Source organism: Pteronotus mesoamericanus, unplaced genomic scaffold, assembly GCF_021234165.1.
Source record: "Pteronotus mesoamericanus isolate MK-2021 breed Mesoamerican mustached bat unplaced genomic scaffold, CSHL_Meso_final contig_32, whole genome shotgun sequence".
Classification (NCBI taxonomy): Eukaryota; Metazoa; Chordata; class Mammalia; order Chiroptera; family Mormoopidae; genus Pteronotus; species Pteronotus mesoamericanus.
Genome location: NW_026555134.1, coordinates 6,556,691 through 6,628,779, shown reverse-complemented (window position 1 = coordinate 6,628,779; position 72,089 = coordinate 6,556,691).

Below are 72,089 nucleotides of genomic sequence, written 5' to 3'. Positions count from 1 at the left end.
AAGGAATGAAGATGGGAAGAGGGGTAATCAGGAGAAGTCAGTATGTTCAATACTCCTCCAACTCAAGCAACATTTCAACAAACTCTTGAAATTCTCAGAATCTGTAACCCATTTCAGTACTCAATTATACATTTATTTCCCTTCAATTTGCTTAATATATTCAAATTTTACATCCTATACTCACTGCTCTCTCTTCAAAAATTTTAGGTGTCTTTTGAAGCCAAGGGACAAGCCTTAAATACTGACTCATGGGGTGATCATGTCTCATTCTCTCACTCTTTCCCATCCTTACTATTTTTTTCTATAGTTTTTGTGGTATTAGAACAAGCCTGGGTTTTCTTATTTAACAAACACTTCCAAATATACTTTTAAAACTGCAACCACTTGATAATACAACTTTTATGGTGCTCAAAAAAGATAATATGTTTTAAAATATTAAATTTAGTGACTCTGAGACAATATATCATTCTTAGATCGGAAATCCTGTTTCCAGATTCTCTTGCCATAGTAATGTGTGGAAACACCGAGAATAAATATCAGTTTCATGAATCCCTACTACTGAGTGCCAGTCCCTGCCATCACCTGTTGGAGGGTGTGGTAAAGCCCTGTACCCCTCAAAGCCAGTTCCCCAAACGGCAGACTTCTGTGAGCTTTCCTGCAGTTCTTGGTTTTTTCAGAATTGTCCATTGCGATGGATGCCTCATATGCCACTGCCCTAAAAGTAAAACTGCCCAGGGCGGTTAAAGGCCATTCCTTTCCTCCAGCCACTGCGGCGGTGGATGCGGCTGCGGTGGATAGGCAAGGCATGTTAGAAGTGCCAGAGCAGCCCCGTCATTCACACCAAGGCTGAATGTGCATGTGGAGGGAAAGGAGTTCTTCTTCTTTTTACTTCACTCTAGTATAAGTCAAGTGGTCAGCTCTTTGCATTCATATACATGTCATTTTTTGGTGGCATATTATCAATATAATAAAACTAGATCACAGAGAATTTTGGTATCAGTGTCTTTCACTGGAGCCAGCCCTTCGCCATTTGAATCTCCAAAAGCCCATGAGCTCTCTCCTTCTCTCCATCTTAAGACCTAATACATTTCCTCCTGCCAGATTCATCACTTTGTCAAGTGCTGATATTTCCTTCAGGTAAAATAAAGAGAAAAATAACAACCATGCAAGTGTTGTTGTCTTATTGAAAAAAACCAAGTTGTTGGGTCAATAGGAATTGGCTTCATTTCTAATGCCTAGGTCTCAGGGGTAAAGGTATCAGTAAGCAGTAAGCCTGAGCTCTGAAGTCAAAGTTAAGACAGGTGCGCTGATGAGAAAGGGGTCTTAACTTTTGGTATCAAGAAATATAAAAATTGAGTGCTGTCATGTAATGGAACCGGGGATTGTATAAAGCACAAGACAACATTTATCACAAGGCTTACCCGTGAGCAAGTAACTGATGGAAGGGCCATGTCATAGCCAAGCTATGATGCCAGAAGAGTCCATATCCTTATTTCAGTCACCAGGCATTTCCACTCCTGAAGAGTCTTGATACAGGGGAGTAGTGGTTGGTGCCATTACCTCCATTTTCAAAGCTATATGCAATTAGTAGTCTCTGTTCTTTTCGATGTTTGACATGAACTCTCAATTTGAGCAGTCAATGTGTGGATGAGGGAAGCTTGTGATAAGCTATTTGTATTTGCCCATAATGTCTCCAGCTAATTTGTTAGAGGTCAAGGATAATCTAATAATACTAGCTCTTTGTGAGACCACAGTAGGTCTTACTGGTCACAGTTTCCATTTGTGTGGACAAAATGCTACCTAAACATTCTTTAGTTTTAGGCTCTTCTCATCTTTACTGTATAAATTAAAATATCAGAAAAATTGGTTTTAATCTCAAAAATTTAGACCTTATACTTCATAAATAAGGTGAAACTGGATTATGTCTTTAATATTTAGTAATTTTATTTTAATATAGTACATGTGTTACTTATGGTTAAAATTCAATATCAGACAACCTGAAGAATTTTAGGAAAGGAACAATAGGCAATACTTTGTCATATTTTTGCCTTGTTGATTTATTTTGTAGAAGATAATTATCACTTTTATCTTAAAATATTCTAGAGCAATAATTCCATTTTATTACTTTGCAAAGTCTGACCTTTTTTATCATGATGGAAAACACATAACTTTATCAAAAGCCTTTTAGAATTTTATGGGTTTTTTTTCCAATAATATTTAAAAAGAATAAAATACTCATGAATATAATATTTAAAAAGAACAGAATACACATAATATTATCAAAAGCCTTTTAGAATTTTGTGGGGTTTTTTTGTCAATAATATTTAAAAAGAAAATACTCATGAATATAATATTTAAAAAGAACAGAATATATATAACATTATCAAAAGCCTTTTAGAATTTTGTGAGTTTTTTTCAATAATATTTAAAAAGAATAAAATACTCATGAGTATAATATTTAAAAAGAACAGAATACACATAATATCAAAAGCCTTTTAGAATTTTGTGGGGTTTTTTGTCAATAATATTTAAAAAGAATGGAATACTTGAGTAACTCACTGTACTTAATTTGTATAAAATTATGCCTCAGTTCACTGTTCCTTAATTGCTCTCTACATATATATTTTATGGTAATATTAGGCAGATAAAATGGAAATCAATAAATATTTTTATGCCCTATTAATTGAAGATCACTACAAGATATGTAAAGATATATACTAAGGTGATTTAGGTTATGAGTTTACAATGCACTAATGATATTTAATCCCACATTTCATATTACAGTATATTCTGTATTAATATATGTATTGTATATCTACTTAGTATTAATAACATTTTTTGCTATTAATAAAAGAGTAGGATAATAGGAATATTGTAATATACTTATTTCGTCTGCAAATTTTATATTATAGATAGGTTAAGGAAACAAGAAAATATAATAACTTCATAATAGATGGAGGCCCTGTTTCACACAACAAAAATATAACCTATTTGCCTGATTTCCCCACATCTTTACCAAGTGAATGATTAGAAAGATATACAGTTCTTGTTGTCTATTTTATTCTCAATCATAGAATGATCATTTCAGCGTTCAGTATAATGTTATCAACATGATCTTGCATACAATAATTTTTATCCTGAATTAAAGTAGACTTCTTACTGTGATTCAGTAAATATATATAAAACCAAGTTAAAATACATTCTCAACCTACATAGATCACCAGATTTCATCAAGTTTCTTAAAAACTTTTATGAATCGCAGTGGTCTTTTCACTTCTTTCATATTCTTTCACTTGATAGTGTCCTTTATCAAATACATAGTAGGCTGGTCCGTTAGATTCTATACAACACTGGAGGATTAGTGGCTGTGCAGTGAAGAAGCCCATGTGGCGGCTCACGGCCCCCACGTAGGAAGCGTGGTGACTGCACTTTACACGTGCTGCCACCGATGAGGAAACGCACTTCTAATCTAGCTTCATTTCTTCTATTTAAAAAACCTTTGCTAGAAAATACATTATTGGCAAAATTTTAAATCCATATATAAATTTATATTGAACATGGAGTAGTATTCAGTAATACGAAGGCATATCAGTTTCAATTGCCTATTAACTAACAATGTACACAAAGAAGTTATGTCTGTGTTCGATATTATCCACCTATCCTGACTCCATGGAAAGATTGGGGGTAAGTGCCCACTAAAGAAAACTTGACGAGATGTAGCCCCCTTTTGCCTTGATTTTTCTTATCAGAAGATACTTAAATTCTAAAACCACAGGCTAATTAAAAAATAATACAAGCCTTCTGCATCTTTTCAGAGCAACAAATTGTTTTCAAGTCAGGCACATTGTGAGGTCTTGTGTGTTTTTATCATGCCAAACAGATGCCTCCCCACCTTCCACCTTTTCAAAATTTTCGTAAACTTTTGCTGACAGGCATTCTTAGTTGTCATTCCCTGCCCCTCATCACCTAGGTCAAGGGTCTGCAAACCACTATCCATGAGCCAAATATGCCCTCCTGGTTGTCTTTGTAGGGCCCACAAACTCAGGATGGGGTTCAGACTTTTAAAGATTGAGAAATAACTAAGTACTAGTTTGTGGTAAGTCAAATTTATATGAAATTAAAGTTTCAGTGTCCATAAATAAAGTTTTATTATAACATAGCCACACTCATTGGTCTGTTTTGTCCTTGGCTGCTCAGAAGTCCCAAGAGCAGAGTCCTATGCTTGCAACACAGACCATATGCAAAGCTGAAAATACTTACTGCCTGGTCTTTTACAGATGATGTTGCCAATTCCTAATCTGATGATCCACTACAACAGTCTGCTGGCTTGAACTGTAGGAATGTTAGGAAGCAGCTTCTGCATCATCCTCAGTCAAGAAATGGCTTGATTTTTGCTCACTTCTTTATAAACTTAGTCCTACAAACATTTAACATGTGTATGTTTTAATGGAAGCATCAATGTCTTAATCAGCAGCGTTCAGTTGGTTAGATTACTTATGGTGAGAAGAAACGTCTGTCAGGCTGAGGAAGGAAATGGTATTCATGTAGAAATCTTTAGAATTCCCCAAAATGTTTCACATAGAGTTTGGTTTATTTTGCCCAAGGAATAGATGTCTAGCCTCACAGAGTTTCTAACAAAACAATTGTGCAGTCACAATAATCTTGGAGGTATTACTGGATCATCAGAAGTAGATTATAGGAAGGATTTTCTATCATCTTGGAATTTGCTAAGCAACAAGGAGAAATTTAATACTTCATTTGTATTGAATTATAGATTCATCTTATTCTAACTCCCAACTATAGTAAAGGAATTGAACCTATTTGCTCTTAGAAATCAGTGCAGTGGTATTGGTATTATTTAAAAAAAAAAAAACAACAAAATAATTCCTTTGCCCCAAACCAAATAAGGTTGATAATTTGGAAGAGTGCAAGATGACCTTCCTTTTCTGAGAGCCGAGCTCAAGCAGTATGTGTACTTGTGAGAACAAGAGTGTTCAAGGTCACAGGTAACATGTTGCAGTGTCTAATGCTGCAGTGTCTAATTTCCTCTGAATTTATTTCATATTTTTATTTTTCTAGTTTTAGATATATAGAATTGCTTTATAGGTACACTTTAATAGATGTGAAATTCATAGATATGAAAAACTTTAAAATATATTCAATCTGTGAAAAGATACTTTCTTTAAAACCTTTTATATCCGGTGGAGCTTTTCTTCCTTTCTATAAAGGCATGTGGTGGGAGAAATGATCGCATCCCCAGCAGGAAGTTAATACTGGCTGAGCTGCTCGGGCTGTGGCGAAACTCCTGTAAAGCCCCCTACGTGTGTGAGAGCCAGTCTTCATGAAAATGAGCCAGGGCGTGCTCTGTGACAGGGAAAGTCTTCCATCCCATAAGTTCTTTTTAACTTAACAAATAACAGTTCCTGTGAATTTTATGTTGTTGAACCTGCTTCTTAGTATGTAATTATGTAAGATTTTTTTTTTGCAAAGATATAATATGCTATTTGCCTTTTGCATATTTGATGATATGCTGTAGGAGAGGGAAGCTGTGCAAGCGGGCATCACAAAGCTTGTGTGCCCCTCCGCAGTAGTTCATGAGACTGGACAAAATTAAATGCACATATGCACACCAGTGGCTACAAGCTATAAAACACAAGGAAAGGACTTTGACTTCCCAGTGATTTAGAGTGGGGGGCCATTTTGTCCTCATCATTTACATATAATGTGTGGCTTATATCATCATTATTATCAACCATATTAGAAGTATCAGCATTTCTCTGTTATTCATTAAGTCACCATATGGACATGAAATTTTGTCAGTTATCATACAGGTTAGTACTTTCATCTTTTTATACCTCTTTCAATGATCCTTTTGGCTTTTAATTTTGATACAAGCAAAATATTACTAACATTCTACTGTTGATAATCCCATCAGTAATATCTGGCAATTAGGTAGAGTTATGTTAGAAAAGTCGGGGGTTCCATGAGCTAAATAGAATGCCACATAAAAAGGCAGTAAATGTTAGAGCCTGTCTATACAGGTGATGGGATTCTTAATTTTACAGGTCACTTGCCAGAGCAGGAATAGTATGTAATTGGCCTTTTTCGTAGAGAGAATCTCTCTTCTAGAGAGAGATTATTAGGTGAGTTGGAAAAACCCCATCAAATCTACTCTAATAAACTCATATGATCATCTGCTGCACGAGCCTTAGTTTTCTGTATTTTCATGTCATTCCAGAAACTTTTGATCAATTATTCATATGACTTGTGATGAAACTTTCAAAATGAAGCCAAGATTGCAATTTAGTCTTAATTTTCAAGTTGCTCTGGGTATATTTATTTATTAACTTGTGAGGATATGTCTAGAAGTCAGGATAGAACTTGGTACAATCTTTTCTAATGAAATTATTCAAGTAGTTGAAGCAGGGTTTTCTGCTCTATGTGTGAGCTTCTATTCACCTAGATGTATCTGCTAGTGTCTATTTGCATCCACCGACTCGGACTGCTGGTCAGGAGCTTCTTTAGAAAAATGATGTGTTCTGTGCACAATTGTAGTTTAGATATACAGGTTCACAGGGGAGGGAGGGACCATAGTGGTCCAGAAAGCAAGAAAACCCAGTGTGCAGGGGCTGACTGCGGCAAAGAGAGGAAGAATTCAATGTAATAACCTGGGTTTTGCAATGTTGTTTAATCATTGTAGGATACTGGTGTTTCTGGGTTTGGTGGAGTGACTGTCCCTTTAACCATCAATATAGTGCTCTAGGAAATGAAGATTCACTGGAGAAGGTGATATGGATATGTGGTCCAAGGGAATTTGAATTAAATTTAAGACAAATATTAGGGTGTTACACTTGAGGACAGAAGATACCCTTCTGTGGCATCTCCCCTTACTTTAGCAAAACAGGAGAGAGAATTTTTCTCCTCTCTCGGTTGAGCTGTTTTGACACTCCGAGGCTTACATGCCTCCATGGTTGGGTGGCTGGGAGAATCAGGCCTCAGGGAGGTCAGTGGTCTGTTGGACCCTGGACCAGAGAGACCAGGGATGTGGGCAAGGCCGGTGGGACACTTATGAAACCACCAGGAAAACTTGGAAATGAGGAAAACTTGAGCAAATGGGATGCACAAAGCTAATAATTCAGGCTTTGACTTGTGATGTAATTTCGCAACTGAATACTCAGAAACTTGTGTGTTTTTGTTTGGTGGCACATCTTGTACTGCAAGAATCTGATGTATTCACTAAGTCTTAGCCATGAAGACTTCAGCATAGATTTTATTGCTGTTGTTCATAAATATGAAGTAATGCTTTTTCAAATGATCCATCTGTGCAATTGTTTAACCTTTTCATTTTAGTAGGAAAACTTCTGACAGCTGCAATATTAGAGAATTTTTCTTTTATTGGTAACTGAGTTCAAAAGTTAACTTTCTTCATATTTCAGGCAATAGGGAGGGACTTGAAAGATTATTCTTGCTATTTATTTTCAAATGTTTTGTAAGAGTCTATTCACAGTGTCTCAGTTTTAAAAAGCGGGGACACATGTCAGATCAATTATTACATATTTAAAAAAACAATTGAAAAGATGAGGAAGAGTAGTGGCAAACTATGTAAATGGCTTCAAGAAAACCTGCAAAGCTTGCTAATATATAAGCCAGAGTCCTAAGATAATTTTAGCTGTGAAAGTTATTTGTTGACTTGCTTATGTTCAACAATTTTTTAGTGTATGTTATAAATATCAAATGTTTTCCTGAGCCTCCCAAGTTATCCCAAAACTTCTTTAAATAATGCTAAATTCTGTGTTAACAAGAACAGAACTAGTTAGTGATATGTTTCTTTTATCTAAAAAATGGCAGCCTGCAATTTTAAAGTATAATTTCAGATTTCTATTTTATCATTTTACATAACAAGCTTTAGTCATTTTTAATTATCTATATATACATATATACATACACAGAATGATTTTGTCGAAATGAATTTTTTGAAATTTACTGAAATATATGTAGTTGATAATAAACATTAAAGACAAAGACTGCACCCAACAAAAATGAAAACAAGAACTTCAGAAAACATAATTACTTATCTATATGGATTTGATAAGATTATACTAAATATACCAAGATTCAATGAGAAAAAAAGAACAATAATGCACTCTTTCAAAATATTCTGTAAACTAGATCTTCTTTGTTAAGCAGGAAATGAATATCAGATAGATGATGACATATTTGGTGCATTAAAACTTTTACCTGTACAACAGATTTTAGCAGTGAGAAGCATCTGATGTTTTAGGTAGTTAGAAATCAAGTAAGAAGATATTTAAGTGGAAAAATGAGGTGAAATCTGAGGTGTGTTGGGGTTCCACTATTACCGTCTAGTTTTGAAAACTGAGTTGCGGAAGAACACAGTATGCCAGCTCAGTGAATGATACACCAGTGATTCGCTCCCAGTGCTGTGAGAGTTTAGGTGTCACCCTCAGGGTTGGTTTGTGGTAGGTACGTTGAGAGAATCAGAAATACTTCTGACTTAGCAACCCCAATGAGCTTGATGCATCTAAATAATGAAATCCGATGGCTCAAATCAACCAAACTTTGATTTGCATTTCACTCTGGTTATGGGTATTTGCTTTAATTATCCAGTGTTTTATTTCCTGTGCAAAAACATTTGACAGCACTAGGAGATCATCTGCTTTTATTAAGTTTCATCGTTGAACCCAAATAAATGATTGTGGTTTACTCTATGAAAGAGACAACTTTTTCTAGCCCTTAGGTAACGTTATGATAATAACCATAAAAGCAAACACTTATGAGGCACTTTACCCTCTGCCTGATATGTGTAGTAGCAACCTGGAGAGTTCTAATGTAACATATCCTCAGGGAACTGAGGGCCAGAAGGGTAACAGAACTTGCCCAACATCACGTGGCTAGTTAAGGTATAGAGCCAGGCTTTGTACCAAGCAGTGTAGCTCCAAAGTCTATGCTCTTAGTTCCTCCACTGTAGTGGACAAACTCTATGTGTCCACTACATTCTTTGTGTAGTACACAAAGTCTGTGCACTTCCATATCTGTTGAATGACCTGTAGGCATGTGGTATATTATAAAAACAGTTATCTATTTTATGTGTATTAAATATTTCATACACTATATTTTAAATTACTTAAGAAAAAAATTTTTACCACAGGGGGTGTATATATTCTGCACATAACCTACAGCCATCCAATAATAAGCATATATTCCTTATTTTTTTTCTCTCGTCATTTTTCTCTTTTCCAAGTCAGTTTTAGAGAAGTGACCATGTGTAATATTTACTCTATGCCCCCTGGGATGTAGTATGGTTCTGTGAACACTGTGCAGCTCCCTAAGTACTGTACTCACACATGTCTTGGTGGATGGGCCCTACATCTGTTCCTGCCTGTGTAAATCCCAGTACCCAACACATAGCAAATACAATCTCTGGACACCCCTGATTTCCAGTGGTCACGGGTCTTAGAGACATTTCATGTAATTCTGCCCTGTACTTTATTTCTCAGTATGTTTCTTACCTCTTAGCACTGGGCCACTTGTTCAGTTTTTTTTTTAAATGTCTGTCTTATTTACTGTTAGGTCTGATGTTAGATAGGAAGCTGCTGGTCCTTTGTTCTTAGCTCAGCAATGTCCTAGAGATAATTGGCACTTGGCCTTTAGGAATTTATTCATTTCTATTTGTCAGAAGGGTCCCTCCCCCTTTGCTGCCACCATTTTTACCCTCCTTTGCCTTGATCACATTCCAGGGCTACCCAAGCTACTACCATGTGCTGGTGACTGCTCCTTAGTTTTTTGTTTCATGATCTGGGGTGCTCTGTTTTATGTCTCTTCATGATGTTGCCTCCGCCGACACATCCCCTCTCAAGCTGTTCACTTTCAGATTTGCTTTCATGCCTTCAGCTTCTAAGATGTATCTTTTCAAGCACCTTTGTTCGCATGTTTTCTTTTGTTTTATTCTTTCTTGACCTCTCCTTGCTCTTAGCCTCATCTCTACTCCACATCCTTTACTTGCACACTTTCTTATTTATAGGTATGACTAACATATATAGACTTCTAGGGAAAAGTGAAAATAATAAAGGGCAAATGGTTGAAGTTTCTTTTTTGGTTAAGATAATAAGTGGCACATTTTTAAACCTCCGTTCCAAGAAGTTGGCAAATAGAACAAGTCAATTGAGTAAAGTGTAAAGAACTCTAGAAGTACCCAGGTCTCTGTAACTTTCGAGAGGAAAAATTCAGTTTCACATTCTGTTTTTGAGTTTTAGTAAGGAAGTGAATTAGCATTCCACTAGCCAAATTTCAAATTTTCTATGTAACTAAATGTAGCCTAGGCATTGTATTTATAACAATCCATGAAAACTCAGAATAAATTGTGTGACTTTACAATTGTCAGAAATTATTGCTGTCTATGTCCTCATGGCTCTAAAAGGATAATTAAGGAAGCTGAGAAGTTAACTATAGGGCATGAAATTTAGGAAAGATAAGAATATTTAGTCCACAGTGAAAAAACATAGTCATGCTATACTTTAAGTGTTTTGAAGTGGGGGAGTAGTTTGAGGAAGATTGAAATGAAGTCCACAAGACTTTTGTAAATAGCAACATGAAACAAATATAAAAAAAGCTTTGTTTTGTACCCCAAGTCACCTGTATTCTGTCATAAAATAGGCACAATTTGTATGCAATTGTACGTGGCCAGAGGAGCTGAATGCTAGACCATTAATATGGGCATTCTGAGTGCTATTTTTCTAGACATTAATTTGAAAAATACTTAATAGGTACCAGGTGCTCCATATTTTCTAGGCACTGCAGTGCGAACTGGACACTCAGAATATAATAGGGGCATCGGCATTGAAATAAAAATGTAAGTCATCAAGTCCTCTGTCATTTATTTAAGCTCTGTGATCTTGATAATTCGCCTCACTTTTCTGAGCCTCGTGTAGGAAACAAAAATAATGTCTGTCTCTTCCTTGAACACACCCTTCAGCCTCAGACTCTGACTGGAATCCAGCTTTGCCCTGAGTACACCTCTCCTCCCTGAACCCACTCAGGGGAAGGGTGTTTCCTTGAGTGTGGCCCATATGCCTCAGTGTCTGTAGGTGGGAGCGATACTGTGCGGTCCTTACAGCCACTCTGAGATCTTTCTCCGTAAGGCCCTCCAAGTTTGAATTTTGTGCCAAAACACCAGAGCACCCATCGTGTTGCTTATTACAGGTCATCTAGATTATTTCCCTTCATGTCTTGAAGTTGCTGCTCCTGGATCAATGTCCCTTTCTCATGTCACCACACACATTAAAATTGGTGATTTTAATAGCCAGAGAAATGACCCTACTAATTCCTTTGATCTGCTCTCCTGATGTCTTGCTTCTTATCTCGCCTCATCTACACACTTCTGCAGTCATATCATGACATGCACTGCCTAATATAGTAGCCGCTGACCACCTTTGACTGTTAAAATTAAAAAAAATTAGGAATTAAATCATTTAATTGCCTTGCTACATATCACATTCTCAGGAGGCACATGGGGCTAGTTGGCTATCACAGTCACTGCTCAGAACATTTCTATCGTTGCAGAAGGCTTGACTAAATAGTGCTGCTTCCTAGACTCCTTCATTGTCTGTAAGTAAAATCTCTCCATTTTCTCAGATTTGTACCTCCCACTTTCCGGACCTTACTCTCTATCTTCCCAGCTAACTGCCTTTAGTTGCCTGAATGAAATAATCTTAACACCTCCTGGACATATGGTTCATCAGTTCTAGCAATTTTTCGCACTCCTCAATCCCCTTCATTCTCACTAATATCATTAACCATCTTAAGTCTTATGATCGAATGTTACAATTAGAAATTTGCTTTCTCCCCTCAACTTCCGTGCCCCTTTCTCATTTCCTTGTATTCTCAAAGCTAAAATGTAATCTTGGTTAAATTAAAAACCTGTAAACTTGTGTATATGACAGAAGCTGAAGAAGAATATCCCATAATTCTGTCTGGCCTAATTTTGTACCCATGACCCCTAATACGAAGAGATAAATAGGAATGTTTTTGAGATTGCACAATTTCTATTGATTGGTCTTCTAGTTCACTTATGCTTTCTTCAGCATTCTTCAAATCGCTCTTAATTTCATTTGATAAAATTTCACATAAATATTGTATTTTTCTATTCTCAAATTTTCATTTAGTTCTTTTGCAGGCTTTTTATTTCTCTGGAGATTGCTCATCTGTTCATTCTTTATGTCCATACTCCTTTCAGACCCTGGAATTTATTTATAACAGGTCTTTAAAAATCCTTGTCTACTAGTTTCAAGTCATTTCAAAACTGTTTTAATTGTGTGCTTTCTTTTCTTAAATATTATGGCTGTTTTTCATGCCAAGTAGTTGTAACTCCTGCTAGATAATGTGAATATGTTTTAGGGGACCTGGTATATCTTCCCTTCATTTACAGATTGTTGAGTTTTGAAGTCTGTAAGTTGAATTAGTTGCAGGCTTATTCTGAACCTGACAGACGTGGCTTTGGCTTTGTTGCTTCTGTTCACTATTGTTTGTATCCCGTTTTACCATCTCAATTTCAGTGAGGCTGCTGTGCTGTTTTTGAGACCTACCTCCAATAAAGGATACCTGGGTAATGGAGAACAACTCTTAGATGTTTCTTTTCTCTTTAGGATTACAGTACTTTGCAAACTTTCTACCCAAGTGCCTGACACATACTTATCTAGTTGTATCTGTTATATTTTCTCTAGTTTTATAATTGTTTAGAGCAGTGGGCCAAGTCCAGTATCAGTGACTTTGTCATGGATAAAAGCAGAATTCTCTTCCACCTTGTTTTCCTTTTCAAAGTGCTTTATTTTGAAGTCAACACACAGGCAAAAAAATAGACATAAAATACAGTGAACAACTTACTGTTCAATAGGAAAAAAATCACCATTTAAACTTATATGTAGATCATGAGTAGGACATTTTCACTACTGTATAAATGTGTCTCCAAGCCTGTCTATCCCTTTATAATCTTAACCTCATTCCTTTCCCCTAAATTTTACCACTATTCTGATGGTATGATGATAACTACTGTTCTATTCTTTATAATTTTATCATGTCAGTTAAAGACTGATAGTTTAAAGAAAGCCAGTCAGATAAGGACTGAAACTTAGTTTTGCCTATTTGTAAATTATAAAAATAGAATAAAACATACAGTAAATGTGCTTTTGACTAGTTTCCTTTTGTTAACATTATGTTTAATGAGATTTATCCACGTCACTGCATGTAACTATAATTTATTCACGTTTGTCTATTTATTACTTTAACTCACTGCAGTTAGTCTTTTTCTTTGTCATTTCTCCAACTCTTCTTGTCATAGTTGCCTATGAGCTTCATCAAATGTGGACCTTTTTTCTTTTTGGTTTAAAGCACTAGACCCTCTAAAGTTCTGCTCTTTACTCCTTCACTCCACTTTCTGCTTATTAATGTAGCTCTTAGGCACAATGTACACATAGCAACTAAGAGAATATGTGTGTGGGTCACTAAGTTTTGGGGGAACGTAAGATGTATGTGTATATATAAAGATGGTGTACATATCTTCTCTAGATATTCTGTGATGTGCCCGTGTCTTCCATCTAACCACTGGATAGCCATTTCAGAAAAATCAAAGATTTGGTTCTTGTCTTTAAAATGGATTCTAAGAAGAAAAGGAGGTAAAAAGCATCTGTCCGTCCTTTACAAAAGTTAACGAGAAACGCAATCTCTGGTCATTGGCTCAGCAAAATTTCAGTTTAGACACGAATGGATTAAAGACTTCAGGGATGAGGGCATTTTTAAACATGTTCACAATTGTGGAACTTTTTACATTTTTCATTGTAGTAGAAAATTGATCATCCGGGAGAGGTATTAAATGAAATAAAATCCTTTCTTTTATTGCAAGGAAAGATGTACTTCTTTAATTTCCTCAGATGTAAGACTATCTTTGAAGTCTTATCTTATGTGCTACAGCATATTTTTTGAATTATCCAAAAGGGTCCTGTTCCTATTCTCATTTTAGTTATTAGTCTGGAAATTGCCACCATTCTGGGATCCCTGTGACATTTCTATATTACAGCCAAACCCAAGAGCCAATTTACTTATTAGTGGCAAGTGACTGAAGAGACCATAAAGTTAGATAGTTTTACATTAGGTTTGGGATTGGTGCCCAAAATTACCACTTACATGCAAGAACTACTTCAAAGCCTTGCAGCTACTCTTACTTCTGAAAATTAGGTAAAATCACCATTTTTTCTCAAATTACCTAGATAAATTTTCTTCTTTAAAAAGTACATTGAGTACATCAATAATCCTGATAACTGTTTAAAATTTTTCATTTTGTTTGATGAGTTGAGAAGAAACTTTTCTTGCTTAAGGCAGTTTTGCCATGTGTAATTATGTACTTCTGAGAGTATGTCTAATTAAAAAAAAATTACTGAGGTTTTGTCTCCCCTCTGATCCCACTGAATAATATGAGTGTGCTTTCCAATCCTGGGAATGTGAAAAGATAGGGATGCCGCATTGCCGGGGCACACGGCAAGGTCCTGCGATGGCTACACTTGTCGTGCATGCGATATGTTGTGATACCCTGTGTTCCCACTTCAGTGCAGCATTCAGTATCCTCTGGAGAGGGTTACGGTCCCTTCTATTAATATACCGGAGTGTGCTTTGCAGTCATTGGAGTGTGCTTTGTGGTCACTGAGCACCCAGATAAGCTGGAGAAATACGGCCTGTGTTCCCATTGCCCACTTCAAATGCCTGTATTTTTATGAGCTCAAATGTGACCTAAAGGAATGATGGTCCAGTATGTGTGACAGGGAGGTCAAGGGATTATTGAATGATGCAGCCAATGCATAGGAAGGCAGAGTCTGAGCAACTTGTCAGTCTAAGAAACACTGATGAAAAGGCAGTTTGTTGTTTGGGAATAAGCTAATAAATAGTCCAAGGACAGGAAAAAAGTCATGCAACTATGAAGGGTGATCAAAACCTGACCGAATGTGAGTAGAACTCCTTTGCCTTCATCTCCCTTATGCCAGCCTTGTACAGTGGTGATTCCGTGTGTGTGTGTGCACCAATAATTACGATAACTCTGTGGACTTAATTTGTGCTCAGGAACACGATCATTATGTATATGAAAAGTGAGCAGATAAAATGATTAATTTCATAGTTTTCCCATAGCTTTACTCTGGGATATGTTCTTCCATGGGGTTAAGTAGGGCTGAGAGTCAAAACTTGGAAGTCAAGTATGAGAATGACAGATGGCTATGTTCCTGAAATCTACTCTGCTTTTTCATTAAAGAATCCCCATTTTATTCACAGTGGTAATGTTCCCATCTCAACCATTCTTGCATCTCGGTGTGGCCCTGTGACTCTCGAACAATAAGAGGTATTTAATCAATGTGAGGTGTTATAGAAGAATTCTAGGCATATTCTTCCAAAGTGAGAGGACTCATTCGAAATGTGTGTCCTTTGTGAACTCCTCTCCTTCCCCTTTCTTATCTATGTGATATCTGGTGGGCTGCAGTAGCCAGCATGAAAATATGCTTCAGTGTAAGAATGAAAGGTCAGTACAAAGAGAATGGAGGAGGGGTATGAAAGGAGCCCAGGCCCTGGGTGAGTTTGTAGATTCTGTGCCTGCTCAGGACTGTCAATCAGCCTTGGCATTTTTTTTTTAAATGTGAGGGAATAACCAAAAGCCATCGATTCTGCTGGGTTTGCCTGTTCTAGCAACCAAGTCTAATCCTAAATTACATATGTTGAAATAGAGAAAGACAGTGAAAAATGCGGAGAAATCTTATGGTTAGAGGGGAAGATATCATATTTACATGATATATTTATAGGGCAATTTTGGCACTCACTTCAATATTAGAAAAGAATTCACATAGTCCTAATTTCAGTTTTCCTAAGTGTCAGTTTACAAAAATGTATCCTTATAGATTATTGAAACATTTCTGCTCTAGGCTGTTTGTGTGTGTGCACCTGCCTGTTGGTGGAAGATGGAGAGAGAAGAGCTATTCTTAGTCTTCTATAGATGTGTTATGGAAAATTGTCACCCTACATTTTTGGAAATATTTTTTATAAAATTAAAAAACCTACAATAACTTTTCCAAGGTCAGTTAAGGAGCTGCAACTAAATATGAGATGTTTAGATACTGGATTTGCTCTTAATTAGATATGTTCATGAATTATGTCATCTCTTACTTGAAATAGATTTTGAATCAAATATAAAATTGCATTTTAGATTTTTCTTTTACTATTGGCTATTTATTCTGCACTTTACTTGAGTTTATGTATGTGTGTGTGTTGAGATTTGTATTCCTTACCTATAATTGCCTTTGTTGTGTGTGCTGCTTTTGTCTTTAATATAGAAGGGTGCACAAAAGTAGGTTAATAATAATGATAAATAACACAAGAATAAACTGTGTTTGGCGTACTCACAACTCGAAACCTACTTTTGCCTCTCCCTGTATATGGGGATGCTTAAAACATTCCAAGGCATTTTGGAGGTCACTATTATGTGCTTAAAAACTATTACCTTTCAAACACTTTGGGGAATGATAAAAGGTAAAGGTTATCTGAAAGAATCTACCATCAGGAATAGGCCACCTTCTAAAATGACATTGTCTTTGGCTTTCTGAGATGAAAGATCTCTTAGAGGGGAAATGCTTACAATTCTACTGATCAGGAAACAGACTGGGAGTTAAGTGGCATGCCCAATATAACTGTTATTGGTAGAGCTATTGACTGGAGCTCAGGTTTTCTGCAGACACAAAGGAGAATCCAACAGCATAGTTGGAGCTAGAAGGCTGTGTTTTTGTACTTAAGAATTTTACTACCTTGCGCAAATTACATAATATTACTTAGTCACAATGATATTAATAATGAATTAATGGGATAGATGTGAATAAAACATGAAAAAAAGTTTAACAATGTTTACTGTTACTTGTATTATTTCCATTACGTGTTTCTGAGTGTTAGTTGCTGGATATTTTCTGAGGTGAAGTTTATATTAATTGACATTGTTGGGAGGGAGAATTTGACAGACTTTTTTGCATATTATAACTCTCTAGAAATGAACAAACCCTTTTATTATTATTTATTTTTATTCATTATTTTAAATTAAGTTTATTGGGGTGATATTGGTTAATAAGACTATACAGGTTTCAAGTGGACATGTATGTACACAATATAAGATTACTCAGCCATAACAAAACATGAGACTGCTATTTGGGACAATGTGCGTAGATTTTGAGAATATCATGCTGAACAAAATAAGACAGAAAATGTTAAAACTGCAAGATTTCACTCATATGTGGGATATAAAATAAACCATTTAAAATTGTTTTAAAAATGTGATGATTGAATTTTTGCTAACTTTAAACAAATGGAACATGATTAATCTAATTAATACTATTACTACTGTGTATTCTTTAGAACCCTGTAGTATTTAACTGTACTGCTTATGTCTAGGGTCTTTTTACTATTTTGAAATGAGAAGGCTCTACCTGGGACAAATTTGTATCCTGATAAAGAACCCAAGATACTTAAGCTATAGGACATAGGGACAAAGCCTACCTATACTTTCTTTCCCTTAGAAATTTATTGCCTGTGTTCTTACATTTTATGTAAGTCCACTAAGTGTCTTACAAGTAAGAACTGACTTTATGTTGGTGTACTGTGCCTTAAAAAGCTGATGACAAATATTTTTGAGCTCTTAATGACAGGCTCTGAGATAGATGCTACGAATATACAGATAAGGGAAGTAGTCATTGATCTGACTGAACTCAGAGCTTATTCAGGTGACTAGTTAGGCAGGACATGTTCAGTCTTCTGATGGAGCATGTGCTGGGAGCACACAGGAAGGCCCCACGTTGAATAACCATGTGCAGGCCAGACTTTCTGGAGGAAGTGGGATTAGATAGCAGCACATTCCACCACTGGAGGAGAATACTGAGACTTTATTATGTGGTACAAGTTCTTATGTTTAATTGTGACAGGACAGAACTACAATGCAATTCTTCAGCTTCCTTTATAGTAACTGTTAATGCTGATTACATTGGATATTTTAAAGGTCTAAATTTATTTAGCCAGTACCTCTATTTATTTGTTTGATTTCACATTCATTAAAAATAATAACATTTCAATAAAATGGGAAATATGTTAATTTTTTTATTTTAATTTATTTTTTCAAATACATTTGTCTCTGCCTCCCCCCTACCACTTTCCCTTGCCCCCTCCCTCCTTCCCTCCCTCAGCTCTTATGTTAATTTTTTAATTAAAAGTTAGATGGAACTGGAGAGCATCATGCTAAGCGAAATAAGCCAGGGGGCGAAAGACAAATACCATATGATCTCACCTATAAGCGGAACCTAACCAACAATGCAAAGAAGCAAGGAAAATATGACCAGCAACACTGAAAGGAAAAGAAATCAACAGAGACAAGAGGGAAGGGCGGGGCAGGGAAAGGGAAGGGAAGGGGAAAGTCAAGGAACATATAGCAAGGACTCATGGACAAAACCAAAGGGGAAGAGCTGAGGGAGGGAAGGTGGGAGGGGGCAAGGGAAAGAGGTGGGGGGAAGGCAGAGACAAATGTATTTAAAAAGTAAATAAATTAATTTAAAAAAAAAGTTAGAAGTATAATTAAAAATTTAAAAAGAGAAAACTAAAAAATGAAAAAATCAGGCAACAAAGAAAATATTAATGTATTTCTATAATAACATACAATTTTATAACTATAAGACAAACACACAGATAAAATAAAATAGATTTTCTGGCAACTTGTAACCTTAAAATATAATGGAAGTTTTCCATTCTTAAATTGATAGCAATGAAATCTTTCACAGAATTTGTAACAATTGCTACAGTTAGTGCCACCTGGATTCTGGTTACTCTCAGTACCATCTTACAGTTTGGGATCAATCCTGGTCTAGTCAGGGATTGTTTTAAAAGCCTAGTTTGGTAGTTTATGATTAACGTTGGGACCTGAGATAACCTAAACTTGAACTTCAAAGGCTATTATCAATGCCACTCTATATGAAAGTGAGAAATAAATTAATGTTCTCTATATATTGCTTTTTCATAGATTCTATGGCTTGTCAGCATCCCTAAACATACTGGTTGTAAAGATGGGAATTGTGGCCTATAATTTTCAAAAGTGATGGACTATTGCCAATACTAAAGATAATCACAAACATTTGTTGGGCACTTAGTGGAGGGAACTATTTTAAGGCCTTTATACACTTTAACTCTATGTATTCTTATCGTTACCATTATGCACCTAAAAAACATGAAGCTCACATCATTAAGAGTCTTCCAAAAGTTTAAAATGCTAATAAGAATCTGAAAGCTGGGATTTAAATCCAAGAGTTTTGTTCCAAAGTTACATTTTTAATCATTGCACTGAAGTATAATGAAAAGTTCAAGAGTATGGTCTGAGTGAGTGATACGTTAACCATCACTCTATTCTTTGTGTTTACATCTCCAACACCAGTTTTGGCACCAAGGTCACTATCTCAGTGCTGTGCACAGCATACTAGTTCCTTTCAAATTCGACAATCCAGCACTATGAGTGCTGTAGACCTTTACCCAAACAAATGCTTCATGATAATATTAATAATTATTATATATCATGGGCCTCATATATAGATTTTATATTTGCATTCATGCTATCTTGATTCTTACAACATGTTAATAAGAGCTACTATTATTAGCATGTTTATAGATGAGATATCTGACAGTTATAGAAGCTTACTTACTTGACCAAGATATACAGAAATTAAGTGCTTACAATTATATGTGTAATGCCCACATAGATGTCTGGTAATTGTAACTTTTGTCAGGAAAAGGAAATGAGGTCTCATAGATTTCAAGTGGCTTAGTCAGCAATCTTACCTGTGCAGTATGAGGTTAATACACATGTTCTCTCTATCCCACTATTTCATACTTACATTTCGATGCCTTCTTGTATTACCTGTGCTTGAACTTGAATTATCTGTTCTGCCTTGAGTCTCCCATTTGTTCTTTAAGATCCCAGATAACTCTCTTCTTACCCATTATAGTACCAAGAAGAGTTCTATCCCATTATGTGCGGATGAAATAGAAAATGCGGATTTTTTTCTTTTTGAATGAGATTCACTATACATGTCAAGATATGAAAAAAAAAAAAAAAAGAGAAGCATGAATCAGATTGGTCTTGGGCTTCCCCACTCATTTTCCTACTCAAAGTATAACATTTTACTGTCTTAATATTGTAGAGAAAGTAAGCAACAAAAATATTTTTTACTCTAAAGACTTCTGTTTAGAACTTGAGGTATGTGAATTAAACTGATAAAAGGCAGATTGACAAAATGAAAATTTATTTTGCACGCATACAAGAAATTCTCACAGAAAGGAAGTGAAAAACTCAAAAGAAGTGATTAGAAATGAGTCCTTATATATTATTTTAACAAAAAGCAATAAATTGAGAAGTAAATAGACAAATGAAGTGGAGGTTGTGCTCACAGAGTCAGTAAGCTGGGAAAGGTTAAAATGTGGGAGAATCTAATGGCGCATAGGGTTGTTCAGGAAGGTTTGTTCTGCAGACTCAACCTGATGCCTTCTCCATTGAGGAGAGGGGTCTCCAGGGATTGAATCATTCTCCACTTCTTGGTACTGGAGAGGGAGACAACTTTAAAAATGGAAATGTATGTTTCCTTTACAAAGGGAAATTTTTGTCCTGCTTTTACACAGAAAGGGGGCAGACAGAACTAACTGCTTTCAGCTCAAAACAATCCTTATACAAAACTGGAATATTTTTGGGTGGCATATTCTGATTGCCTTCAGCATTTAATAAATACTATGAAACTTTTGACCTAAGACATGATGATCCATATGAAATTAATTTTAAGGCATATGAAATTAATATGCTAATGAAACTATATTAATCATGAAGTGAAAAATTTAAAACATTTTATGCTGGCATATAATTATTTATTATATTCCCATGGCAAGTCACTCAGAGAATTACTGTAAGAGGGTGGGATGTACTTTGGAGGAATTAACATTATGTGATTTACATATAATTTCCCTACAAGATAATTTTCATACTATTGTTTAAAAATAATTCAAATGTTTTTAAGATAAAGGTGTTCAGTTTTAATATAAATGGCTTAACTATGTAATTGAGATACTCTGGTATACCTTTAATTACAGGTGTCATTATTACAGTGCATATTTTTATAATTGATAACATCCTCATTTGCTATATTATGTACTAACATATTTGAAAACTCATTAACAAATTATAGATGAATGTATGGTGATTACCAGATGGAAACAGGGTTGGGGGAGGAAGACAAGGGTAAAGGGGGATAAACAGTGATGGAAGGAGACATGGCTCCGGGTGGTGAACACACTGTACCATATACAGTTGATGTGTTATAGAACTGTACACCAGGATCCTATGTAATTGTATTAACCAATGTCACCACAATAAATTCAGTAAAAATTTTTAAAAATTGCAGTTCAAAGAACTTTATTATTGCAGTTGTAATACCAAACCTAGTTACATATCAATCAGATGATAACAATTATTAAATTTAAAAGGTAGTAGTATTTAGTAAAGCTTAGTAGTACTTAGATGATGTAAAAGTGTTTATTCCACTGAAATATTTTTATAAAGTAATGTGGTAAAACAATCATTTTAGACACACTTAAGATTAATGCACAAGTAGTGTGAACTTCTAAATTTAAAAATGACAGAATTTGATGACTTTTGGCCCCAATATTTCTTTTATAGCCTCATCATGTTTCTTACAATGAAATTTCTCAATAATCCTATGCTATAAAGATATTTCTCTTGGGTTATAGGTATTTTCTTATTGTATTCTAATTAGAGACCTTTAAGGTCTAAGAAAAAAATGCTTGCAACTAAATATAAAATGAAGTAAAACTATTTAGTGGTCCTGGGAATTCCCATAACATCTGTTTTATAGTAGTTATTCCACTCCTTTGGTGCATCCATATTTCCTCCAAAAAGCATGTCGAGATAGCAACATTCATAATCTTATTTATAATAACCATCTGAGCATATTCTAAATACTTTCTCAGATTTATATTTTCCTCACATTATAATCACATTTTAATTTTCAAAATTTTACAATTCTTTTAGAGTAGTTTTATTTTACTTTATATTTTATATTTTATTATATACTTTATATAAGGTATATGCATACATCTTATATGAAATTTACATCTGTCCTACCACATTCTTTTTCTGTTTTCATAAGACACTTCTGTCCACACATTTCAAACCTATATTTTTTCATATTACATGATGAATTTCTTACTCCTCTCCTTAGAATAAACTTAAGGATCGCATGAGGGCACGTGAAAATGTCTTTGCATGTTCCAGTAACTAGTATACAGTATATTCCAAAAATAAAATAAAGAGCTTACATTTTAAATACATTATTTTTTTTTTTGCCTAACATACTGGAGTTTTAAAAGACATCTTATACAAACCCTAAATATAAGGAATTAATTATTTAGTTGTAAAGCCACACTAACACATTTATAAGACAAGACTTATTACTAGACTATTTTAGTTGCCCATGAATTATGGAAATGAATTAAAGAAAAAGAAACAGAGGCCAAGTCTTTTGCTACGTCATGGCACTTTTTATTTAAATCCCTCTTCCAATATTGTCTAATAAAATACATGTAAACTAATATTGCTTTGAAATTTATTCCTGATAAGAAAGTATTTTTATTACTAGGATTGTCTTGACAGTTTACAAGAGATAAAAAAATATTACCATTAATTATATGGCAGCCTTATAATAAGCTAAATTAACCTAAATGTTGATTTGTACTTAGAAATGAAGTCATCTGAGGTCTTCAAAATTTTTCCAATGATAAAGCTAGACTTAAAAAAAAAAACCTGGCATGGATTAGGAATAAGCCAAAAAGCAGCTTAATGTGGTGATAAAGTGCAGTAATTTAGCGTTACCTTAATCCCTCAGCCACAATGGCAAATGCCTAACTGCTGTGAAATTATTAATGCTTTTGTACAATAAATTTTGATGTTTGAATCATATCTAAGATTAATATGTCGTCCGGTCCACAGCATACAATTTTTTATATGCCAACAACCTCAATTTGCTTGGTATAAGGAGAACAGATAAAAAAATAATCAAAGACATGTTGGCAATATAAAAGTTAAATTATACTACATTTTTTCCTTTTCAGAAGTAAATATTTTAAATAATAGACTGTTAATGCCTTTCACTACAAGCAAAATTTTACCTAGTATTTGTATATTTAGAAATAGTAAAGTAATGAAAACTTGAAGTCACAATTTTACCCAATTTTATTCCCTCACTTTATGAGTATACATGACTTCAGCGTAGGGAGCTAGGTCTGAGAGCGGAATACCTTGGGCTTCCACACTCCACTGCTCTTCTTGGCCTTCTCTCTTCCATACCTTCTAAACTGAGATATTTGAATATTTGAAGAACTGGGTCTCCCCCTGTCCATCTGTAATGCTTAGGTGGGTAAATCAGTGTTCCTGGTCACTAGTTTTATTTGTGCATGCTGGGGGACATCTCCAGATTGTTTTACCTCTTCTTATTTTTCAGCCACTCTTCCATCCTTTCATTCCAAGTCAGTAAGTGCCAGGTAGATCAGCAGTAGAAATAGGATAGCTTTTTAAAAATTGAGATCACGTTTTAAAAAAAAATTTCAATTACATTTGACATACAATATTATGTTAGTTTCAGGTGTACACCCAGTGATTAGACATTGTTTAACTTATTAAGTGATCATCCTGATAAACCTTCTTTGACTGTGGCCAGATGGGGGGGGTTGCCGGGGTTGGTGAAAAAGGTGAAGGTATTAAGAAGTACAAATTTGTTGTTCCAGAATAGTCGTGGGGGTGTAAAGCACAGTGTAGGGAATATAGTTGATAATATTCTAAGAACTATGCATGGATAGTTGAGAGGATAGCTTTTTAGTGTGGTTGTGTAGGTTTTAATTTTTAACATGAATGGCTGGTACTAGCTGGAATTGTTACAGAGTTGGACTTGAAAAGCTCTTCTCTCTTCTCTGTTGTGCCTGTAATGTAGTCCTGTAACCTTCCTTTCAGTTGCCCTTCAGTAATTACAGAGATTTCACCCCCTGTCTTGATGTCTGCAGGGACATCTGAAAATTTTACATGCGGACCACCTCCAATTACAGAACTCAATTTTCTTTTGTTAGAGACTCTCCTTGGGTGGTCCTAATCATGAAGCCCTGCTCCTTAGGGCTTTTCATTTTTGTTTTATTTCTCTGTAAGAACATTTTACAAGGGTCATGATGGCAGTGGTCTGTAAAATTTCATTGATATTTTCCTGCTCTGTTGTGCTAATTTGGCACTTTCTCCCCTTTTATAATAGACTACTGTGGTCCTGTTTTTCAATTAGAATTTTCTGATTAATTCTTCATGATTTAGAGCATCTTTATCTCTTCGAGGAATCTGATTCAGTTAACCTAGAGTAACCTCAATTTTGTACACAACATAAGTAATGTTTTCTTTACTTCTACCTTTTAATACAGTCGTGCTTGGATGATCTTTTCCCGGTAACCTTAGGGGAACTTTAAAGGAAGATTTAGGTAAAACATTGTAAGAACAGAAAGCTAATTGGAATCTCAATAAAAAAATTAATTGCTATATCCTATAACAATGAAGAGGTCAAACAAATCTCCGACAGTATTTTGCCCTCAATACAGCAATACATTTGCATTAGAAAAGATCAATGGAATGTAATATAACTAATTTAGAAAGGTGGAATTGATTTATTAACCCTTATGTTACCATTTGGGCTGGTGATGCTGATGGAAGTAAAACTGGTTTTACCTTATTGGTGTTATCCCTACTTGGTACTGAATGGTCTCCTGGAATTCCCCGTGACTATAATGGGTATGCAGTGAGCTATGAAAGCACTCTGCGTAAATCTTTTATGTTATTAGAGGCATGGAGTTCAGATAGTGGCTGTTGGAAGTAATGTGTGTATGTGTTTCTTATTTTCAACATTTTGTAGACATTTATGATGTATTTTTAACCAAAGACTGGCAAAACGCCTGTCATACACAGTTTTCTCTCTTTCTCCTGTTTGTCTCTTTTTGGGCACCAGCATTTGGGAAGAACCCACACCTCACTTAAAATAATTCCAGTTGATTGGTTATTTGCCAGAACCCCGCAGGAAAAGGATTGCAGACTTGCTACTGAACAACTTCCTACATATTCCTTTCCTCTATTTGGTCAATGTCTTCATGCAATGTATTTCTCATTATTAGTTTTCAACATTTTTTCTGTAGAACTTTATTAAAAAATATGCCCAGTAACATCCCAAAGAACACCATACTTTGAACAATTCAGTAGTGAGTAGCATTTTTTTTTTCTACAAAGTTTGTTACTCTTGACCATGTCCCCTCACAGGTCTTTTGATATTCTTATATCTGCAGAACTACTTTTTGCTCTATCACTCATAATGATTTGAATATTTTGTACGTAACAATGGAGGCATTTAATTGAGTCTGTATTTCTCCTAAAGCCAAATTTAAATATTTTTCTGAGAAATCAGTTCCCATAGGCATCATATCTTTGGAGGATTTAAATCAACCTCCTCAAATATTTTCTGTCCTGGGCATTATTATCTACCTCAGGGGTCAGCAAACTATTTCTGTAAAGGGCTTGCGTCTTAGTTTTCTTTTTGCTACTATAACAAATTATCACGAATATAGTGGCTTAAAACAACACAATTTTTTGTCTCCTACAGTTCTGGAAATCAGAAGTCTGAATTGAGCCAAACCGAGCTAAAGGTGTCAGCATGGCTGGCTCACTCTGGACATGCCAAGGAGAGGATTCATCTTCTCTTCAGCTTCTGGAAGCCACCTGCAGCTCTTAACTCAGAGTCACTACAATCTCTTGTTGCTTTCATATCTCCTATCTCCTACATTATCTTATCTCCTGCATCCCCTCATAAAGACCGCTGTGATTATATGACACCTGCCTGGTTAATCACAGATATTTACTCCATTTTAAGAGCCTTAACTCAATCACCTCTGTAAAGTCCCTTTTGCCATATAAGGTCACTGTCACAGATTCTGGGCAGTAGGACATGGACATTTGTGGGTCTGTTATTTAGCCTAGCACAGCCAGAGAGCTGAATGCTTAAGACTTTGCAGGCCAGTCTCTCTCACATATTCTTCTTTGCTTGTTTGTTTACAACCCATTAAAAATGGTAAAATTATACTTAGCTTATGTGGCTTTCCAAAATACATTATAGGCCAAATTTGGTTTAAAGGCAGCCGTTTATTGGTTCCAGGTCTATATAAGTCTGGTTTTTATTTAATCCTACTGATGAATGTACAGATGTTAACATAGTACTTGCCACACCATACATCAGTATAATTAGAGTGTCTTTTTTCATTCCTTTTCAAGAGAAGCAACATACTTCCACAATCACATATTCTCAGTAACTGCAATGGTGCCTAGGAGCTATTACTTTGTCAATTTTGGATTCCATCTGGTTTGAGGATATAACCACACATTTTAAAATAAGTTTTTACAATCAGCAGCTTTCAGCTGCCATTGTGTCGTGACACCAATCATCCACCTCCCTTAATATTTCAAAGAGATTTTTTTCCCCTTTGTCTAATCACAACCAATTGTACCATAGGTAAGATAAATTTAATTTCTATCCAGAGGACATTAAAAACCACACTGTCCAGTGACAAGCTACCATGATGTTGGTGTATCGATGAGACAGTCTCCCATTATGAGAATGTGCAAGTCATTTTACATCAAGATGAAAAGCCTGAAATAACCCTAAGACCAGCTCCTAACATACTTGCGTGGGGCCACTGCTAACTAAGCCATCATCATTGCCATTCCACACTAATGAACTGCATGCCATTTGAAAACCGGACATACACCAAAAAATACTGGATGCCCCATGAGACTGTCATTTGGGGGATATTCTAAAACCTGTAATGCATTTTGCTGGGAGGGTCAAATTCTTCCCATAAATGCTTTTTACAGTCCCATGGAATGGTGTTATCTGTAACTTTGAGCCACTAATCATACCCAAACTCATTTCTGCCTCAGATAAATTCTGTTTGCTCTCACAGACCAATGGCGACACACTGGTTGGGTAGCCTCCTTCTGCTTTTCGTTTTATTGAGCCTGCTGCCTTAGCAATGTTCCATCTTTATGTACAGCCACCTGGAGCGCAGCATTGCTTTGTTCAGCCTCTTGTGTTTTGTCCAATTTATTGGTAATGTTTCTTTAAGATCATGTGATAACTAACCAGACTAATAAATATGGTTGATGAACCGTTAACCATAGGATAACTACATTCGACTCCTTTAAGCTGCATTATCAGAGGGTGCTTTGTTACTCTTTTCTTCAAGATAATTGAGATGAACTCTTTAGGTAGAATTTGTAATTCAGCAATTGTCTGTTTTGCCTCCTCCAAAGAGGAGAGCTCTAGAAGTTTTCTCTGACATTTACCATTAGTTGGTACTGGATCTGAGCTTGGTAGAGGTAGTATTACAGTGCTTCATGCACTTACTTAGTGGAAATGGAATGATTGCCTCCCCCTGTGAGTGTAATAGACTTCTAAAAGCCTCTTTTCCCTATGCTATGATCTTCTACCTTTTCCATTTATTATCTCTTTTAAATTCCAACTTTCCAGCTCAGCAGAAATACTATTTTCCTACAAGGTGAAAATAAGAGCAGACTAGCTTGTACGTATCCCCAGTTCCAGTTCAAGGCATGTATCATAAGTTTTGAGAGAAAAGGAATTATGATTTTACTTCCCACCGAGTAATGAATAGCATTGAGATCAGTTAAATTTACCTACATAGGAAGAAGTTAGAAATACTCCTAAAGAACCCTTACAAATACACTTTTTCAAAGGCAGTTGTTTAAATTTTATTTGTTGGGCACTTAAATTACATCTCTTTTACACATAAATTTGAATCCAGGCCTAGTACATAGGACCAGGAAAAATGAAAGGAAATTTTCATGAAGTAAAAGAGGAAGGTGTTAAAGCAGCTGTCCTGTAATCCATTCACTGAGAATATACCCCAAGAAAAGCAGGACAGTGATGCATTGATCGCCTTGTTCCTTGGATTTCCAAGTGAACAGACTAGTGATATTTCTCAGGGTACAGAGATCTTATCTATTGAATGCCTTTATTATTAGTAAACAGTGTACTTATTGCTTAAAAATGTAGTTTTAAATAATACTAAGTTCATTAAACATGAATAGCATTTTTAATAGAAATAAGTCAATAAACAGCTACATATATATTTCTGAGCTGAATGTCATAAAAAGCAAAGTAAGCAGAAATATTCTTTATAAATTAAAATATATCTACATGGAAAAGTAATGTTAAGACAACTCATTAAACTGAATTCTATCTAGAGTAATCTTTTAGAAACTTGATAAATTATATGTAAAATGACAATGACTTTCACTAAGATCCTATTTTCTGAAGAAAAATATTAGTCTTTTCCTTATATGAAAATGAGTGGGCTTGAGTAGATGATCTTTGGGTCCATTTCCAGTTTACAAAAAAAATATGATAATGAAATGGCTAAGATTCTTAATGATACATTGGTGGTGTGTTACACATGTTTGACGATTTATTTGAATATATGAGAATTTTACCTATAATTAATCAGTTTTCCAGGGCTAAGTAGTAGGAGGATCCTGATCACTATATTAAGTGACACCTGGTATTTAAATATGTGATTTAGAAATGAACTGAACACAATGAATTCTTACACACTATATAATTACCAACCAACAGAAAGTCACTTTGTGTCTACTCAGTTCACTTAGTTCTTCCTACTACAGGTCAAAAGTATTTTACTAAAACAGGCAAATTTAAGAAACATTTTGCTTTTGCTCTACTAGTATCAGATTTTAAGTGAGGAGAAAGCAATTCAAAGGGTAAGACAACTGAAAGATGCATTGAATAATCTCGTCCCAGTTAGTTCTCAAGCACAAAAGCAATATATTTAAATACATGATATCAGTGATCCCTTCATAAAAGATATATTGGTGATATATTCTATGCCTGGCTTAGGGCATATAACTTGAAAAAGTATGGTTTCTTCTTGAAAAGATTTTATGACGTTTCTGAGTAGACAAAGAACAGATATGAAAACCAGTTGCGTTGTATTTTGTTAAATCAGACATCAAAGTGATTTGCAAAAGTAAAACAATGTCACAGTTCTCACTGATTTTTTTGTGTTTAGTCTTGAGAAATATTTCTCTTTTCCATAAAAAGTTGTATTAACCTTTAATAAGATTATTCATGGTTAAAAACAAATTAATATTTTAAGTTATTACTTTAAATTACAAAAATGGTAAATATCCTTAGATATAACCCATAGAAACAAAATCTCTGTGGGTCCTCAATACATATTAGAAATTTAAAGTATTCTTTAGACCTAAAAACTTGAAAATGCCTGGTTTAGATCAATAGTTACATCTCAAGCAGTGGGGTTTGAAAGCTATCTAGTCAAAGAATATTTTTTTCCACCTATTTTTATATATGCTTTATTTCTTATTTGTTTTTCAGATCTTATTTTGCATTTGTTAGACCCCACACAGCTTATCTTCAGCTGCTAATCCTATGTGCAATTTAGACATCTCTGAATCACACTTATTTTTCACTGCTTAAATATTACAAAATAAATGCTCTTTGCAAAATCAACAATGGTTGAAACAAAAATTGTTCATCCTCGAAAATAATGTTTCTAATTCTTTAAGAAATGAATGCTCTTTTTTGAAGATATTTTTAAAACAAAAAAGAGCTTTGAACTATGGCAAGATCACAGAGGGAAGGGAATAATTCTTGCATTCTTTTACCGGGAATATTTGCAAGGTGGTAACATGATCAAAAGAGGTTCTTAGACTTTCTGGAGAAACTTCCTTTCAGCTGGAATTATATCTTAGAGGAGAGTCAATCAGTATTTTTTTAATTGTAAAACTTTATAGTTTTTAATGAGTGAAAATATAAGTATTATTCTTTACCATTAGTGTGCTTTTTTAAACTTTTGGTTCATATGTGTATACAAGGTTCATTTTGAAAAACTTTTAGTACTGATTGGGACAGAGTTTCACTCCATTTAGCCCAATTATTACATTATCCAATTAATAAGTTTGTACTGGCAGCCTCCTAGTTACATAACTCTTGAACAGGAATAAAGGAATAAAAATATATGCATGACAATATCTAAGCATTTGTAATCAAGCAATAAAATCTTTATTTGAATCTAGAATTCTTAGGAAAAATCAGGTTATAGATGGCCGTCCTAAAGTGACGGGAGACTTATCTGTGTTATATTCCTTTTCTGAATGTTTTTATTGTTATTCAATTCCAGTTGTCCCAGTGTTCCCCCCTTTGCTCTCCTCCTCCCGGCCCAGCCCCACTCCCACAGTCGGTCCCCACACCATCGTCCATGTCCGTGGGACACTCATACAAGCTCTTTGACTCGTCCCTTCCCCTTCTTCCCACTATCATCGCCCTCCCCAGTCCCGCCGGCTGCTGTCAGTCTCTTCCGTGTTGCCTATCTGTGTGATAAAGATGATTTCTGTCACTGTATTAATTAAATAGGTACCTTGTGTTAGAATATGAAATGACATACATTTTACTATGGAGAAATTAACAAGTAATTCTTTGAGTAATTTTAGAATAACGAGTTGCTTCGGGATCACTTGGCTAGATGGAAAATAGTGATGAAGAAAAAAAGATGGAGAGAGAATACCAAAGGGAGGGCGAATTATCAATGATTAATAAACACCCATCTTTTATTTTTTCTGATTTTTGAAGATTTTTGTCTTCTGTCTCTTTATAAACATTCAACAACAGTATATTATACATAGGAAAATAATTATTCAGTCTCTTAATTTGGGTTTAAGGTACTAATACAAGTACATACTAAAAATAACACGTTTAAAATATCATTACTTTAGAAAATACATTGCACTTGCTCTGTAGAAGCCTCTGAAATATTTCTGATCTTGGAGGAATTATATGATAATCTCTTCACACATGACTAGAGTATAAAATACAGCATCAAAATCACCCTTTTCTCCCAATTTTATCTAAAAATCTCCCAAAATGACTATCTAATTCCACGGTAATTTTTGAATCATGTTTTGAATCCTGCTATAATACTTGTATGTATTGTTCTCAATTTAATGAATGTTAAGCTTGAAAGCCACTACTGAATAAAAATAAGTTGGTTCTGTGAATGAGCATTTTAATTATTGGTTTTACTCTGTACGCATCCATGGAGTTAATAAAGTACTCTACTTGTCATCTAGTCTGGTATGAGAAACTCAATGAGAAAAATATTTCATTTTTACAATTAACTCAAAGCTCACTTCCCTGTGTCCCACAGATATATTTTAATTTTGTTATGTATCAATTAATGTATGTCAGTGATGAGAATAAAATAAGCCAGTATTCCAATAAGGAATGTGATTTTGTAGATTTAAAAATCATGGCTTTATTTATGTTTAACAGCAATTAAATAATGCAATGTATTTCTCATAATCAAGCAAGGAAAACAATGTTCCCTTTCCTTTATAATTCTGCAGTAGTTATTTTGAATTCTGAACCCTTAAGAGGGGAGAAAAGAACACCATCATCAATTGCACTGTAAATTCTTAACAGCTTCCTACTCTACAGCCCCCATTACAGAGCCTTAATGAAGACACCATAATTCACGTATGTCTAGATTTTCCACAGTGCTGTACCCCACCAGATTTAATGAAGAGTTTATTCTGATAAAGTTAGTTTCTCCTTGCAATTGTATAGGGTTGTTATAATTGACTATAGTATCAAAGTTTAAGGCAGAGGCTCAGTACTGTTTCATATACCTATGTGGCCCTGGGTAATTTACTAAACCATACTCTGACTCAGTTTTCCCATTTTCAAAAATGTGAGTCAATAATAGTACCTATTTCTTAAGTTTATTTGTAAATTAAATAAAACAATGAATGTTAAACACTTTGCATAGTGGTTGGCATATATTAGGTGCTGAGCATGTTAATTTTCTGTCTCTTGTTCAGTTTCCCTCATTTCACTGACTGGGATGAGAGATGGCCCTCCACCATGGCCTCTCATTGGTAGGGTCCCTCTTTTGTGGGTTCTGGAACAATGAAAGTTCTATAAGTGTGTTTTATAGTGCTTACAACTCAAGCGTTTACAACTTTGGAGACTCTTTCATCACACAAACACCCCCCGCCCCCTTCAAAATCCTAACTCCAGCTGAAGCCAGTCAGCCGTCTTTGGCTGTGTCATGGGCATTCCATGCAGCAGGCAGTGCGCTAAGCCTAATGTGGGGCTTAGCCCAAGTCCTCTCACATCTGGAGGTAAATTAGTGACTAAGTAGACAGATAGGGTACAATCCAGAAGTATACTTTTTAAAATATAAAAAAGGACTGGTTGGTTGATGGATTATTTTTTTACCTATAACATATTGGTTTGTATTAAAATTTACTTTAAAGTGTGGATACATAAGATATGCACACAATAGATGATAAATAACCTATAATTTTGGGTTATAGGATAATTTTCTATTGTCAACATGCCCAAAAGTGTTTTCATACAGTGACCCAGCAATTCCACTTTTGGGAAGTTATCCCAAGAAACCTGAAAGACCAATTCAAAAGAATATATGCACCCCTATGTTCATTGCAGCATTATTTACAACAGCCAAGATTTGGAAGCAGCTATCAGTAGATGAGTGGATAAAATAACTATGGAACATTTACACAATGGAATACTCCTGGGCCCTAAAAAAGGAAATCTTACCTTTTGTGATAACATAGATGAACCTAGAGAGTATTATACTAAAGGAAATAAACCACTCAGAGAAAGACAGGTACCATATGATTTCACTTACATGTGGAATCTAATGAACAAAATAAACTCACAAACAAAATAGAAACAGACTCATAGATACAGAAAACACCCTGACAGCTGTCAGAGGGTAGGGGAGTTGGGGAACTGGGTGAAAAAGGTGACAGGGTTAAGCAAAAAAAAAAAACAACAACAACAAAAAAACCCCCCAAAAACCAAACAAAAATCTCATAGACACAGACAAAAGTATGGTGATTATCAGAGGAAAAGGGAGGTGGATGAGGTAGAGGAGGGTAAAGGGGAGAGAAATGGAGATGGAAGGAGGCCTGACCTGGGGTGATGAACACACAACACACTATATAGAGGATGTATTTTAGAATTTTACACATGGAAACTATCTAATTTTATTAACCAATGTCAGCCCAACAAATTCAGTTTTAAAAAATTTATGTAGTAGGAAATGTCTTCTGATGGTTTTTCAAGTTCCTGAATTATTCTGCAAAATAGAAGCTTCTATGTTAGGAGAAATTGGGGCAAAACATCCTACTGTGCTCTCTACTCAGCTCATTGGCTCTTCTACATTGAATCATTTACTTGCTTGGTAAGACTGTAAAACTCTGTTATCCTTTGGTCTCCATTTCTTTATTGGTTTAATTTAAAGTATGCAATGGTCCCTGCACATAGAAGGACTGCCTATTTTTCCCTTCTGATCTCTGCACACTGTGAAATGTGGTACATGCCATGAACAACATGCAGTTGGCTGGATAAATGTAATCTATTTGGAACACACTGCATTTACAGTTGCAAATTCTAAGGTCTTCCCTTGGTATTAATCAGAAAGGAGGAGGAGATAGAACTCCCTCACTTGCAAAAAATATAAAACATTTTTTAATTGGTCAGTAGCACTGCTGATGACTTCTTGCAAAGTTATGCAGTGTAAAATCAGTGAGCCATGGAATTCCATGTGCATTCAGCTTACAGGTTTATGGCACCAACAAAGCAGAGACACACAAAAAGGAAAACAGTAATTAAGTAAAAAAGAGGTGGAGAAAAATTTTCATTAAGTTTATTAAGGTGACATTGGTTAATACAATTATATAGGTTTCAAGTGTGCAATTCTGTGGTACATTATCTGTATATTGCATTATGTGTTTGATACCCCAAATCAAATCTCCCATCACCATATATTTGACTCCCTTTACCCATTAAAAATAGAATGAGCCCACTTTCATTTTAAATTAAATGGAATTCTCCTGTCATTTTGGGACTAACCATTTATTTCAAAATTTAATATATTTTAAATTTTAAATACACTGTAGAGGTACCCAATCTAAAAATAAATTTGCAAGCATCAGGCCCTTTTAAAAAACATTTCTCTCATGGTCCTCATTGTTATCCTTTGGACTACTTTTCCCTAATCTCATTTTTAATCTCTTGTTTGAATAGTGGGACATGAGTCCATGAGTACCTCTCTGGGAGCTGCAGGGTAGCACCAGACGAGCTGGGCAGCATGACTTTTGTGTAAATGATGATTTCTCTCTTGAACAGCGACATGCAGTTGTAGAGGAGAGAAGTTAAATAGAATGAGGCATAGGAAGCAGTAAATCTTCCAATCACAGAGATGTGAAACCCTTTAAGTATTTTATAAAAAATCACTCATCTTTATTATTCTTCTATGTTGCTTCTTCTAGAAACTATTTATTATCTTTAACATAAACCTGGGGCTGTTTAGTCTTCTCTTTAATGTTCATCACCTTATGCTGAGTCTGATTTCTTTAATACTGACCCCATGTATTTTTTTCTTCCCCACCATGTATTAGGAAAAATTCCAGATTTTACCCAACAATGTTTTTGCTTCATTTTCTTAAATATATATTATATGTAATTATATATAATATACTAATATAAAACACATTTATATATTTATATGAATATATAATTTATTCTTTACATATGCATATAAATTAACTTTAAAATCTCATATTATGTTCACATTAATGGGAAGGAAAACATTCCACCCAAAACATGAGGTACTAAAATATAATTATAACAATATGTCAAGGCAGGTAAATCTTTATATGCCACACATAAACTAAATTGTAATTATTCCAAACATTATAATTATGTCAGATTAAATTTTGTTTATGCCTTTTCCAAGGCATAAACATGTTCTGAATGCTAAACTCTGAAATTTGCTTCTTTTATGTTTTAATTGTTCACTGTTCGGAGCATAGTTTAATCTCTCTGCACTTTTAATTTATGGGTAAGATATATTTCAGTGAAAGTTATTAAGAAACTGCTCTGAGCTGAAAATGAACCAATTAATACTTCTAGAAGTGTGATGGATGTGATGGAATATTTAATTCATTCTTGAACATCTGAGAAAACAGTGCCTCACATGCATCAGTTTTTCCACAACTAAGAAGTAAAGGTACAGATGTCATCTGAAATCAAACTGATGGTGCCCGGCTTTTTCTTTCATCCTGAAATAGACTCACTGCTTCGCTATAGTTTGCATGGCCAAAGGTATTCAGTCTAATGACAGTAGAGACCGAAGGAATTAATTCAGAAATCTTCACCAAAAGAATTTAACTAGAAATCAGAAGTCATCCTGAGAAGGTTTGGTAAGCGGGAGCGTGGAAGTCCAGGAAAGGGCTAGGCTTCAACTGCAGGTAGCACTCGGTGTCTAGGGGTGTTCTTGGTGAAACAGTAGTGGGCATGAGGGTGAGCACCAAGTGTGGGAGGGCTTGGGCAAATGGAGAAGTAGTCCCTCTAGGTAACATTCAATTAACAAACACTACTTAGCACTTGCTAGTCACTCAACAAATCTTGAACAAATATTATGTGGCAGTATGCTAGGTACTGGAAATAAAACAGTGCAAAACAAATTCTTAAAGAGCCTACCCTGTAGTAGGGGAAAGTAAACAGTGTATACATAATAAAAAATGAAAGATAGTGGTAGGTACTATGTGGGTAGTTAAAAGGGTGTGATGAAACTGAAATCTACTTAAGACCTACTTCAGATATGGTAGCTCAGAAAGGGTGCTAGTCAGGAGGCTGGCAAGAAATGAATGATCTGCTCAAATGACAACTGAGCGAAGTGTAATGGAGGGACTGTGCATAAAGAAAGATGTGGGCAGGGGTAAAAAAAACGAACAGAACTGGGTAACTTTCTTGGGGCTAAGAACTAAGGAGCCATTACCACCCCTGAGTCTGAAGGTACATATACAAGGTAAAGTCAGAGGATCCCAGATAAAGTAGCTATAGGAAATGAGTGACAGAAAAGAACTGGAGGCCATCGGGAGAGACACTATCTGTGTATGGGCCGGGAGGGAGATTGGAAATAAACCACCCAAGATCATCTGTTTTTAATTCTCCAAAAATCTCTCATTGACCAGAAGTCAGAGAGGAAGGAATCCAATTAAGGCAATCCACAAAGGTAAGTCTCTTAGGGACATGAGAGGTAAAGAATGTATAGAGTGACACACCAAAAATATGCAGCACAGAAGGCCCTTCTGAAGAGGTGACATTTAATCAAAAACTGAATGAGTAGCAGAAAATACATTTGTAAAGGTCTGGGATTTGGAAGTTGCTGTGAATTGGTGATCCAGAAACTATTTGCAATACTTCCTGTTCTTCTAATATTGCAAAAGCTAAAAAGTCCAACCTTTTTTCCATCTAGAGGTGTCAGTGTGACATATTTATGGCCGATGTGATTAAAGAGAACATATGAAAGTGGAGATTTCCAACCAGAATATGTGGACAAATGCTTACAAAGAAAGACTTTGGGCCCTTCCACCTTATTCCTGCCTATACATGGATGCAATGCCTAAAGGAAGAACAGCACCTTTCTTTTGTAAAGATAAGAGACACAAAACATGGTTGTGCAGAGTTAAAAGGATCCTGAAACTTTTAGGATATGATTGAGTCACCAGATCATTTCTAGATACTCTGCCTTTAATTTTGTTGTCTGAAGCAAATACACCCTTTGTTCGTTTAAACCATTGTGACGGAAGTTTTGGTTACTCATTGTTTGAACACAATTATAGCACTTATAACAATTATAACTGATAGATGGAGAAAACCTTACATTAGGACCCATGTAGGCTAGTTTAAAGCATAGAGAGAAGGCAGTGCCACTGGATCATAATGTATGAGGGGCTGGTCAGGACCAATCTATGGTCTTACAGTCTGCCAGCCAGAATTGGAGTGATCATAAATCTAATGGGAAATCCAAGAAAAGTTTTGAGCACAAAGTAACATGATTTGATATATTTTACTAAAGTTCTATTCCCTGATGTGAATAATGTACTATAGAAAAAGAAGAATTAGGGAAAACAACAGAGATTATTTGTGAGCTTAGCTTTTTAAAGATGCAAACCTCAAGTTATAAAATAAATAGGTTATGGGGATGCAATGTATAGCATGGTGACTATAATTAACAATACTGTATTGCATATTTAAATGTTGCTGCAAGAATAGATCTTAAAAATTTTCATCACAAGGAAAAAATGTGTAATTATATATGGTGACAGATGTTCACTAGACTTATTGTGGTGACTGTTTTGCAATATATACAAATATGGAATCAATATGTTGTTCACTTGAAACTAATATAATGCTTTGTCAATTATACCTCAGTTAAAAAAAGAGATTATCACATGTGACAGAGACTGCTCTCTCTAAAAATCCATGCTCTTTCATTGTTATGGCATTTATGTAGACTACATTATCCATCCTCTTTTGCAGTTACATCGTACTGAGTTTTAGGTAATAGAAAGTGAGCAGGAGTAAGGTGTGCCCTGTCCATAACTACTCTGTAACTTCTATTGACTCTTCCCTCGCCATGTGTCTTACTCCATGCTTATGTCCATTTTTTTGACTACCTAGGATGGTAATGCTCAAGGGATCCTTGAAATTTTTATATTGAAGTTCACAGAGCCACTTTTGGCCTGGGTTAAAGGAAGGAGAGTAGCAGAGCTCTTGCCCATTACCAAGAAACAAGATTTCTATTTTTCTTAAGACATTAGATTTTGGCTTCATTGACTCTTGACTTACTACATAGGATCAGAATGTCAAATCAGACACATAAAACCAGAGATTTTACCCAGTGTCGTGTTTTACTAAATAATTTTTAAACAAAAGCAATTAAGAGAAAGACTTAGAAGAAGGAGAGAGAGAGATCTGGGTGGGATATGGGAGAATCCCTTCTTCCTATGTCAGACATATCCCTTTGGCCTAAAAATGATTTACATTGGTAAATTGTCAGCATCTATTAAAACTCCACACTGGCTCTATGATCCAGAAATATTCCTTGGAATATAAAACTATTTGTGTGCACATAAGAATGTTCAGCACTAATTTAACCAAACTCTAGAATCAACTCAATTGGTGTCAAGAGCAGAGTGGACAGGGATATTTCCAGAAAATAAAATATGGTATAACAATTAAAATGATCTCTAATTACACACCATAATATATATGAATCTAATAGACATTATGTTGTGGTAAAGAAGTCAAATACAAAAGAGTGCATGCTGAATTACGGCATAAACATGATGTTCAAAAACAAGAAATGATAACCTTTGTTGTTAGTACTCAGGACAGCAATTAACTGTGGGTGTTTAGTGCATGGGAAATAAAAACAAGAGTCCTCTCAGATACTAGTAATATTACTTTCTTAATGTGACTGCTACTTAACAGGTGTATTAACTTTGTAAAAATGTTTGATATGTACACTTATGATTTATGCATTAAATTTCAATAAACTTTAACAAAGGAAAAGGAAAGTAGGATGCTAAGACATGTAAAAATTCTTATGAACAATGAGACAATGATAAGTACATATTTTTTAAAATTAAAACAACACTGTGATGAGACAAAGAAACTTGGTAAGGTTGTAGATGTGCCTTTAATAGGCTGTGAAAATCACTTGGAGCAATCACTTTCTCTTGATTTAATCTTTCCTCCTATCACTGGTTGAGTCTGGCTAATTAACATATAAAGTACTATTTAGTTTAAATTCTATATATTGCTATAATGATGTCATCATGGCACAGATATGATGGGTAAACCACTGACATAATATGGAAAATGTATAGAACAATTGGATTAGATGACTATTTATGTGAGTAAAATTTTGAAATAAAGGAAAACAAAATGCCACAAATACCTTTTACTTTTCTGTATCCATTTATGTATAATTTAAAATCTTTAACTCATTTCTTTTTTCAGGATTAAAAAATGTATTTGCAGACAAATTGGCAATGTGGCTGGCTTGAAGAATTAAAATCACATATGGTATACAATATGTATAAAATTATCCTTCTGTTTTTCAAACAGATATGATACAAAGCCAGGAAAAGAAGTTATGTTTCCTATATTACTTTAATTTGCATTATTTTTTTTCAGAGCAATGAGAGCATATTCTTTTAATATGTGTTTCTTTAATTAGTCATTTTTTGAAGCATTGAATAATTAAATTCATTTGAGTATAAACAACAAAGAATGCTTTTATCTTTAAGATATTGTGATCTCAAGAGCTGATACCTCTCTACTGCCCTCAGGATCTGATGTTGAAAAATATATAGTTTGCGGGGGGATCCTCAGCCATGTAGATTTATTTTGAATGAACCCAGTAGATAGTTTATATCTTCACCCTAAATACGTATAGCTTTTACTCCAGGAGTAAGGGAGAACTTTCCAATTTCATTTTTATTTCATTGAATCTTCACATACCCAAGAAAAATATTTTCTATCTCCCTTTCCTTCATTTTTAGTGTTTTTTTAATTCAGAAATGTAAATAAGAAAATATTCTCCAAATTGACCACAAACACCTCGTCCTCTTAACTCATACATATTCACACATACACATATATGTACTATGGGTGTGTGTATATATATAAAATGAACAGATGCAAAAATGTATACGCATACATGTATAATGTAAAAGTATAGTATGTATACATACAAATATAGTAAAAATAGAAGTTACAGTTTAACCAAAACACCACCATATTCCCTCAAAACAACAGATTTGAAATTTTCTTATGATTACTTCAGGAAAGAAATTCACATACCTATTTATATGTATCTAAGTATATACATATATTCACAGCCTTCGTGGAGCAACCTACAATAGATTCTTACTGTATAAGCTAATGTAAAGGTTTTATTGCTCTGGAGAACATTATGCTAAGTGAAATAAGCCAGTCAGAGACAGACAAATACCATATGATTTCACTTATATGTGGAATCTAATGAACAAACTGATTTAATATGCAAAATAGAGACAGACTCTTAGACGGAGAGCAGATGACAAGTAGTGGTGAGGGGGAGGTTAGGGGTGGAGGGACTGAGCAAAAAGGAAAAAGGACTCATGGGCATGGACAACAGTGTGGTGATTGTTGGGGTAAAGGAGGTATAAGGGGACTAATTGGTAATGCAAAAAAATACAATAAAGAATAATTTTTAAAAAACTTTATTGCTCAAGCCACTTTGGATAGATAATCTGTTACTTGAAATCAAAAGCATCTTAATTGATTGAAGAAGGGGAAGGGTCATCAAGGAACATGTATGAAGGACCCATGGACAAAGCCAAAGGTGGGTAGGATTGAGGGTGGGAGGTGGGGGTGGGTGCTGGGGAAAGTGATGGTGGGGAAATGGAAGCAACTGTACTTTAACAACAATAAAAAAAAGATGGTGGAATACAGATACTCTACCTGTATTTTATTAGTATTGTTGAAAATGTTTATCTTCTATGAAAACTCACTGCTTGATAAATATTTTATGTTTTCTTGGCATTCAGCTTCTGGATACTATAACCTGTATGGTGAAACTTGCTTATTTGTCATACAAATTGATTGTCATAATAAGGTTACAACTTTGTAACTCTTAAAGAAAAATTTAATTGTTTAAATTTGGTACCATCAAAACTTTTTAGAAATGTATTACACACAGTTTTTAAACTTTTACATTTATACCTTTTATAAGCCAGAAATAAAATATAAAAAAACAAAGATTATTTTTTGATGTTTAGTATTAGTCTAATTGGTCTTCCTTCTAAATTAATGTGTTATTTTGATTTTATGAATATATAGCCACAAAATACCTGGTCACTCCTTTAGGTCGTAGAAAATTAAAGGTGCTGCTTGTGCTTGAGTTGACACTAAATCAAATATCACTCTAGGGGATCCCACTGGATTCAAGCCCCCTACTGTGGAAAAATAGAACTTCTCTGGATTTATTAGTTTTCTTTAGGGAAATTTGTGCCACATACTGACAGGGAATGTTTGCTTCCACTTTACCTAGAAACATTTTACTATTCATATATCATGATAATTAGATCTATATCCATTTGTATAATATATTGCTTGGATATGAAAGAATAATAAAGCTTCTCTTAATTTCTAACAGGGTGACATGTCCTTAATCAAATTTTAGTTGGGCTCCTTTGAGCACACTTCTTGACTAGGCTTTGATCTTAGCCTGCGATCCTGCGCTTGGCCTGTCCAATGTTAGCAGAGAATTCTGCTAAGTCAGGTTGGCAAGAATACCCCTACTTTTGATATCTAATCCAGTTCCTCATCCCTCACCCTTGATATCTAAGGGTGCCTCTAGCAAAAATCCTAAATCGTTCAGCAGGAATCTCCCTACCCTTGATACACTTGTATAATCAAGTTCTTGTCAGTAACTTTCCATCCACTGACCCCCCTCACTCTTGCAGGCTATAAAATACCTGCTGTCATTGCTGTATTCAGAGACCATCTTAGTTATATACTGAAGTCGCTTTCCTCTACCCTAGTAACTCTAAATAATGTTTGCCATTTTTAACAAGTGTCTGGTGCAGTATTTTTTTTTTTTCTTTACACTAGGTTAGGCTACTGAGGCACACCTAGAGTAAATGGAGGCCCAGGAGAAAAGCACATTTACATTCCAAAAGGTTAGGTGAGAGCACGGAATCCTTCAAAGGAGCAATTATTTCACCTTCCTCTCTTGAGGGAAAGGAAAGAACAGCTTTTTTCCTGTATGCAGTGTTGGTGCCTCTGAAAAATCAGCCCATTGGCTTGTCAGAGCCCAATATGGTTGATCAGGTTGTTCTCTTAATAATTTGACCTGAGGTCCAGTGGTAAATTAGTAGTAGGATCTGTTCAAGAAAAGAATAAAGAACAAATCAAAAGAGAGAAGGAGGGTGGGGTAGTGAGACAAGGAGAGAAAGTGAGATAGAGTCAGACATGCAAAGAAAAAGAGAGGAGGAGAATCCAAGAGACTGCAGAAAGGCTGTTATTAACCTTAATTCTTTCCTTTCCATTTATAATCTCCTTTAAATTTAACACTTTTTTGTCCTCAACCGACTTATTTCTGTAATAGTTATCTCATTTGTTCTCAGTAATTGTCTTCGCTTCCCACCTCATGTAAACTTAAGTTGCTTTGATTATATTTCAGTTTTTTACAACAAATGATTCTGGGATAAAAATAAGATTTATATCATATATGCATTTTTAAAAAATGTTAAATGGTGGAACTTCTTTGGCCACCATGCAACACTTTCTCATTTTTATATAATAAACTGCTAGTATATCTAGCCCAAACATCAATGAATATTTTCAAGATAAAATTCTTATCCACCCCCAACATGAATTAGTTTCCTTACTTGCTTTAATTTTAAAAAACTGATCTTTAAATGTATAAAGTAGCATATTATTTGACAAAGAATGTTTGTTTTAGCAAAGCTTTCATTTTCTATGCCATAAATTCTATTTTTGCTGTTCCAGATAATGGATTCAGAGGAATTTATTGATAAAATTTAATATTGGATCTATAGTTATAGATCAGTGTTTCATAAGTCTTTTCTGAATAATAAAATCACCAGGGCAGCTTTTTAAAGTACATATTTTTGAGACTTATTTCAGTCTCACTAAATCGGCAACTCCAGGGATGTGTCTGAAAATTTTCTATTTTATTAGAATGACTAAAATATTATAATGATAAGTCATGTTTGGGAGCTGCTGTTGTACTTCCGAAAATGGGCTGCATAGTAATATGACCTGGAAACATTAAAAACTACAAACAAGGCCAGACGACCAATCCTTCCTTGGGTCCTGCTAGTTTGTCAAAGCTCCCAGGTGATTCTAATGTGCAGCCAGATTTGAGAACCTTTACTCAGCTAAGTCAAAGAGGCTCACATCCTTAGAATAAGCCTTTCTTTGAACTGTTCCTGGGGGATTTGGTAACATCATCAGAGCCCTGTTTCTGTTGCAGTCCTTGCACCATTCAGAAACTTATGGCGCAGGGAGAGGTCTCAGTCAAAATCACACAGCACTCAGTTGCAGAATCCCTCAGCTTGGTCTCTGCAAAAGGGAAAAGAACTGGCTGGTGCAAACAGAAGTGAACCTTTTTAACCATCATGAGGATTCAATGTGCACCTATCAAATTCATTTATTTATCAATTAATTCATTCAACAGGTATTTATCGGACATCTACTATATATATCATATACTATAATAGATATTGGGGATAGTACATACTGAAACCTCGATGGGAAAAGAATTATCAATTATAATGAGTTTTCCAGGTGTAGGTGGACAGAACATTTTTGATGGCTGAGAGCCAAGATAAAGAGAATTTGTTTTCAGGATTAGAATGGTGAAAAATGTGAAGTACATCTTACATAAAAAATTTCTAAGAGTCAATATTATGCTCTTTTAATCCTCATAGTTTGTAGTGAATGTAGTATGAACATTTTGAAATTTTAAAATTGAACTTTAAAAACCAGGTATTCCTGATGTGTCAGTACTCTGGGCAGACTATGGTTCATCTATAGACACTTTGCATTTTTTTCTTCCCTAGGTTCTCTGTGGATTCAGTATTTATTTACCTCTACAAAAGTCCATGTACCAAAACAAGGTCACATACATGATAGTGGAAACTCAAAAAGACCTTTGGAATAAACAACTAATGCATATCTACAACATATTATAGTTCTCAATTATTCCCACTTAATTGATCTCCAAATATTTTTATAGTATACTCCACCAGAGATAAATTAATATACAATGCCAATGAAAGTGTTTTTCCAATTTATCAACTCTATACATGTAATAATGCATTAATATAACATTTAATTTTTTTTAATTTTTTTTAATTTTTTTTTAAATTAATTTATTTACTTTTTAAATACATTTGTCTCTGCCTTCCCCCCACCTCTTTCCCTTGCCCCCTCCCACCTTCCCTCCCTCAGCTCTTCCCCTTTGGTTTTGTCCATGAGTCCTTGCTGTATGTTCCTTGACTTTCCCCTTCCCTTCCCTTTCCCTGCCCCCCCCTTCCCTCTTGTCTCTGTTGATTTCTTTTCCTTTCAGTGTTGCTGGTCATATTTTCCTTGCTTCTTTGCATTGTTGGTTAGGTTCCACTTATAGGTGAGATCATATGGTATTTGTCTTTCGACTTTACTCCAAGAAGACAAACGATCCAATCAAAAAATGGGCAAAGGACCTGGGCAGATGCTTTTCTAAGGAGATACAGAGGGCCCAGAGGCATTTGAAAGGATGCTCTGCATCAGTAGCCATCAGAGAAATGCAGATCAAAACCACCATGAGGTACCACCTCACACCAGTCAGAATGGCCATCATAAATAGATGCACAAACAACAGGTGCTGGCAAGGCTGTGGAGAAAAGGGAACCCTAGTCCACTGTTGGTGGGAATGCAGACTGGTGCAGCCACTATGGAAAGCAGTGTGGAATTTCCTCAGAAAGCTGAAAATGGAACTGCCTTTTGATCCAGCGATTCCCCTGCTGGGACTATACCCTGAGAACACCAAAACACCAATACAAAAGAACCTATGCACCCCAATGTTCATAGCAGCACAATTTACAATAGCCAAGTCTTTGGAAGCAACCTAAATGCCCATCAGTAGATGACTGGATCAAAAAATTATGGTACATATACACAATGGAATACTACGCAGCAGAAAGAAAAAAAGAACTACTAAACTTTGCGACAGCATGGATGGAACTGGAGAGCATCATGCTAAGCGAAATAAGCCAGGGGGCGAAAGACAAATATAACATTTAATTTTAAGTACCTCGAAATATAAGTTCAAATGAAATAAGACATTTACTACTATTTTTGGTGTACTCACATGTGAACTTTTTGTGCAATTTCTGGAGTGTGCAAACCAGTTTAAATCTCAGTATACAAGTAACTTGTATTTTAGTTTTACTTTTGGGTAAATCCTAGGTAGGTAGGTGGGTGGGAGGGAAAGAAGGACAGAGGGATGAATGGAATGATAAAGAGACAGAGAGACAGACTTAGAGATATATTTTCAGTGTGGGGTGATTCCCTTAAAGCATTGATAACTTTTATTTTGTTAGGCAAACTCTTAGCTCTAAAATTCTACAGAAGAGACAATATCCAGTATGATGAGTTATTATTAGAAAATACATATGAATGTGTCAAATATATTATGTTTATATTTATGCATTTCATTATGTTGGGCTTTGGACTTTAATGTACTGTTTATTCATTAATTCTGTTATGTTATAATGACATTAAATGCCCTCAGTCAGTACTAGTTCCAGCTTCCTGCAGTAGCAGCCATAAAAAAATGCATTAAGAAATAAATTGGTATGTCTATATGCACCATCTTTAAGATTCATTACTATGATTGGTTATTGAAATATAAAGAAACCATTTAATTATATGAGATGCTAGTAGCCTGGTGTTAGCCCACAGTAAGATAGACCTATAAAAATTTACCAGCTCATCTAACTAATGCCAAGAGCCATCATCTAAAAATCCCTAAAGGTCCTAACTATAAGAAGTCCTCTATTATCTGGAGACCAACTTTCTGGCAATATGTTGCATTCAGAATGTATAAGACTGACATATACTAGCAATGAAAATAACAGGAAGAGAGACAAATGAGAAGCAAAGCAAAAACAACAGACCATAGGAGCTCAGGAGGAATGGAGTCTGGAAGAATGGAAAAATGGTTCAGAGCCAGCCAATTAGCAAAGAACCATGAGAGTAGAATCTAGATTGGGCCCAAGTGAAGGTAAAGAAGATCAATGTCTCCACAGTGCTGTGAAACTAACAACTCTCTAACCATCCGTCTATCCCAAAGCCTTTACAGAACACTACCCAAAAGTACACTAGTGGTAGAAGGGGCAACGCATTCTGCTTTCTGCCAGGGCATCTGAGAGAATAACCTGAACTATTCAATAATAATGAATAAAGTATTTAATAGCTTTAACACTTTCTATCTGCAACATTTCATGCTAATGTATGAATGCATAATGCAATAATTCCTCTCAATAATTCTATGAGAGATGAACTACTGTGATCACCACTTCAGTGACGAAGGAAGGGATACACAGAGAAGTTAAATAGCAGATGCATATTTGCATCTCAGACTACAAAACAGCACTGTAAATTCATGAATCTGACAGCTAAATTCCAGAGGACATTGGTCCAAATCATGTTTGATCATCTCCAATCATGTGCTAGGCACTATTCTATTCATTTTGAATATGTAAGTGAGCAAAGCAGGAGATTTCTTCCATTATGAAGTTTTCTCAACTTACTCAACAGCTGTAGAAGTCATTACTATGTTCTAGAATGGCATGCCATAGTCTCATTAAACATCAGCACCCAACAGAAATTAGCAATAGATTTTTTTTCTCTACGTCGTAGCATAACCATACAATATTTTGCAGAGACACTATTATAACACTAGTAAAGAAGATTAAAAAAATAGCTAAGTCTTCATGTTGCACAAAAGACTATTATGAAAAGAAACTTCAAAATTCATTTTAGTTAATAATAGGTACAGTTAGACTTCAGTTAACAGAGAAACCCAATTATCTCAGAAAAGTCATTCTCCAGTGATAGTAAAAGAAATGAGAAATAAGGCCCATTTCTAGGGAGAGGTAAGCATTTTTCTTGACTTCACATATTCACATGGAAGGAAATAAAATCTTTGGAATTAAAGTTTCCTCTGATACATAGGTCTTAAATTACTGGGCTGAATAGATATATATATGAGCACTGAAATTTGAATCTCCCTAGTTGTTACTTTCTCCTTAAGCTTACTGCCTTAATCATTATTCATTGAAGGGAGGTGTCTTCCTCATTTGAAATTGTTTTCTTCACATTTTTCTTAAAACCTGCAGTTAGAGGAGGTGTAGGCAATTCTACTTATATTAAGGTTTTCTCTCTAAGTGAGTTTCAACTCCTTTGTTTTATGGCATTGTGCTAAATGAAATTGTGACTTTCCAAGTATAACTTAAATAATTAAATGAGTTGTAATTTTCCAAGTGTAACCTAAATAATTTATTAATAAATAGGCAGCTGGAGAAGTAATCATTAAGTTAATGAGCATTTTACTTTTATTATTTCTTTGCAAAAAGTATTTCATAAATATAACCTGGACAAAACACAAACACACAACAGATTTTGTGACACGGAAGTAATTTGAAAACAGTCAAGAAAAGCAAACAATAGATGAAATGAGCTTTGGAATGTTTATCCAGTTGATGACATTATCATGTGCTAAAAAGCTTATAGTCAATTTCTCTATGAAATGAAATATCTTGTTTGGTTTCCAAGTATATTAGTATATTAATACCAAGAAGAGCACTACCCATTTTATAGTATATAACAACAGAAAAGCAGTTCATGTCGATTTTAGGAGCACATTTTTATTATGGCTAAGAAATATGTAGGTAGCCCCATCCCAATCTTCTGGCTCTGAAGCAGAGGTTCAGACAAAACAGTTCTGATAAAGAAACAACAACTCAAAACAATAAACAAATGATGTAATAGGGAAAACCGTAATTCCTTTGTATCGAGCAGAAATATCTGTATAGCTTTTAATAGCTTTCAAAGAGTTACCAATTTCCAACACTTAAATAATTCAACTAAGCTATAAAAGTCGGGATACAATTCAGGTGTTCTAACTCCAGAGCCAATGTTCTTTCCTTTCAGTCACACATTGAATCGGACGAGTGATCTGTGGCAGTGAACTCTATTAGGGGATTCTGAATGTGCAGTGTCTAAACACTTTCTAGAGTTGAGATGGACCCTGTGAAGACTTAATTAAAATCAAATAGCATAGCCAAACATAGAGCACACATCCAACAGCAACACTGTAGTCTCTCGACAAATGTGTGACCTCATTTCAGCTATGAATTCTTTCAGTTAAGTCCAATAATATGGCTGCCCTTATTCTTTTGTCCAGCTTTCCCTGCCACTTAAAAAGTTTTATACCTCATCCTTTCCAAGACTAATGTATTCTCTTGGTTCTAGTTCCTCTAAAGTACCACTGAGTACTAAGCATTGATTATCCACCTGTTTTTTTTTCTTTAATACTTATTTTCAATGGGTAATTGTAATAGTTTGCTAGGACTACCATGACAAATCCAATATTAATGATGTCCTAATAAACAAGGGGGAATTTATAAATAGATACTGATACATATACCTGCCAAGACCCTGCTTCCAAATAAGGTCACATTCTGAGTTACTGAAGGTTAAGAATTTAATGTATGAATGTTGGAGGGACAGAATTCAATCCATAATGGTAATGTATTCTTAAGAAATAAAAGTCAAAACATTATAAATAGGGTTCAGTGGAAAGGAAGCCTTCTGTCCCCACCAATCTTGCACCAGTTGTTACTTCTCCGGAGACAACTACTAACAGCTTCTCACCTTTCCAGAGATAGTCTTTATAAAAATTAGGATGATTTTAAAAGTAATTTTATTTTCCACACATGCTGGCTTGATGTAAAGTCACCATTCTTTAATCTCCTTATTTTCAAGTATTAACTAAGATTTTTTTTAGAAAGAAATTTCTCAAAAAATATGCAACTTTGTGAAAAATGAGAACATTGAAAATCACCCCATCATCACAACTAACGCTCTCCCGGCCTCCTTGCATATATTGTCATCTGCATTGTATACACAAGACTGGCCGTGGAGGAGTAATAAATCATTACACATGCACTTAAATGTTGTATTGTTCACTTCTCAACGCACTCTCATTGTCAGCCGTTCCGGACAGAGAGTTGCACGTGGAAGGGCAGTTACTTCAGGGTTGTTTTTGTTTCCCCGTGGGAGAGCCTGCAGGTGTCTGTCTTTCTGCCAAGACAATCAGGCGCATCTGGGATGCCAACTGCATCATCAGCGCTCCTCTAATCCATGTGAGATGGAAGTCTGAGCAAAAAGTTAACCATTATCATTTAAACTACTGACAAAAATTTTTCTTCCACATAGCAAAACAGAGACCAGCCCATTTGGCTAATTCACATATTTCACATACAGTGTCTATTATTTTCCAATCTTCACTCAAGGATATGCAGACAGATGGGGTGGAGGCCGAAGCGGGGAGATAGAGATCAATGTGAGAGGAAAACATCAATCAGTTGCCTACCGTAGGCTCCCCAGCCTAGAATCAAACATGGAACCTAGGTATGTGCCCTGACCGGGAATCGGAAGAAGCAAACTTTTAACGTAAGGCCAATGCTCCATCCAACTGAATCACCAACCAGGGCTTTTCATTTATTTTGAAAAATCCAATTTGATGAATGGCACTTTTCAGTCTATTCTCTTCTTTCTTTGGTTCCCATCAATGTAATGCATCTTTCTTTCCACTCTTGTATTTTTTACCTATGTTTTAACAGTATTTTATGTGATTTTTCTCAGACACAATATAGGTGAGCCATACTTCTTAAACCCAAGTTCACAATCTCTTCCTTTAATTGGGATAATGCCATTTATACTTGCATTTATTATGGTTATTGATGTGTCTGAGTTTATATCTACCATCTTTTTGTTTGTTTTCTCTTTTTCTTATATGTTCATTTTAACTCATTCTTTTTCTATCTCCCCCGCTTTTTTTATTAACCTAGTATATTCTCTTTTCCCCATGCAACTGATATTGGAGTACCTACTACTTATATTTCATGATCCCAGTTTATCTCCTTTGGTAGCTTTATAGTCTCAACACCATTTCATTTCTTCTGTTTGTTTTACTTATGTGGTATTTGTCTTTTTCCGTCTCACTTATTTTACTTAGCATATGCTCTCAAGGTCTATCCATGTTGTCCTAAATGTCAAGATTTCATTTTTTATGTCTGAATAATATATTGATTTCTTTACCGTTCACTCATCAGTGGACATATGAGGTTTTTCCATGTCTTGGCTATTGTGAATAATGCTGCAAGGAACATGAGGGTGCAGAACGTCTTTTCAAGTTTGTGTCCTCATTTTCTTTTTTTTAAAATTTCTCATGTAGTTCATCAATAAATCTTTTTTTTTGAAGTTTTTATTTTATACTTCATTTTATTTTATTTTATTTTATTTTATTTTATTTTTTTATTTTATTTTATTTTATTTTTACTGTTCAATTACAGTTGTCCCACATTTTTCCCCATTGTGAAGCAGGAGAGAGCAATGGGAAAAATGTCTTAATTTTCTTCAGGAACTCAAATCATTCATATCTTAGGGCACTTGCGGCTATTTCACAGCTCACTTATGCTTTATTTTCACTTTATTTTCTCCTCCTTGTATTTTGATTTGGGTGGTTTCTATTTTCATGCCTTCAAGTTTTTATACCTTTACCTCTGCCTATATAATAACCATTCCTCTTGAGTGTGCCTTCACCTTGGTTTACAAAAACTGCAGAGTCTCAGCACAAATTACTTGTCGGTATCTCCTCTGCACTCTTAGGCAAACACATTAAGATACATGAACAAACTCTAACATAGTTCCTAACAGCTCAAGGCTACTTTCATGTTTTGTTCTTTTTCCTTATTAGCTGTTTGCCTGACAATATTCAAGACTATTCAAAGAATTTCCTGTTTGTTCCACCTGACACCAGAGATGGGGTTCCTGTTGCCCAGCGTCTGTGGGAGGGTAGGAACCTGAGTCAATAAACACCACTTAAAAAACACAGATAGGTTTCATGTAGACCAAACCACCTTCTCATTTTTATAAATTTCCTAACTTTTGCTCAAGCTCTCACAATCCCTATTCTCTGCTTCTTTATTCCTTTAAAAAGCTCACTCATATCTATATAAATCAAAGGTGAGTTTAGTTCATGCTGGACTCTCTTACCTATTTCAACAGTGTGTAGCTAATTAAATCTTATTAGTGTCTGGCTTTGTTTATCTTTGACACCATGTTCAGTCTTTCCTCCAGCTTCCTGAACATATGGAATACATTTGAAATAAAGTTTATTGTCTTCTATGAATTCATGTTTTAGTATTTATTGTGTGGGCTAGGAGAGTTTTTAGGGTTGAGTTAAATTTTCTACCACAACTTAAGTAATGACATTCTGTTTTCTCTGATCTCAGTCCCTTGAATTACACGTGTTTCCACGCTAGATGATAGACAACACAAACTATTCCCAGCTGTGTTTTAGCTCGGAGGGCTTTGTCTCAGCTTTCCCTCCCCACCCCGCCAGGAGGTACCTTCCCCAGTCTTGGGTGGTTTTCTCACAAAAATGCACTGGTTCCTTATTCACCTGAATACTTGCGAGAGGGCTTTGCGCAGAACTATAGAGCTCTTCCTCTCTTCAGTTTTCTCCTGCCTGAGAGTTGGCCTGGTCTGGCTGCTCTGCTCTCTCTGGAATCAGCTTCTGTCTCCTAAACCCTGGGAGAACTCCAGGGTCCCTCTGGGCTTCCTGTTCTTGTGGCACTGCAGAGCCATTAGCCCTAGGAGGTAAGGTGGGGAAATGATAAACTTCGCATTTGTTTCCTCTATTTCAAGGAATACTGTCATGCACTGCTTTTCTTTCTTTCTTTCTTTCTTTTTCTTTTTTTTGTAAACTGTTGTTTCATCAATTGTGTCTTTTTCCCCCCCTAATAGGCTAGGTAGTGAATATAGTACCTGTTTTTTCATTTTATCTAAAAGCAAAGGTATAGCCCTTCCCACTCAATTTCAATTGAAATCGAAACTTGTAATCTACCTCTGTAATATTCCCAGCTTCTAAAGTAATATTTGGCATGTAACAGGCCCTGTAAATGCTTATTGAAATCAGTAAATGAATGGGGGAATAACTATCCCATATAGAGAAAGATAAGATCACGTTGTCTTCAAGGTTGTGCAAACACAAACGTGCTTTTGTGTGGCTCACGTCTTTGTACACAGATGCTCATGTCTGCATACACATACATGGAATTTTTATTTATACACATTACCCTTCTCCTTCACTGAGGAAGTTTTTGAGATCATAAGTTATAGTCATTTCTCTTATAACTCAAACAACCTACTGGAGACTGCATTCTGTCCCCATCATTTGTCTGATTTTGTTCTATTTTACATAAGACATGACCTCCTAGTTGCTGAATCAAATGCCTATTTTAGCCCTTATATTCAGGTTGAGATCTCTTGAGGATTTGATACAGTGAATCATCACCTTCATGATAAAAAATTTCAGTTTGTCTCTTATTTTTCCTTACTACACATTGTAAGATGCTGACACACTACTTGGAATTGATTTGGGGTCTTAACATGCTAAAAAGGCAAAGACATGATTTTATTCTCAATTTTTTTCATTGTATCCTGTTATCAATCTTTATATTTTGTAGTACTCTAAGATGTTATTTACAGCCATTTTTTGAATTTTTCCATTTACACTTATTCTCCCTACATCATTTTATGTAAGTCTAATGGCTTTTAAAAGTCTATATACAACAGTTACTCTGAAATTTGTATCTATGGCTTTGGACTGGTCACTGAGTTCTAGACTCTTTTAATCTGATTGCCCATTTGACATTACCAATTGGCCACCTGGTATACATTAAAATATATACCATGTCAAAAAATGACTTTTTAAAAAATCCCATCCATCTGTAAATTCCAAAAATTTTCTCAGTAATTTTTAAGGAAAAAAGCCATTATTTTTATCCCAACTTTATTTTACAGTCTAATTCTATTAATTAACAAGTTTTAAAAATAAATGCCAAATCTATCTACTTCTCAAATTCTTAGCTCTGTCACTCTTTCCCAATCCATCATCATCATCTTCTACCACTTAACAAATTCCTCCCTAGTGAGTCTCCTCCTTTGGTTCCTAATTTCTGCTTTTGTTTTAATCCTCCATATCGCAAACAGAAATGATCCTTATATTTAACTTGTAAACGGGATTATATTCTCTTTCTCAAAATCATCCAGCAGGTCTTTACTGCATATCAGCTGAATAGAAGATTTTACATGGTGTATTAGTTCGCTAGGGCTGTGTTAAAAAAGTACCACAAACATTATGTCTTAAACAAGAGAAATTTATTGTCTCATAGTTCTAAAGGCTAGACGTTTGAAATTAAGGCATCAGCAAGCGGGTTCCTTCTGAGGGAAGAATATGTTCCAGTCCTCTTCTTGGCTTATAGCCATCTTCTTCCTATGTTCCCACATATCCTCTTCCCTGCACATGTCTGTCTCTGTGTTCAAATTTCTTCTTTTTAAAAGGACAATCATTCTGGATTCAGGTCCACCCTAATGACCACATTTTAAGTCGATTACCTTTGTAATAACCCCATCTTCAAATAAGATCTAGGGTCCAGGGGGTTAGGACTCCAATATATCTTTTTGGAGGGAGATACAATTCAACTCATCATACATCCAGCCCTTGCCTACCTCTCTGAATTCATGTCCTTCCAGTCTCTCCCCTTCTCACTCTGTTTTAGACATAATGGGCTCGTTGTTGCTGCTGCTCCTGCTCTGCCTTTGTTTTTTATACATTTCCGTCTCGTTCTCTTACACATCACGTTTACTGTGCTAGGAATACTCAATCCCCATATCCTCACTTTGTTCACTCCTCCATTGCACTTAGGTCCCTGATCAAATATCACTTCTTCAGATACCGCTATCCGTGACTGTGTTATCTAAATAGCTCCCTTTCTTCCTCTTTATCTCCCTCCGCTACTTTATTCATTGTTATAGTTGTTATGTCTGTCTGGTACATAATGTGGTATTTTTTTTTTATCCTATAGAATATAAACTCCACGATGAAAGGACTGTTTGTATTGCACATTTTATAAAATAGTTCATTACATATATATGGCATTCATTCATTCAATTACTCATTCATTCTCAGGAAAGTCCAAAACACACCCACAAAACCACTTTGTTCTCAACCTCAATAATAGGCAGGCTTTCAAATTTGAAATTTTGAAATATAATTTTATTTATCAAATTAACAATATTAATGGTAATACCCAATATTGGCAATAATTTTGTGAGCTGGGGACTCTAATGGATTTTAGTAGGTAGAATAAATGGCTGCAACAGATATTTTTGGTAGTCCCTATTTAGAAACATTAAAATGTTCATATCCTTGCATTTAGTTATTTATTCTTAACAGTGTATCATGAGGAAATAACAAAGTCTGCAGAAACTGAACCATGACCACAAGTAATTCAACACTTAATTCTAGTCATGAAAAATCTTGAAGCAAATTAAATATATAAGAACTAAAGAGTTTCAATTATAACTGCGTACAGTTGTATGCCACCAATATCCGTACTACATCGACTTAAGTATATAGAAGCTCATTTTTTTCAACTTAACTACAGATCCAAAGGTAAATTTTCAACAGTCCTGCAAGGGACCAAAGCTATTTGCGTATTACTGCTCCTCCATCCTGGACACATTGACTATCAATATTACGTTAATTGCCACATGATTGCTAAGGGAAGCTTTCCTTCAGGGGCTGAAGATTTGCTACAGAAAAGAAAAGAAAAAGAAGGCAAGTACTAACATGTATCTCCCTCGGGAATGCAAAAAGTTTTCTCAGAAACCCTCATGGTACTTAGCATTCTGTCACATGTCTACACCTGGAATGTCTGGGAGACATCCCAGCCTTGAGACATTTGCAGGGTGTGTGCATATGTGATTGCCAGCTCTCAATGTTTACGTATAGGAAAAAAAGTAATTTTCTTTGGCTGAGATGGAGAGACACTCTGAAAAGTGGACTGGTGTATGAGACGCTTACTAAATACTGCCTTCCTGTTCAGCGTCTGTGGTGGGAGGTGGTGAGGAAAGCAGAACTGAAGGTTTTGGAAGTGCAGTGCAGTCCTAACGGAGGTATGAATTATTTCAACAAGAAGCACTGGAGCTGGCATGAGCCCTCTGAGTTGTTCCACCTCAAGGCAAGGAGCTGGTTTTTATACTCAGCTTTAAACAGTCATTAGATGCTGACTCCCCCCAGGCAGGAATTTAGATGAAGCCCATCTTTTTGGCTAAACGTGCTTTCCAGAGAGGAACGCAGCTGAGAGTGACACCATTAATGTGCACAGAGAAGGGCACGGAGTGGTTAGTCCTGAAACGGTGGTCTGGGTGATGCACCGCAGGATCCGCTGCTTTACCAATTAAATTAGGAATATTCAGATAGGAGAATGCAGACATTACAAAAATGTTTTTGAAGAATTTTAAATGGCATAGAGAACTGTATATGAAAAGTAAAGAAAAATCTATAGAACTTCATGTGGTATGATGACAGACGTGCATTATATTCATGTGTCTGTGTCCTTGAGAGTGAGAGACTGTTTGAACATTGCCCACGTCCATGCTCGGGACTCTGCCAGTATGTAATTTATTCATGTTTAACAACAGTGATTTGGGATTCTCACGTATTAGTACTCCAGTTGTCACAGAAAGGAATTCATTGCCTCTAGAAGAGACTTTTATATAGATTTTGATGTGTTTTATTTTCTCACTACTCTTTGGATTCAGTGTCTCTATAACAACAATGTTATATAGTTCCTGGTTTAAAAATTATTGTCTTTCGCATAGTTGAATAAAGCAAAAACAGATACTTAATATTTTATTATGTAATCGTAAGATTATTTTAATGTTTTTACTTCTTAATATATACTTCACTCCCACTTGAGAATACTTCAATATTTCTGTGATTGAGTATTTTGAATCTCAGTTAAGCAGGTACTTAGTTTAGCTGCCTGGTTTCTTCTATGGTTGCTCAACTATGTTGTTCATGGTGGTAAGACCCTTTTTATTTTCTGTAGGTATTTAGCAACAACCAAAAAGCCCATTGAAGAGCTTTCTGGAGTAACTGTATTGATTTACTTTCTCACTGGGACCTGTTGTGACTGCATTGCCAGAATATATTCTGAGATCTTCCCAGCTCTACTAAATTGTTCTATTATTTATTTTTGTAATCTCTGATCATATAAATGTTCTAAATGTTGGTATAAGTCCATAAATTTATCATTGCTGCATATCTTTTCTTGTCTCTAGAGCAAAAGGTCTTTCTCCATGTTTGTTTTTTCCTCAAAAACATGCATTTTGAATAGAGGACTTTGCATCTGATTTAGTGCTATTCTTCCTATTCTCCTTATTCTACTGATCAAAATGTATCCTTTATTTAAGTTCTATATTTCTAATGCCTTTCTACCAGTGGTAAGAGATCTTTTGGGTTAAAGTGTCACATTTATTGCTTAATAACCTATATTTATCCATTAGAAGAAGACAGTAAATTCTAAACATCTTCTACTTTTCCAGCTTAAGTTGTTATATATTACAAGAGCATTCCTTCAATTATTTAATTTTGTCAAATAATTTGTATTATTTGGAATTAGGTTTGCATCCAGTGATTAGAGAAACACAGAGTAACTGTGGTTCAAACAGACATGTTTAATTCTATCCCCTTTAAAAAAGTCATAAAGGAGGAGATAAGGAACGTGATTATCTTGCCATTTTTCCAGTTTTGGTAACCACCTGTGGTCCTCTATGGCTGCCCAAGTAACAGCCATCTCCGCTGTGAGGAAGATGGAAAAGAAAACCTCTATTCCTTTTAAATTATTCTTTTTCATTAATATGGTACAAACACAGAAAGCTGTATGAATCAAATATGCTATTAATAAACTGTCATCCAAAGTGAGAGAGACTACCTTGTCACATGCCACGGTAGCCCTCCACTTGCCACCTCAAAATGACAACCGTTTCCCCCCTTTCTAAGAGTGATCATATCTGTTATTCTAAAACTCTTTTATCTGTCCTTATAGGTTTATCACTTAAATGAATAGAGCTAAACTCCTTATAAGTTACTTTTTCCTAATAAGTTCTATAAATTTCTTTTAACCTATGTAATTTCCTCAACTTCCTCTTATTTTAATTTTTTTTTTTGCTTGCAATTTATTTGTTGAAGAGCTCTGCTGAAGTTCTAGAGTTACTCATTCAAGATTTAGCTGATTGCATTTTCTTTATCCAGCTTAACAAAATTTGTTAATTTTTGAAGAATATGGGCTCAATACAGAATTTTACGTTAACAAATGCTTATTTGAAAACCTCAGAGAACTAGTTTTACTGACTTTTTGCTCCCATATTTCTTGATAAGAAATTAGCAAATGTTAAGAATTATTGTTTTCCTGTTGTGTTCTATTTTTGCTTTAAACATTTTTTCTTTATCTTTGTTTTTCATTAGTTTAAATAGATGAATTTAGGCATGGATTTCCTTTTTCCTATTGTTCTTGGAGTTTTTGACCTTTATAAATATGTATTTTTTCACAAAATTAGGCAAAAGTCAGATGTTAATCTTTGCAATTTATTTCTCTTCTATTCTATCTCCAGAACATTGATGTGCATGTTTGCAGTTTTGATACTTTTCAATAATTCCATGAGTCATTTATTTTTCTCTTTTCTTTAAATAGTTTCTATTGGTCTTTCTTCAGATTCATCATCTATTCTCTTTTCTCCATTCAATTATTATGCATATGCAATGATATATTTTAAATCTTAAAAATTAAATTTATAGAATTTCCATTGGATTCTTTTTTCATAGTTACTATTTCTCTCCTGAGACTCCTTACTCTTTAATTAACTGAGGGCATAGTTTCCTTTCCTTCATCAAGTACAATTATAGTAGCTCTTTAAAACCCTTGTCTGCTATTCCTAATTTCAATATATTGGGCTATTGACTTTATTTTCTGTTGAGAATGGCTCACATTCTTGAGGTTATGAAATGTTGATTGATTTGAAATTTCTTATCCTCTCTCAGGCTAAAAGGAATAAACAAGTATTTGTGTTTTGATTAGAATAATTATTATCTGCGTAAGTACTACTTTGAAAAAGCTTACACGAACATACTAGAATAAAAGTTTTCATGTATTTTTATTTGCTCTACAAAGTGCTTTTATTATTATTTTTTATCTCTACACAAGGTGTTTGTAGTAACTACACAACCATTATAGGCACAATTAACTTTTGTTATTCTTTATTCCTTCTTGCATCTTCAAGCTCCCTTCTGGGATCATTTTTCTTCAAAATATTATAACATTTTCTTTAATGTAAATTGACTGGTAACAACTTATCTCCCTTGTTGGTTTTCTGAACATGTTTTTTTTTTAAACCTTAATTATTGTTAGTTGTTTTGCTTCCTATAGATTCTATGTCAGAAGTTGAATTTTTGAGCACATTGAAATAATACTTCATTGTCTTCTGAGTTATACTGTTTCAATTGAGAAAACTACTGTCAGTCTTATTAATGACTCTTTAAAATACTTTTTTCTCTCATAGTTTTTCTCTTGCATATATATATATATATATATATTTAAATATATTGTTTAATTATAATATACCAAAGAGTAATTCTCTTTCTTTTTCTTTCTCTTGCTTGGTGTTTGTAGAGTTTCTTAAATCTGTGCTTTGTTATCTTTTACAATTTTGGAAAGAAAATTTCCTTTCAATTAGTTGATTCCTTTTATTTCTCCTGTCCTCTATGATTTCCTTTACCCATAAATTTGAATTTTATATAATACCCATATGTTATTTTCTATATTTTATATTTTTTTCTGTATCTGTGCACTTAATATTTTTTTCTGGTCTGTCTCCCAGCTCTCTAATCTTGTCTTTTATTAGGGTAGGTTCTAGTCTCCACCCATCCGCTGAATTCATACTTTCTGAATGTTTTAGTTCTAAAGTTTCCATTTGTTTTTTATATATTAACTTTTTGCCAATGTTATCAGACTTGTTTAATATGCCTGTGAATATCTTAAAGTCTGTATAAAATTTCTCACTTTTTTTTTTAATGTACTCTGGGCTTATTTCACTTTTTTTTTTGGTCTCTTTTTAAATCATATTTCTTTATATGGCTGTTTTTTATTATAACCCTAATAGTATAAGTAAAATGACATAAATATAGCTTGAGGCCTAGTATAGTATTATTTATCATTTAAGGATTTACCTTTGCTGCAGATAGGAAGCTAGAATCACTGCCAATTCCAGATTACTTTGATTCAATCAAGATTTCAGTCTTTGCAAGGTTCAAGTTATTTCCAGTCCATTCTTTTTTTTTTTTAGTTTGCACTCTTTATCTCATTTAATCCTTATAACACCTTTATAAGGTAGGTATTTTTAATCCTCATTTTATATGAGGAACTTAAAACTCAGAGAAATACCCTAACAGATTCATACCTAGGGTCAACTATCTTCAGAGGTCAAGCTCTTACTTCTGCTGTTATAGTGCTTCTTTTTTAAGAATTTGATCTTTATTATATTTTTTCCCATTACCATTTAGTCCCCTTGCACCCCCCTCCAGTTCAATATTACTCCTATGCTGTAGTCTTTCTGCGTCACAAACCAAAGGCAGTAGGATGGAGTGGTTACCAAATGCTTTTGGTAGGTGGTCCCTAAACTTTAAAATGTCTTTCTAGCTCTATGATTATTTTTATAGTTCTCCTCAGCTTTTCAATTATTTGGCCACCTCTGGAGGAATATACATCTATTTCTGGTATATAAGTGACACCAAATATGAGATTTTTACTGTTTTATGCTTTTCTGTTTTTTGGTTTTTGCTTCAGACCTATTCACTGCTTTGTTAGCTCTCTGGTGCCTCAGGCATATTATTTTTTCTTAATATTTAAAACAGCTTTTCTAGTTATTTTCTATAGGACAGATTTTCTGAGCTATCTTGTTTACAGATACCAGAGGAAGAGCATGCATACAATAAGTAGAGAAAAATAAAATCTCATTTACTTAAAAAAAATTTTTTTTTAATTCATTGGGGTGACATTGATTAATAAGATTATATAGGTTTCAAGTGTACAATTCTACCATTCATTACCTGTGTATTGCATTGTGTGTTTACCATCAAAAGTCACATTTCCTTCCATTTCTGGCCACAAAGTTCATGTTATAGCACTTTCAGATATCTTTCATTAAGCGGGTTTTCTATGGTGATTGCCTACTGATTGGACTTGAATTCAGCAGCTGACACATACTTATTATGGAGTATTAGCAAGGAGTTTAAATACATTACAATATATAAAAACATTAATTAGTTTAGGTTTCAAATGCAGGCTTGAAATTAGACAGGCTGAGTTTATGATATATAAGCTTTGTGTCATTAAACAATTTGCTGAAAATCTCTATGTCTTGGTTTTTTCAACTGTTGAATGATGAAAATGGTATATAGTGTATATTCTCAGAAAGTTTAAGTGAGTTAAGCAGTAAGAACAATGAATGTTAACATGGCTCAAATGCTCACCAATTTCACATTATTTTATTCTTTTACTTTACACATTATATCCTTTCATATAATTTGCTTAAATAACAAAATTCTGCATGTATTTGTCAGTCAAAAATTCAACACAATATTTTATATAACTGTGTTCTCTCATATGTCAGATATGAAGAAATTGACCAAAGATAGATTTAGGGATTTATAGTTATATAGTTAGTGAAGTTTTTTTTCCCCTCTCTAGTAAGTAAAATGACAACAGAACAGGATGTGCAAAAATAAAACTGCAACAAAGGTAAACATCAGGAGCTTTGGCTGAATACAATAAACATTCCAGAGGAAGAATAGCCCAGAGCACAAATGTCACCAATAAAAGGTAGAAAGAATACTAAGAGAGGAAGAAGTACAAGAATACAGAATCAATTTCACGAGTAAAGTTGACCCATTCACTGGTCTGAATTTTTTTTTTACTATTTGTAATTACTGTAGTAGTCAACTGTCTGTAGTAATAAGTATGTAGAAACTATTTACTAAGATCAGATGTTCAAAGTACTTTTATATAATGACTCATAACTTTCCCAACTCCCCTTTTTTTGGAGGAAAGAGAGAATTACTCTTCTTCCACAAAGTAATTTTTCTCTTCAATGGCCTATCCCTACTAATACCATCCCAAAAGTATGTAGAAGCATGATAATTAATGCTCTTTACCTTTTCACCAGCCATATTGGATAGCTACTATATACCACTTAAATTTTCTTAGTCTTTGTTTATAAATAAGTTTAAGGAGACTACACCATTGGCCAATCAATCACTAACTTGTGTTCTTTTTGCCCCTAAAATATCTGCTGCAAATGCACATCACCATCCACTCTCATTGCCACGATTTTTGTGAATTATAAGCATCTCTCACAAGGAATTAAGCAACAGAATTATGTTTCCTTGCTTTCAATCTTACTTTATCAAATCCATTCTTTACAAAGCAGCACTTAGTAATTACTAAGGATTAATTACTCTCTTGCTTAAAATGAATCACACGACATACAGATGATGCATTATAGATTTGTATATCTAAAACCTATACAATTTTATTAACCAATGTAACCCCAACAAGTTCAATAAAATAAAAAAAATGAAGAGCTATCTGAAAAACAAACAAACAAACAAACAAACCAATGTCTTTTCATGGGCATCAGAATAACTACAAGCTACTTTATGTGTACCTTCTAAGAGACTTTCATTCTGACTTTCCAGCTTGCACTGTTTATTCCTGAGATACTTGACTTTTTCCAGGTCATTTCATCTCTCAGGCTAACATTTGAATGAGACATATACTGATCACTCTGTCCTTCACCAAAACTCCTACCCCTCCCCACCATCTCTATCTCCTAATCATCCCTACGTCTTACTCTATCAAATTACCCATAAAACCTTCTCTGACTCCATACATTCCTTAGGAAATAAGTTGACTTCTGCATCTATATTTACCTGTTCCTGCTATATCATACCATGTTACGCAACATAACATGTCTTTCTGATCTGTTTTTATACAAGCATCATAATGCTTGTCACACAAACAAAAATTAAAATAAGATTCATTGTTGAAATGTTTCTTTTTCATATTAGACCCAAAAGTCACTCATAAACTCCCATTTATGTGTTTGACCTGCAATTAAGAAACAGGATACTTCTTTATTTACCCTTCAAGCCTTCATTCTCTGAACCATCCCCAGAGCATGTTAACATTATAATTATAAAACTAGTTTATAGTGTTTCTCATGACATTTCAGAGTGAGGAGATAATGATATACATGAAGGTGAAGGTTTCAGTTTATTTTCTGAGCAGTAGCTTCTATCGCCTTCTCCTGTTTTGTAATTGATTAACAGTACTAGGGACCAGGGCAAGCAGAGGATATCAGACCTGATTTTTGAGGAGAAGAATGACATATCAGGAATGTCTTCCACTTCATGTTGAACTGTGCAATATCATCATAGCACATTTAGGAAATTCTAAAGACTAGTTTATTGTTCTTGGAGATAAACAGCTAGGGAAAAATAGATATGGTGCCTCTTCTCAGGGAGCTTACCTACTACACAAGGAAACTGACATTAAACAAATAATTACACTAATGGATTTATGCACACAAACTGAGGTACGTATTCTGAAAAGGATGAAGCATGATGTTATGGGAGCTCAGAACAAAGAGCTCTGATCTAAATTACTATTAGAAAGGAAAGCTTGAGTGGAAATTAAAATGAATAAAATTTAACTGAAGAACAAATGGAGAGCATGCCACATAAAGGAACAGAATATGCAAAGAAACTGATCAAGAAGAATCACTGCATAGTAGTGGAGCTGAGAGAACACCAATGAAGGCAAATGCAAAGCAAATGAGCTTAACAGCTTTGGGAAGGATTTTATTTATCTTTATCGTAAGAGCATATAGAACCCATTGGCGTATTTTAAAGACAGAGATGAAATAATCAGATATGCATTTTGAAACAACTAATTATTTTTATTTGTGACTTGAGATCTAGAAAAATTACAATCGTTTAGTTCCTTACTCCTTCTCATTCTAGTACAGGGAGATAAATTGAATTACTGGATGAATAAAGAGAATATGAGAACCTTCAGCGTTGACTAGGTTGGCTGGAAAGGAACATTAAAAAGTTGAAGTGAATTCTCCCTTCATAGACTTCACATAATGTCCTCTTGACACTCCATTTCTTGTTTTTTAAGTTATGAATCCTTGGGGCATTGAATAGGATCTTTACTGCAAGGCATATACACTAGTATAATATTTGAAGAAGGAAAAGCCTAATTTAATATAGGAGGAAACAAGTTTCAAGGCATCTTTAATAAAAAAGGACTTCAGAGGTCAGTATTTTGTGTCAGAATTCAAAACAACTGTAATAACCAGAAACTAGATAGCAATATAAACACTATACCTTGGGGGAAAGTATGCATGCTTAAAATAAAAGTGCCTGGATATAAACATGACATTTAAACAGGCTTAGAAAAACAATATGATCAGCTATATACAGAGTGATTTAATCGAAAGCAAAATCTTTTAGCATTTGCATTTCATTTTCTGTACTTCATAGCGTTGTCATGATACTACCTGTCTCTTAAATTTTTAAATCACACTAAATCACCTGAATCCTTAAAAGCAAGAGAGGAAAAAGAAGTTTCATATTTTTTATCTCAAGTGATTCTGATTTAGGAAGGAATGTAATTTTATGGGTTTTCTGAGTATACAAACAAAGAGCTCAGGTACAATGTAGTGTTTGTAAAGTTTAAGACTTATTACTACCATATTATATTTTGAATTTTTATTTATAATATGTGACATTTTATAATGTATTTGAGAGCATTTATAACAAAAATAAAATCTAAATGCAATGGCACTCATATACTTCATGTTGCTGGTAAAGAGGAAAATCCATTTTATCATCACTTATTATAGAGTTAGAATTGACATTGAGTTTGAACTCTGTCACCTTGGGAAGGTTACTTAACTAACCTCTTTAGGCCAAAGTTCCTTCAAAGCTAGTCATTCTTCCTTTGAAGTTTTACAGTGAATGTTAAAATTAATATATATTTTACAATATATTTATATAAATAAAATATAAATATACAGCAATAAATAAATATGTAGCGTATATGGGTAAAAGATACCTTACCCATAGGAAGAACATAAATATTGAGAGTTATGGCAGGAGATAGAGAGCATGTGGGTAATTGGAAGGCAGGTCTTTATAAAGGACTATTGACAACTGGCCAGAGTTTAGGAAAACCACATGATGAAGTGCAGTCATACAGGGCTAGTAAACACAAGATAAAGAAAGAGTACATTGAAAAGCTCACATAACAGGAGATTTGATCCATGGAGAACACAGGGCACATAAGGAATTTTGCATGAAGGGAGTTGTGTATTAAATGTACTGACCTTAATCACCTATTTTTTTTCTCTGTGGATCTTCTCTTAGTGCTTACCTCTGAGTGAAATTAAGTGGAAGCTGGAGGACAAAGAATGCACTGATATGCGCTTTCTTGTTCAGCCTTCTGAGACACAAGAAGGTAGAACACAGAGAACAATGGAAGCAAATGGAAGAAACACAGCTCAGTATCAATAGAATTTTTTAAAGTGGACTTTTCTGGTTAGTAGAGATGTTTAACAAATCATAAAATCATACATTTGATAAATTTTCACAAAGTGAATATCAATTAATTCAAGAAACAGAAAATAAATGGTATCAGCAATAAGAATATAGGGCAATGCATAGACCAAAAACATTGGAAGTTATTTTTTCTTGAGCTGTGAGCAGTCATTGCACCTCTTTAAATTGAAAGTAACTGCACCTAGCACATTGAGATGAAGCCCATCTCTCCCTTAGGACCTACTGATCTCTTTCAACACTTCTACCTTGAATTTAGCCTCTTTCAGGAGGAGAGACATGAATGTTTTGACTTCCTTGGATGCAGGAGCCCTGGTTACTATTGTACCCAGTCTGATGGGGAGCAGAGGCATCATCTGGAGGTAGCTGATGGGATTTGCTCAAGGTTCACAACGAAGAAGGGGAAATTAATGTGACCTTATGTGTGGAGCCCTTGTGCCAACTTTGTGCACTGCAGTGTTTGCTTCTGTATCTCACTATATAGAAGAAATTCATGTGTGATATGCTTCACTTTTCTATGCCAAAAGTGCAGAAGGGATATGCTAAATTGGTTATATTCACTTATAAAGAAGTGCTGTTGGGACGTAGAGATCCTTGTCAGTACTCCCTCCTGCTTGTCTTAGCCAGCCCAACAGAAACAATTTGGAGATGATGGGGAATCACCACTGCTCTGATTACAGACTTAAAGGCAGCAGGGTTGAGAAGAGATACAATATCCCTATATGCCAATTTAAAAAGATCAACATACATGGAGGCTTATAGGGGATTCTCATGAGTTGAATTCACTTGTTGTTCCTATTGTCCCAGGTCTTCTAGATATTGTGAGTGTAATTGAATCCATTCCACAGATTCATGACACTGGGCACACTGTTTCAGACATTGCTAATGCCTCATTTTCTATACACTCATGTGGCATGGCCTCCAAGACACGTTTGCAGTTCTCCCCAAAAGACACCTACACAGGCATGCAGGATCCATTAGGATATACAAAAACCCAGTTGGTTTTTTTTTCTGGAGCAATCATGGATGATTTCTTTATACACTTCATTTCTTCCACATAATTTTTTCATTTACCATTTTATACCTTGGGCATGAATTTAATAGTCTGAAAAATAGGTTTGTAATATTTTAAAAACAATTTTGTAATAATTTTTCACAAAAGATATTAATTAATTACATGTCACAAAATTTTTTTCAGGAAATTATGAATGACCTCATCCTAAGGATGATAAATGGTTTGTACTTCATAGCAGTTGAAATAGGTTATTATTATGGTTTCATTCAATTCTGAATTCTGAGTTTATGGTTAATTTGGGTTTATGTACAATATACATGATGTGTAGTTATCATGTCTGCTTATATAAAAACAAAGTCATTTTAGATAGTGTCTAAAATATTGTTAAAGTCATTTACCTTCTTCTGCTTTCATTCCACAAAATTCATTCAAATTAGGTCATTTAAAGTTGGGAAGAAGTTCTGCAATTTAACTGTATCTTTCCATGTTATCAATCATAATATATTGGACACTATTTTAAAAATAGAATGCTAGCTTCATGACATCAGAGAACTTGTTTTCTTTACTTTTTTGTTAGTTCCAGTACTAGAATGTATCTGGCACATAATGAGTGCTCAATAAATACTTTTAAAAAAAAAGTAACATTTAATAATGAAGATTAGGTTCCTAGAATAGAATAAAGTAATTGATAATATTTCATATATATTTTACCACACCATTTTACATTTTTTTGCAAACATAATTTATCAAAAACTGTGATTTTTAATTATTTTGTTTATAGAACTGCCTTACATACAGCATTTGAAAAGTGTTCTAATTTGTTCATATTTAATATCAACTTCAAAATTCTACATGAAGGCACAATATTTTTCAAACTACTTGGCCTTTGGTAAAATACCAAGTTTGATTGCACTGAGAATATGATTAGTAGTTGTCATGCTCATAGATTAAAAAGCTGAGAAAAAAGAGACAGGAAAATCAGTGATATTGTGGTGAACCACAGCTTATTGACTGCAGCTGAGTCACATAATAAAACTGTCATTCAGTTCAGGAAGGAGAAACTCATGTATTGTTTCTCATTTTTCCCTGAGCCCAGTTTGTGGTCGGAAACCCTGTGACAACCTTCTGTTTATAGCCAGTCGATGTCAAATGGTCCTTTTTTATTTGCAGAAGTGATTGCTTGGGAAATATTTTCACTGGGCTTTTTTTTCAGTAAATTTATAACAAAAAAAACTTGAAAAATCTTTATAGTAATAAAAATTGATATATATTGACATATTAACTATAATTCAAATACATATCAGATTTCTGGGGATAAAGAATTCTTGTTATTCTTGTTTCTAGGTGATATAAACTGAATTTTGTCACTTTAAAATTTATGTGGTGAAATCCTAAACCTCAATGTGACACTACATTTAAGGAAACATTTATGGTCACATGAGCTTTTAAGAGTAGGGCCCTAATCCAATAGTACTGATGGTTCCATTAAGTGGCCTGATAAAAAGAGGAAAAGACATCAGATCTTTCTCTCTGCCTGCCCCTGCCACACACATGCAGAGAACATGTGATGACACAGGGAGAGGACAGCAATTTTTAAGCCAAGGAGAGAGCTTTCCCCAGAAACCAGCCCTAACAGTGCAATCATGGACTTCAGGCCTCCAGAACTGCGGGAAAATAAATTTATTTTGTTTACATCTCCCAGTGTATAGTATAGTCATGTGCCACATAACAATGTTTCGATCCATAACTGATTATGTATGACAGTAGTCCCATAAGATTATATATAATGCTGCTGAGAAATACTTGGTGACATCATAAGCATTGTAGCATCATAGCACAACACATTACTTATGTTCTGTGGTGGTACGGATGTAAACCTACCTCCTGTGCTGCCAGTTGTATAAACATATAACACACAGGAGCACAGTAGTAGGTTATATACCATCTAGGTCTGTCTCAGTACTCTCAGTGATGTTTGCACAAAGATGTTACATGACAATATATTTCTCAGAATGTATCCCCATCATTAAGAGGCACAGGAATGTATTCTCTTATCGCAGCCCTAACGTAGTACTCTGGGACGTACATTTAAGTCAATAGTCTTCTTTTTTGTTCTTTTTATTTTATTCTACTGTAATTAAGGGTGAAATTACCAAGTTGCACTTAACTATGTGTTTTCATTATCCCCAAATACCAGTAGCTATAGGCGTCAGTGGCCCTCAAACCACTGTTTCTGCAGGGTCTTACAGAATTAGTGTGGAGAAGGCCAACTTGGAACTCATTAAATTTTCAGTGTGTAGGCTTGCTTCCTTATTCTGAGCTTTCTACTAGATGTAGCTAATGGAGGTCCCCTACCTAAGAGTGGCAGGAAGTGTCATTGGCCTGCCACATGGTTCCCTTAGCTGACACGGTAGACCATTCAGGCATCTCTTCATGCCAACACTGTGACTCTTTACCGACTGTGCCCCAGATGCATTCCTTTGCCACTAGGCATTTACATTATGTAAGTAGAATGACCAATTGTTTATATCAAAAAAACCCCACCTTATTCTAGCTGGGTAGAAACAAGTGCTACAAGCAAAAGGAACACAGTAAAGGGAGAAATGTTAGGATAACAGAGACAAATTAATGTTGACAACTACTTGTTCATAGAGTCAAATGTTTTCAAGATGAGGACAGAAAGTTCTACTGACAGGGTCTATTAAACTCATATATATAACAATGGCATAAAATCAGTAAGTGATAGCTAAAAGGATCTGCTCCCAATGGAATAAAAATACCAGTATTAGGCTATATAGTCACTGAGGAAAAGGACATAAAACAAAAGGGTAAATGAGAAATCTCTAATGGGAGAGCTTTTGATGTCTGCTAAAGGAAAATATCCCTTTAATGCAGAGCTTTTACCAAGGTTTAATCAACTTGATTTAAATAATCCTGAAGTTAATCAGATCAAAAAGGAGTACTTTTTCTTTATATAATTACTTCACAGATAGAGAACCAATACTCACTAGAAAGTACATAACTTTCCAAATGTTAAGAGAGTTTGATTTTATAAGTTCCAGGATTCTATTGAGATATGACATTTGGCAATTATAAACCAAATATTCACTGTTATCTAAATTCATTTTCATTAGTACAGGACATGGCTGGTTCCCAACTATTTTTGTGTTTCTTTATATTGTGATAGATGGCATGTGCAGAAATGTATATCCAATAACATGCCATATAGAAGTGTACAGTCAGCTTATCTCAAAGATAACTGTGATCATCAATGATCTCAAGATTTGTGAAGAATTGTCTTTCCTAAGTGTTGTGCAATGCTACCTTGTGTTTACATATCCATTTGTTTTTTTCCTGGGCTTTATTTTATTCTCTATCTCCTTGTCAATTTCTGAGCCAATGAAAACTTCCTAAATTACCCAAGTTTTAAAATAAATCTCAATATAATTTATAGCCAATCCTCCCTCTTATTTTTTTTGTTTGGTTAGTCTTCTCCCATTGTATTTCCATAATCATATTAAAATCAGCATGTTAGTTGCCACTCAACACAAACAAAAAATCTTTTAGTTCTGTTATTGGAATTGTTCTTATACAGAATAGTTCAAGGACAATTGAAATCTTTAAATATTAAGTAGTTCAGTAAATTATTATGGAATATACTATATCTCCACATTAATTATGAGGCATATTTTTGTTTTATTTCTATTGTTTTAGAATTGTAAGTGATTTCCCTAAATTAACTTTTTATCTTTTTGGCATTGATTAATGTTTTCTTCAGGATTTTCAATTTAGGTCTGTAGAGAGATTTGTCTGAGTATTACCTCCTTCTTATATCCTTGAGATTTTCATATTAAAGTATTTTTGCCTTCTAAAATAGGTTAAAAACTGTTTCTCCTTTTCTATTTCCTGGAAATAAGTATAAAATAGACAATATGTCTTTCTTAGATGTGTGATAGGATTTGCTGGTGAAGCCATGTAAATTTGGAGGCTTGAAGTTATCTTTGAGGGTTGACTTATAACTGCAAAATTTAATATTTTAAACAGATATATGACATGCTGTTTTTCTTTTTTTGTCTGTGAACTTTGATAGGATGTGTTTTTTTCTAGGCCTTTACCTCTAGCTCTAGTATTACCTCTAGCTTTTCAAATTTAATGGCTTAAAATTGTTCACAATATTCTTATTTTACATTTTAAATATCTGTAGAAACTATATTGATCTCCCCACTTGTATTGCTGAAGTTTATTGTCTGTGCTTTTTTTTTGTTTCTGTTGTTTAATATCATCAATAATGTATTGAATTTATTTCATCCATTCAAGAATCAACTTTAGGATTTTTTGAGTTTATTTCATATTTGTTTTCTTTTATTCACTTATTCTCTTATCTTTCTAAATTTTCCTAGTCCTTTTCTTTTTTAATAAATAGATTTGGCCTATTGTAGAAAGATTATACTGCAAATCAACTTTATATCAGAGATCTTACCCAGTATCAGTCTTTAGCTTTTTATACTTTTCTTTGAAAAATAGATATTTACCTTCATTTCTGAAGATTTTTGTTATGTTTGAAAATCAGGTTGGGAGATTTTATACACACACACGAACACACACACACACACACACACACACAGAGAAATGAATAGCTTTTATCATTGTTGCCCCTGAGTATAAATCTAATCCTTTTCCTCTTTTTAGAATTTTCTCTCAGTTTTCATTCTTGCTACATTGTGCCTACACATGGTTTTCCTCCTCATTCCTTTCCTTTGAGTAAAGTGTAGTCTTGATGACTTCTCAGTTTAGAAGATTCTTGGGCACCATTTTCTCAAATATTGTTTCCCTTTTCTTTTCCTATAGGAATCTAGTTAAATGTTTGTGTTATCTCTGCCATATACCATGGAACCCTGATTTATATTTTCATCCTTTTGTCTTTCTAAAATTTTACGTGCATATTTTCTGCTGAAAATCATTCTCCCTTCAGCTGTTATAGTCAGAAGGATGGTTTCTAAAATGTCCACACCTTAATCCCTAGAAACTGTGAATACTTTATATTATTACTTGGCAAAGGGACTTTGCAGATGGGTACAGAGTTGTGGGCATTAACAAAAAGAGATTATCCTGTGTTAACTGATTGACCCAAGCTAATCACGTGAGTCATTGAAAGAAGAAAGCTTTCTTTGAAGGCAGTGGGAAAGATGAAGCAGAAGAGAGATATTGCTAAAGAGAAAGTCTAGGGTCTTGAGGTATGAAAAAAATTTGACCTGCCCTTGCTGGCTCTGCAATACAGGGCCAGACAGAGGCCTCTAATATTGTGGGGCAGCCCTTCTCTGCCAACCAGCAAGAAAACGGGGTCCTTGGTCCCACAACCACAAGACAAGGAATTTGAACCAACAACCTGAATGAGTTTGGAAGTGAATTCATCCCCAAAGCTTCCAGAAGGGAACACAGCCTGACCACACCCTGATCTTGGTCTTTGGAGGCTAAGCAAAAGACCCATTTGAGTTATGCTGTACCCATATTTCTGATCTACGGAAGGGTGAGATAATAATTGGGTGCTATTTTAAAGCCACAAAATTTTTGGAGATTTGTTACGCAGCTATGGAAAACTGATACATTAATGTTAATCTGCTATTAAGTCTGTCAACTGTGTTCCTAATGTCAGTGACTATCTCCTCCCTTCGATATTAGTCTCTGTTATCTGTGACTTCTGATCCTTCTATTTCATGTTGGCTTACTCCTTGTTTGCCTGATTATTTTTCTACAGTATGCTTACCACTGTATTTTCAAAGTTATTATAGAAATAATTTGATTTTACATTTAAGTAGAATGATATCTTATTCCAGAATCTTACCTTTGCTTGTAACTGTGCCTTGTAACATTAGCTATCTAGGACGTTCTTCATCTCACTTCAGGAGTTGAGATTACTTGCAACTAAAATGCAATTCCTGTGAATTTATGTTAATTTCTTGTTTTACTTAACTCCTGGAGTACATTTTCTCTGGTGCCTCTGGAGCCATACGTACCCAGCCAAGCCCTGGACTCTTATTCTTACCCCTTGTTCTCAGGGAGGCTTCCAAGTAGACTTCTTGGTTTCTCACCCTCAGAGCCACCCACTCTGAGATCAGAATATACCATGCATGGAATAAACTCCATAAATGCCGAAATTTCTCTAGGATGTCTTCTAGATCCTAGATCAGTAATTCTTCACTATCTTATATTTCTCTATGCCCTCCAGCAGACATTTCTTCCATTTTGTACAGCTATTTTAGCTTTTGGTAACAAAAATGCAAGTCCAAAATAAGCTTTACTTCAAACTTTGAAAACTAAAAGATCCTTTTCTTCCCAACTATTTAATTTGAAATCTTACATAAAATAACTAGTAAATAAACATACCTATATGGTACTTGACATATAACACAGTGAGTCTTTAAGAGTCTTTGGATTTGGAGCCAAAATACTTGGGTTCAAATCCTGGTTCTGGTATTGATTAATTTGTGACTTCAGTCAACTTACTTAA